Here is a 71,390-nt window from a genome sequence, read left to right as displayed (position 1 = left end):
GTTTCTAGCCTTCAGGACAAGCCCCAGCTCCATTCCCTCCAGGCAGTCTTTTCTGGGGGCCCTGGAGGGATGAGAGAGGAAGGAGGGCAGGATAGGGGAACGTGCCGTTGTCTTTTCAGCGCAAGCTGAAGTCCTGAGACTACTCACTGGCCCTGTCCTCCTGCCCCCAGGTATGACAGGGGTGCTTCTGCTCCTGGTCCTGGCCATCATGTATGTCTTCGCCTCCCACCACTTCCGCCGCCGCAGCTTCCGGGGCTTCTGGCTGACCCACCACCTCTACATCCTGCTGTATGCCCTGGTGAGGGACTTCCCTGGGCCAGCCCATGGAGCAGGGAGCTCAGGATGGGACAGGAAGGTGAAGGAGGGAGACTTGGATTCAAGATCTCAGAATGAGACCTTGAGATTTAAGACCCCAGACCTCAGCCCTATCTCCCCGGCACAGGCCTACTGCCTGGGCAAGAGGGGGTGCCGGGCAGGGGCCTAGCTGGGCCTGAGCTGTACTAACTGGCCATGTCTCCAGCTCATCATCCACGGCAGCTATGCTCTGATCCAGCTGCCCTCTTTCCACATCTACTTCCTGGTCCCGGCAATCATCTATGGGGGCGACAAGCTGGTGAGCCTGAGCCGGAAGAAGGTGGAGATCAGCGTGGTGAAGGCGGAGCTGCTGCCCTCAGGTACTAGGCCCCGCCTGACATGGGTTGGGAGTAACGGAGGCCAAATCTTCAGACATGGGGAGACAGCTCACCAGGCCTCCTGACCCCATTACTGCCTCTGACTCTGTGTCCAAAAACAAACAAAAAAAACCACTCTCGGAGATTCCTGAAGGTTTCCTGATAGAAGTAGACCAGGAAGGGCTGTGCTTAGCTCCCTGGACACTTGCAGATGGTGAGAAGTGACCCTGAGAAGAGGCGGCTGATGGTGCATACAGAGGGGTTTGAGGATGGGAAAGGCCCCCACACGTGTGGCCTGGGTACAGGGAAGCGCAGGGCAGGAAGCCACATATGCCTGTCCCGTTCCTTCTCTCAGAGACAGACAGATGCCCAGATTGCCAGCCTGTTGTTGAGAGTCAGCGTTGGCCAAAGTCGGGATTGGTATCATCATAGAGGGTGGCAAAAGATGATTTTATGTATCCCAGGACTGTCTAACCTTCAGGACTCACATTGTAAAAAAATTAATGTCACTGCAATATTATTTCAATTGAGATTACTTAGGGACAAAATCTCAGCGTGGAGTTAGTATGCCTTTCTACTCTCCAGCACTTGCTAATCTCCTTTTTTTAACAGAGAGATCAGGCCTGAGACTCAGCTATGGTCAGATAACAAACAGTATCCAGCTAAAATTTGGTAACAAAATATGTTATTTTCTACATGGAACACATGATACTGGTTTTACACTTACCTTAACAATAAAGTTCCCTGCCAAGATAAATTGAATCGGAAAAGTTAGTTGATTTAAAGAAAAGCGTTAGATAGATGATAGTACAGGAGGTGTGTAGAAAAGTAACCCTCAAATGGAGGTTTGATAGCCACTGAGATGGTCCTTGGTGAGCCTGAGTCCTTTTACCCAGCAGGCTGGTATTCAAGGCAGTGCTGTGAGGCCTGGACCTTCCATGGGAAGAGGGAGTAGAGAGGAGGAGAGGGGCTGGAAGAGGGGAGCGGAGAAACCCAGCCCTTGCATTACCTGGAAAACAGAGAAGGGGACCCTCCTACTCCCAGCCCCAGGAGCCCCACCTGTTTAGACCATGTGACTACTCCCCAGGCCTCAGGCGTGTGGAGAGGACAGGCGCCTGTCAGTCCTCAGGTACCAGGAGCAGGCCTTCTGATCTGTGCTTTTCCCTGTCTGTGACCTCCAGGAGTGACCTACCTGCAATTCCAGAGGCCTCAGGGCTTTGAGTACAAGTCAGGGCAGTGGGTGCGGATCGCTTGCCTGGCTCTGGGGACCACCGAGTACCACCCCTTCACACTGACCTCTGCGCCCCATGAGGACACGCTCAGCCTGCACATCCGGGCAGTGGGGCCCTGGACCACTCGCCTCAGGGAGATCTACTCAGCCCCGAGGGGCAATGGCTGTGCTGGATACCCAAAGGTGCCTGTCACCGGGAACCCTGCTTTTGGGCCTCTGGCACTGGCAGAGGATCTCTACCCTTCCCCATCCTGAGACTAGAAGCTCCAGCCATCCCAAAGCCAGCCTGGGAGAGGGCTGGGGTGCCTCAGAAAAGACTAGGATGCTCTGTATCCTCCCTCTGCCTGTGTCTCTGTTTCTGGCCTCAGAGCTGGGGCAGGGCCAGGCTCATTTCATCTCCCCCTCTCTTGGCAGCTGTACCTTGATGGACCATTTGGAGAGGGCCATCAGGAGTGGCATAAATTTGAGGTGTCAGTGTTGGTGGGAGGGGGCATTGGGGTCACCCCCTTTGCCTCCATCCTCAAAGACCTTGTCTTCAAGTCATCCTTGGGCAGCCAAATGCTATGTAAGAAGGTGAGCATCCCTCCCTCATTCATCAAATGGGGCATAGGCGGCCGAATTGTGTCCCCACATCACAGTGGTGGAGCATGAGAGAAAGCTCCTGGCTCCAGGACTGAGTCTGAAGGGGTCCTTCTTACCCAGTGGTTGAGATGCCAAACTTGGAGGGACGGTGGTGGTGTAGCCAGACGGGCCTCTGCTAGGACCTGTCAGTTGGAAGCCTGGGATCAGGCTGGTGGGTCCTGCCACAGCTTCGGTGTCTGCAGGTGGTCTGGGGCTTTCCAGCCTCTCAGGTGAAGGCACCTGGGATGTAGGGAGGCTGAGCTGAGTCCTGAGCTGCAGCCATGTGTCCCCAGGTCTACTTCATCTGGGTGACACGGACCCAGCGTCAGTTTGAGTGGCTGGCTGATATCATCCGAGAGGTGGAGGAGAACGACCACCAGGACCTGGTGTCTGTGCACATCTACATCACCCAGCTGGCTGAGAAGTTCGACCTCAGGACCACCATGCTGGTATGTCAGGGCCCACCAGGCAGGGCAACTTGGTGGGCAGATGGATTGGCAGCATAAAGCAGGATGGCCTGGGCAGGTGGGTGGATGGCCAGGCTGAGCTGGCAGGAGGCACAGAGCTGGTGGCCCTGATCCTCAGCCTCCAGCTCCCTCCCCTCCCCAGTCTCTGTCTCCTGGGCTATGTGGGCTGGCTCAGGCTGAGTGCTGGCCCTAATTGTCTTTGGTCTGACCTGCCCCTGTGCCCCCAGTACATCTGCGAGCGGCACTTCCAGAAGGTGCTGAACCGGAGTCTGTTCACGGGCCTGCGCTCCATCACCCACTTTGGCCGTCCCCCCTTCGAGCCCTTCTTCAACTCCCTGCAGGAGGTCCACCCACAGGTCAGTCCCACTCCCTCCCACCCTGGGACTCTGGCCTTCCCCTGCCAGGACATCCTGGCCCGGAAGCACCCTGCCGCTCTGTTCTGAGCAGAGAACTCCACCCGCTTGCCTGGCCCTAGGATGGGGTCAGGTCTTAAAGGGGGACTTCCACCCCCTCCACCTTAAGCCTCCTCCTCAAGGCCTGGATTTGAAGCCCTGGTCATTCCAGCCAGGCTCAGGAAGCAGCTTTCTCCAAGGAGAGTGAGCACCTCCAGGCTGCAGGCCGCCCTCTCTCTCCAATCTCCTGACAGGTGCGCAAGATTGGGGTGTTCAGCTGTGGCCCTCCGGGAATGACCAAGAATGTAGAGAAGGCCTGTCAGCTCGTCAACAGGCAGGACCGAGCCCACTTCGTGCACCACTATGAGAATTTCTGAGCCCGTCCTCCCTGGTTGCTGCTGCCAGTGCCCTGCCTTCCCCTCTGTGCACCTAACTTGCCCAACCCTATTGGCAATCTCTCCATCAGAATCCACTTTGGGCCTCAGTGGAGGACTGCAGAGCCCCTCCCAATATTGGGAGCAATATTGGCCCAGACAATTATACAGATGAGAAAAGGCAGGAGACTATGTTCTACAGTTGCAGTGCATGATGATCATAAGTCCACCTAGTTATCAACAGCGTTCCTGCAGCCCTCCAGCCTTCCTGCCCTTACCAAGTGCACAATCAGCCAGGATCTCCTAAAGAAGATAAAGACCACTCCCCACCCCAGCTCAAGCCATGGCGGGTGTGGCAAGCAAAGTGGGGAGGGGACAGTCCCTGCTTGTGACAAATGTGGAGGTGAAGAGGTACAACAGTGCTTGTCTCCAATGGCCCCCACATCTCCACAGAATCGATGCATTGCTTTGCTATTTGCTTGGCCCGACATTTGAGGGAGGAAGAGGCCAGGATACTCTGGCTGAGAATCTCCTCAGAGCCCAGTGCAGAAACCGTGATGCTTAGAACCTGGACAGCTCGACTGCCTCAACTCTGTCTCCAGGTCTTTTCTCTCTGACTCCAAAAGGAGCAGCCCTACTTCTACCCCTTCCCACCCGCAAAGTGTCAGCAACCTTGAGGAGGGCACCAGGAAACAAAGATGCCTCCCCAACCCTGATATTCCTGATGTCACCAGTGACACCCACTGCCCTGACCCCTGGGTAGGCCCCTCTCTGCATCTACTGGAGTGGTCCCTGGGCTCTGGGGCTGAAGGATTCCAGCCTCTCTGCCAGATATTCAGAACTCGCTCTCAATTCCCCTCTTCCACATGAGTTGGGTGACCAGCTGTCCTAGTTTGCCCAGGACTCTCCCTGTTTTAGCACTGAAAGTCTCTTGCCCCAGGAAACCCCATCAGTCCCAGGCAGATTGGGACAGCTGGTCACCTCATGCAAGAGCCAGTCTGAAACATCCCCTCCATACTCAGCTCTTTAACTTTTCTTTTCGTTTTCCATCTGACTCTTTCCTAAAAAGCTGAGCTGTAAAATATTTTACATCGACATATAATAAGTAATCATGTACATATTTTACCATGACCCAGGTCAAGACATAGAACATTTCAACATTTCCATCACCCCAGAAAGTTCCCTTGTACCTGCTTTCACTTAGTCTCCCCTAACTTCTAGAAGCAACCACTGACGTGATTTCTACCAAATCCAGTTTTGGTCATACTAAATGTACTCTTTTGAGATTGGCCTCTTTCACTCACCATAATGCTTTTGTAATTCATCCACGCTTTTGTGTGTATCAGCACTTTGTTCCTATTCCATTGTAGAGATGTACTCCAGCTTATTTATTCTTCTGTTGATGGACATTTGGGTTGTTTCTAATGTTGAATGATTATGAATAAAAATGCTGTGAGTTTTCTTGTACCTACGTTTTGGTGGCCATCATGCACTCATTTTTCTTGAGTATGTATCTATGAGTGGAATTGCCGGGTCATACAGTTCTCCATCCAGTAGGACCTGTGGAGGGAGAGTTTCAGACCAGGTTTGTCTTCTCATTGGCCCCACTCTACCTCTTCAGCCAGGCCAAATGCCTCTGGTTCCCAACCTCCTATGTTGAAGGTATCTCTCTGACAAGGCTGGAAGAGCACCAATCAGAAGTCAAGAGACCTGGATTCTAGCACCCAATTTATCTGTAAATAGCTGTGGAGGGAAATCCCTTAACTCCTCTGGGCCTCTTCCTCATTTATTCAAATGTCTGTGAGATTATTGGGAAGTCAACAATATTGACCCAGACAATTATGCAGATGACAAAAGGCAGGAGACTATGTTCTACAGTTGCAGTGCATGATGATTATAAGTCCACCTGTTTATCAACAGCATCATTCCTGCAGCCCTCCAGCCTTCCTGCCCTTACTAGGTGCACAACCAGTCAGTAATCCTGAACTCCAGCCTCTTCAGTCTCAGCCTTAGCTTTACTCCCAAATCTGACCCTGCAGTTCCTCCCTATGTCTTTCTAAAAACTGTGCAAAATATTCATTCTATCTTCATTCACCCATTCTTGCTAGACTTGAGAATGGCATTAACATGGCTATCACGATTATCCATAACACTCTCTGCTTAGCCTGACTTCCCTGCCATGCTGACGATCTCCCAAAGACTTTGTCATCACCAAAGATGTATCCCCAGCCAACTCTTGCCCAAACCCCAGGCAATGCCAAGTGTATGTCCAGCTGGATAGAGGGATATGCTGCCATTATCTTGAGTCAGTTCAGATGGCACTCAGCCTGTCTAGCCTCAGTCCTGACTCCACACACCAGTCAGGTTGTAGATGTCAGCCCTAAGCATGTATTCATGTGATCTGGCTGCTCTAACCCTGCACAGATTCCTGGAAAGCCACCAAATGAGAGGGATAAAAGTCAAGGACTTGCAGAGACATTACAAGTGTCTTCAGCCTCAGCACATGCCTGGATGCTAACCTGGTCCTACCCTTCCTGAGGCTTTGTGACCAACTCTTTGAGAAGTGGGCTAGAAGGCAGGATCAGGCAGCTATTGGGTGATCCCTTGGGTTGAGAAAGCGAGGTCATTGCATTAGTATGTGTCAGGGAGGGATTAGACTGAAAAATGTGCAAACAAGGGAGGCTACAAAAATGTCCCAGAGAAAGATGGAAGATGAGTCAGAGGGAATTCATGGAAATGATCATATAAATAGTGCAAAGGAAAGCAAATCTTCCCTGCTCTGGGTTACAGAGATGTTGGTCTCAGGCTTTGGGACAAAGCCCAATCCAAACCCTGCCTCCCAGGAATAGGGATGAAGATGAGAATGAAACAGGATGGACAAGGAATCGGGTGGGATTGGATGGTGATGGGATTGTGGGTGGAGAAGAGGAGGACAAGCAAGAGATTGGATGGAAGGGCTTTGGGGCCTGGGGGAAAAGGAGTGGATGAGGACAGAAGGGGCTAAAGCTGAGTTCTGTAGGAGAAGAATGAAGGTTGGATCTTTGCCTCTTTTTCCAACTTCCCAGCCCCAACTTCTGCCTCAACTGAAAGAGAAGAACATTGCTAAGGTGTGGCATAATTCCTGTCTACTGATTAAGAATTTTTGTTTTGTTTACACATGTACACACACATGCTGTATTTCAGTACACGTTATGACTGAATCATAGTTCATGTACTGTCCTGACATTAACTTTTTTGCTTAGAAATAGGTCTAAATACATATGTATATATTTTTGAAGGGGAGAGTATCCATCACCTCAAACATTCATCCTTTGTGTTACAAACAATCCAATTATACTTTTTCAGTTATCTTTAAATGCACAATTAAATTATTTTGTATTATAGTCCCTCTGCTGTGTTAGTAAATACTATGTCTTATTCATTCTTTCTATTTTTGTACCCATTAACCACCCCCACTTCCCCCGACACCCTCGACGCTGGTAACCATTGTTCTATTCTCTATCTCCATGAGTCCAATTGTTTTGATTTTTAGATCCCACAAAGAAGTAAGAACATGCAATATTTGGCTTTCTGTGCTTGGCTTATTTCACTTAACATAACGCTCTTCAGGTCCATCCATATTGTTGTAAATGACAGAATCTCATTCTTTTTTTATGACTGAATAGCTCTCCATTTTTTCTTTATCCACTTATCTGTTTATGGACATTTAGCTTGCTTCCAAATCTTGGCTATTGTGAACAGTGCTGCAATAAACCTGGGAGTGCAGATGTGTCTTCATTTATTAAGAAATTTTGAGTAAGAGGAGCCAATCCAGCATAGTACTTAAGAGTGAGGGCTCTTAAGTCAAACTGGGTTTGAGTCCTAGCTGGGTGACCTTGAGAAAACAAAGAAAACTCTCAGGGCCTCAATTTGCTCCTTCATAAAATGGGGATAACGTGAGTACCTGCCTCACAGGGTTTGGGAAGATCTAATGATAGAATTCAATTCAACAAATATGTGTTGAGCATCTGTTATGCCCCAGGCACAGGCACAGCTTCTAGGGAACTGAAATGTTAGTGGAAGGAAACAGACAATGAATAAGATAGAAGGAAGAGGAAGAGGAAGGGAAGAAGGAGGTCACAGGTCACAAGTGCTTTGAAGATAATAAAACTATGACATGACAGTGACACTAAGGGGACCCCTTTAGATAAGATAATTAGAGAAGCCCTCTAAGACGATGACAACAAAACGATGACAATTAATGCATACAGAGCTTGCTGTGTGCCTAGTGCTGTCATAAGTACTTGAAATGCATTAACTCACTTAATCCTTAGAATAACCACAATCCCCATTTTACAGATAAGGGATACTGAAGCACGAAGAGCCTTAAACAACTTGCTCAAAGTTATCTAGAATGTAAGTGAGAAGGCAGACTAGGTTTTTCTTTTTTTGGAGACAGGGTCTCGCTCTGCCACTTAGGCTGGAGTGCAGTGGTATGATCATAGCTCACTGTAACCTTGAACTCCTGAGCTCAAGCGATCCTCCTGCCTCAGTCTCCCCAGTAGTTGAGACTACAGGCATGCACTACCATACCTAGTTAATTTTAAAGTTTTTTGTAGAGATGGGCTACTCACTATATTGCCCAGACTAGTCTCGAACTGCTGAGCTCAAGCAGATCTTCCCACTTTGGGAGGAGACTAGATTTGAACCCAGAAAGTTCAACCAGAGATTATGCCCTTAACTACCACTTTATCCTGCCACTCAAAAGCAGGCTGCAAGCATTCAGGTGAAGTTAATGTATGGAAAGCCCTTAATTGTGCCTGGTACCTAGTAATATTGTTAGGAGTATCACCTATCAGTAAGAGAAGCTGAAGCTCTGAAGGCAGAGCTCCATAGTCTGAGGAGTTTGCGGTTTGTGGGGCTTGAGTAATGGTAAGTGACTTGTTTCTAGTCCAGATTTATCCCCTATCTGATCATCCCTCCTTCTCATTTCCCCAGCTTCCCGCTCACTTTCTTGTGTTCCACCAGGTTCTGGCTCTGTGAAGCCAGGAGGAGGCCTGCTCTAACCCCCAGGGACACACTCCCCAGCCACCCTGATCATGTGGAAGTCAATCCATCCTGACCTTGCATGGCGTGGAAAATTACCAAGTGACCACCTCCCTGTCTTGACCCCAGGGAGCTATAAAATTCCTGGGAAGTGTCTCCCTGATTTCACAGGAATTCTTATCCTCTCTGGACAGTGACCTCAGATGAAATGTAATGTGAAGGCCCAACCTTTTCTAAGAGTGAGAGGCTGGCAGTGAGAATTTAGGAAAGGCTGCCCAAAATGCACTGGATGCTGGAATCAGGGGACCTGAGTTTTGTTTCCAGCATTACTGCTCAAATCACCAAGTAATCTGAGGAAAGTCACCTGAGTTTTATGGGCCTCTATTTGTCTTACCAAGAAAATAAAAGAATTAGGCTGACCAGGCACAGTGGCTCACGTCTGTAATCCCAGCACTTTGGGAGGCCAAGGCAGGTGGATTACTTGAGGCCAGGAGTTCGAGATCAGCCTGGTCAACATGGGGAAACCCTATCTCTACTAAAAATACAAAAATTAGCCAGGTGTGGTGGCAGGCGCCTGTGATCCCAGCTACTCAGGTGGTAGAGGCACAAGAATCTCTTGAACCTGGGAGGTAGAGGTTGCAGTGAGCTGAGATTGCACCACTGCACTCCAGCCTGAGTGACAGAGTGAGACCCTGTCTCAAAAAAAAAAAAAAAAAAAAAAAAAAAGGATTAGGCTAAGACCCCTTCTAGACCTGAAACTTCACTCTTCCCTTCTGCACTCGGTGTCTCAAACGGATAGAAGAAAACAGTTTCCTTGGCCTCTCAACCAAGGTTAAATTGTCTGGGGAAGGAACTAATATTTACAGGTTTACTTTGAGTTGGGTCCCGTAACACATTTACATAAATTGCCTCACTTAATCCTCACAATAACTCTCTGGAGAAGGTATTACTGCCTCCATTATATAGATGAGGCATGTGGGACTCAGAGTCCATCACCCACAGGCATTAAGCTAGTAACAGGCAAAATAAGGGTTTGAATCCTATGATATCTCAGCATCTCCGCTCTTTGTATCTTGATGCCTCTAAAGGTATAAGCAACTAAGCATTTTCATAATATATTTTCCATTGTTAATTGTTCTGATGCTATTTATTGAACAACTGCTGTGCACACAGATCATACTAGATCCCACAGGGTCCAGAAGAAAACCAAACATACTTCCTGCCCTCCAGGAGCCAAAAACTAATCCAACTCTGGGGAGAAAGTACAGTAACTCATCACACTGGCAAGCACAATGCTTGCTCAATGTTCCTCTTTCCTTCTATCCTGTAAGCCCCGTAGAGGGCAGGACTTCTGCCTATAGTTCACTGTCATTTTTCCCCTGCCTAGTAAAGTGCCAGACAGAGAGCACATTCTCATGGGATAGTTCAGGAATACATTACACTATGTGATAAGCAACTGATTAAATGCTAAGATGAATGGATTCAGAAAGGGAATTCAGAAAAGGTCCTTGCAAGAGGAGGATTTTGAGCTTAACCGTGAAGGATAAAGAAGGTCCAGGTACACATTCATCACTGGGCTGGAGTACTCATCCTGCTGATTGGACTACATTCCTCTTCCACAGCCAGACCCTACAGATGGCATCTTTTGAAGGAAAGGGCATCTTTGGATTCCTCTTACCTTTGGATCTGCCAACACCCAGTGTGACATGGAAACAACACCCACTGTTGTTCTAGAAAACAAGAGCCTCACCTCGTCAGGATTCAGAAGAGGCTGACATCTTCGGAAGGCATAAGCTTTGGGGAATGTGCTGGAGTGGTCCCAGATGGGGAAGGGAGGCATTTCGGGCTGAGTTCTCTGGGGGACAGGAAGTCCATTACCTGGAGTGATTGAAGCAGGGGGTAGGCAAAGGAATAGTAATGAAGATTTCCTCTGTGTCAGACCCAAGCTCTGGTTTCCTAATAGCTCTCTCTTGTAATTCTCTTGGCAACCCGAGGAAGCCATAATTGTCTGGATGTCCAACAATCAGAGAATGATTAAGTAAACTACACAATGAAATGGAATATTATATAACCATGTGCGATGAAAATTATTAGATGAGCAATCTTGTATTCAGGAAGTTTGGCAAAATGTCTCAAGAGTCTTAAAAGGTTTGTTCTACTAATTCCTTTTGTAGGAACCTGTCCTAGGAAAATAACCAGGAATCCAGACAAATATTTACTTTTATAGATGAAAACTCACCAAAATGGTAAGAGTGGGTGTTTCTAGGTGATGATATATTTGATTTTATTTTTCTTTTTATACTTTTGTACATTGTTCAAAAATACAAAATATTCATAATAAGAAATAAAAAATACACATGAAAAGTTTGTTTTAAGAGCTGGGTATGGTGACTCACAACTGTAATCCCAGCACTTTGGGAGGCCGATGTGGGAGGACTACTTGGGAAGAGGAGCTTGAGACTAGCCTTGGCAACACAGCGAGACTCTCTCTTTACAAAAAAAATAAAATAATTAGTTAGGTGTGATGGCGTGCACCTGTGGTCCCAGCTACTCAGGAGGCTGAGGTTGGAGGATAGCTTGAAACCAGGAACTTGAGGCTGCAGTGACCTATGATGACGCCAATGCACTGCAGCCTAAGTGAAAAAGTGAGACCGTGTCTTAAAGATTCCAATCCAAACAAAAGTCTTTTTGGAAAAACTATAATTACAAATATTTTAAAAGCACATAAGAATGGATAAGGGTGTCTCAGTGCAGTGGCTCACACCTGTAATCCCAGCACCTTGAAAGGCCAAGGTGGGTGGATCACTTGAGGTCAGGAGTTCGAGACCATCTTGGGCAACATGTTGAAACCCTGTCTCTACTAAAAATACAAAAATTAGCTTGGTGTGGTGGCATGCACCTGCAGTCCCAGCTATTTGGGACGCTGAGTAGGGAGAATGGCTTGAGCCCAGGAGACGGAGGTTGCAGTGAGCCAAGATCAGGCCAACTGCACTCCAGCCTGGGCGACAGAGTCACATCATGTCTCAAAAAAAAAAAAAAAAGAAGAAGAAAAAGAAGATTTATCATTAAGTAGAAATAGTATTTCTATTTCTACTGTATACAGATAAAAGTTATATCTGTATTTTGATTGTGACTATGAAAATGTTTACTTATATATCATTAAGTAGAAATTGTACTTCTATTTCGACTGTATACAGATACAAATTGTATCTGTATTTTGATTGTGACTGAAAATATTTACTTATAAATTGTTAACAGTATGTCTAGGGGTGGAGTAGAACTGAGAGTGACTTTTATTTTCCGTGTTACACATCTCTGAGATTTTAAAATAACAAGTATTACTTCTTTCATAATCATGGATTAACAGTAGAGATTTTTAAGATTATGATTACACACGCATGAAGACTGGAGGCAATCGAGAAAAATCCAAAGTTGTGTTACAGTGATGGCTGTTGTCACAATCAAACTTTTGTTGCTTTTTAATTATGATGATTGTGTCAAAACAAATTTAAAAGATCAGCGTTTCGCCATCAAAAGGAAAAGAGCAGCCAATGAAGGAAAAAACAATGGGACAAATACTGAAGAACAAATCTCCAACTCAGTAGCATTTATTCTGAAAGAAAAAGAGAAAAATATTTTTGCCTACCCCCAAGGAAGCATAGGAGTGATGCTTGATAATTGTGTTAATATCCTTCAGCATAATGGTCCCACTTCTAAGAATCCTATAGAAAAATTTGCACTTATATGGAAAGATTTATGTACAAGGAAATTCATTGATTTATAATAGCAAAATATTGGAAGAAACCTAAACACCCAATAACAGGAGAATGATGAATGATGCATGATGATACATGGTGCATCCATACAACAAATGCTATGTTATGTGCAAAGGCTGTTATGTTATATACATCCACTCAATAGGTTGGCATGGAAAGGAATAAATATGGTTTACATTTACTGACATGGAAATATATACGGTAATTCCTTGGTATCCATGGGGGATTGGTTCCAGGACCCCCTAAGGATACCAAAATCTGTAGATGCCCTTATATAAAATGGTGTAGTATTTGCATATAACCTACATACATTCTTCCATATATTTTAATCATCTCTAGATTACTTGCAACACCTCATATGACACCAACACATCACTTCATTTGTGTGGATTCAACATAATACTCAGTGTGCAACAAATCCAAGTTTTTCTTTTTGGAACTTGGTGGAATTTTTTTCTGAATATTTTCAATTCTCAATTGGTTAAACCCATGGTTGCAGAACCCATAGATATGAAGGGCCTACTGTATAACCAGGATATAATCCCATTTTTGTAAAATTAAATTAATGTGTATGTATATGTATGTATGTGTAGTGTGTGTGTATATATATTATATATATATGTGTATATATATATAGAGAGAGTATATATGTGTGGGTATAGTGTTTGGGGTATGTCTGCAAGGATATAGTCTAAATTGTTAGCAATGGAGTCCTCTAGGAAAATGGGGTTTGAGGTAAGGTAGGGACTTTTTATTTTTCCCTGAGTTAAAACCTCATTATAGAAGACAGCAAATAATTAGCAATGCCAAGAATACCAGCATAGAAAGTCTAAATAGAGCCAAATTAAACAGAGTTGATCATAATGCAAAAAAAAAAATCCCTGATGGGTATAGCAGCTAAACAAAGAGAATACAAGATACAAGGGCAACAGGGTGACCAAGAATATCATGAAGAAAATACAGAGTCATTGTGGTTGAGGGAATGGCTTTTGGAGCAACCAGCCTGGTGCTCAAATCCTGACATGTCAATTATCTTTATTTGGGTTCCGTTACTACTATGAGCCTCAATTTCCTGCCGAATGTGAGGGTAAAATGAGATGATGTTTGTAAAGCGAATGTGAGAGTAAAATGAGATAATGTTTGTAAAGTTCAGACAGCAATATGATCCTCCACATTTCTCTACATATCTACTTCCCAACTGTGAATTCAGAGATGAGATCAAATAAGATAATACAAGTGTGGGTGTAGTATTTGTGAGTGGTTACAGGCGGCTAAGAAAGAGATATTTTAAGAGGCTAGAATAAGATGTCTTTGGACATTATTTCTCAAGCCTTAGAAAAGAGAACAGTTTGGCCGGGCGCGGTGCCTCGTGCCTGTAATCCTAGCACTTTGGGAGGCTGAGGCGGGTGGATTGCCTGATCTCAGGAGTTTGAGACCAGTCTGGGCAACACTGTGAAACCCCGTCTCTACTAAAATACAAAAAATTAGCCAGGTGTGGTGGCGCGCACCTGTAGTCCCAGTTATTCGGGAGGCTGAGGAAGGAAAATTGCTTGAACCTGGGAGGCAGAGGTTACAGTGAGCCAAAATCATGCCACTGCACTCCAGTCTGGGTGACAGAACGAGGCTCCATCTCCAAAAAAGAAAAGGAAACAAAAGAAAAGAGAACAGTTTGAAAGCAAAGCCGCACTTCCTAAAGGAAAATAAATTAGCAACATAATAAACCCAAGTTTATTTTTCCCCTTAGGAAGAATATTTGAAGAAATGGAAGGCTTGAGAGAATTAGCTACACTAGTCCTCAGGTGCAGAGCTAATCATTACGAACTGTGGGGACATGCACACGGAGAAGCGATTGGAAAGACTGGCTGGGACATGTCAAGTGGCATGAGGTCTGATTAAACAGTGTTATCAGATACAATACTGTAAGAACTACCTACGAGGTAAACAGCGAGGTTCAGCAGCTTTTAGACAGGGATATAATACCACAGGGTGAGTAAGGCTGGAGGAGAAAACACTCACATCTACATTTCCTTAAAACAAAGTCAAAAGATAACCTACTTATTAATAGATATCAATAGCAGGAATGATAAAAATTAGTGTATTAAAACTTCGTGGTTTTTGTTGTTGTTGTTGTTGTTGAGACAGAGTCTAGCTCTGTTGCCCAGGCTGGAGTGCAGTGGCGTGATCTTGATTGCGGCTCACTGCAACCTCTGCCTCCTGGGTTCAAGGGATTCTCCTGCCTCAGCCTCCCAAGTAACTGGGATTACAGGTGCGCACCACCACACCCGGCTAATTTTTGTATTTTTAGTAGAAACGGGGTTTCACCATATTGGCCAGGCTGACCTGACCTCAAGTGATCCTCCCACCTTAGCCTCCCAAAGTTCTGGGATTATAGGTGTGAGCTACCGCACCCAGCCAAAAAATAGTCTGTTAAAGTTTCTTAAGGTAAAACCAGTTGAAAAACTAGAAAGATAAAATAATGTTTCCTTCTGACCTAATTTAAAAGGACCCAGGAAACAAAGTCCTCTACAGAAATCGCAGGGGGTGATACAGAAGGGAAGAAAGCAAATGAAGGAAGTAATAAAGGTACATCCAAGGCAGGATGGACGTGCAGGCATCATAGTCACAGCCATAAACCAGATGAACTCCTCAGAAAAGTGGAAGGCTTGTAATCTTGATTCAAAAACAAAACTCAGTGACTCAGAGTCCACAAAACATGGCTAAAACCAAAAATACAGGCACACACCTAAAAGGAGGTGCCAAGGACTGCCCTACTGTGGGGCAGTTAGTCTGCTGACCATCACATCAAGTAGACGGTTAGTTGAAAGACTGAGCGCTAGTGAAAGGAAGCAGCTGGTTTCTCGGAAGCAGTGTTTTCGGGATCTGTTTTACTGTCCTCCCACGATCCTTGAGGCCTCATAACAAACCTGCGCGGTCTATGGTATGGCAGATCGCCCTGCCCAGGCTGCGCAGGGGTCCGCTAGGGTTGTAGTGGTGAGTGGGTGCTTCCCTCCCTTCCACTGCTCCTAGGAAATGGCTGCAGTCAAGGGCTTTCTGGAAACGAAAAGGTTGCAGCTGAGCCTGAAAACCACAGCGAAGTGTGATATTCTTACTAATTTTTCTTAACTTACAAAAATGATACATGAACATGCTTTAAAAAAATTTTTCAAATTATAGAGGAATTTATACAGTAAAAAATGAAAGTCCTCCTGTCCCCAACCACCCCGCTGGGCAAACAACACAAAACCCCAAAGTCTTTTCCTCCAGAGCTAACTGCGACTAATGGTTTGAGGTCCATCAGCCTGGACGTTATTTTCTGCACATATTCAAACATACGTATGTAGGAAGTAGGCGGGATCTGGGGCAAATCATTTAATCCCTCTGTACGTCAGTTTTCTCAGCTTTAAAATGGGGACAATGATATTACTCTCATAGGGTCATTGCGAGGGTTATGAGTTAAGATATTTGGTATTCTCAGAATAGTGCCTGGCCTATAGTGGGTACCCAGTTTAGCTGTTGTGATTCATTCCTTATTCTTGGTCACAGAAGCTTAGCATTCTGTTGTAGTGATGATAACAATTCTGAGAGGTTTCACCAACTCCTACCTGGATACTCAAGAACATACACAAGGCCGGGTGTGGTGGCTCACGCCTGCAATCCCAGCTACTTGGGAGGCTGAGGCAGGAGGATTGCTTGAACCTGGGAGGAGGAGGTTGCAGTGAGCCGAGATCGTACCACTGCACTCCAGCCTGGGCAACAGAGCAAGACTCTGCTCTGTCTCAAAAAACAAAACAAAACAAAACAAAACAAAACAAAACAAAAACATACACACTATTAGCTCTCCTAAAATTAATGGGTTGAGGACCCTGGCCCAGAACTCAGAACTCTGCCTCTGGTCCGGTATTGTTTTCACCACACCACAGGGTCCCCCACAATTCCCCCTTAAAAGCCGAAACTGTCTGGATGGAGTAACGGGTCCTACTCCTTGTCCCTCAGTGAGGTCCAGCTCAGTTGTCTTATTTGGACCCTAGGCTGTCTCTGGTGAGTTTCTGGGGCGGGGGGCTCTAGGCCAGGTGAGCCCTCCTCTTGCTGCAGTCTCTGGACGTGCCCCTCCTGATCCTTGAGGTTTAACTTCCCCTTCCACACAGTGAGTCACTGCGTGTTGAGACTGCCGGCCTGAGGATTCCCAGCTGCTCTGGGTTTAGCTCAGGCTAATGGGCAGGATGGAAATGGCTGGGAGCTGGGAGTGAGGTCTGGTTGCTTATCGGGCTACAGACATTTTCAGAGCTACTTTTACATGCCAGGCACTGTGCCAGCCATTTAGGGACACCTCCATAATGTAAGTATGAGACTTGGTCATGGCTTCTACCCCTAGAAATATTTTTATCCTGAATAACACTGTTACTGGGCCAAAAGATGTATCAGGAGTTCAAGACTTTAGTTTCCTGAAATTGCCAGGTCAGGCACAAGGGGAAGGGACTCCTGGATATTGACTAACTTGGGTAGGCCTAGCCAGGAGAAAGACAGCAACATGTGTTCTGTACTTTCTGTCCATGTGAACAAACCGCCCAGGGCTCCTGGGTCCAGCGGCTCTTCGGGGGCGGGGGGCATTGGGGGAGCAGAGCAGGCCGGTTAGAGGCAGCTCCTACGTCTGACACCTGGTTCCTCTCCTCCTGCCTGCCTGGCCTCCAGGTCTGCTGTCATCTCTCTTTCCCTGGCAGGTTTGTGGAATTGCTGACAATGCTGGGTCAAGGCCAGGCTGAGGCCTTTTCTGCCACCCTGGGAACTCCTCCCATACCTTCAAGCACCTTTGCAGACTCAGGGCTCAGAGCTGGAAAAGTCTTGAGGGTCATTCATCCTACTCATTTAACAGGTCAAGAGAGAAAATGTGGTGAGACAAGGGCAGGGGCACAAGCACTTAATAAGCATAATCAGAGTGCCATTCACCAGGGGAAGAACATCAAGCTTCTTTATTCTGTCCCTACGACAAGCCTGAGGCTTCTTTTATTTTTCCCACTTAAAGGATGAGGAACCTGAAGCTTGAAGGAGTCAAGTGAGTTGCTCAAGATCATCAGGAAGCAGAGTAGCCTAACGTGTATTCACCTATTTCTTACTATTGGGAGCCCAAGACATCTACACAACCCGCTGGACTCTTCCTTTACAGGTGCCTCTTCCAAATGCAGGTGAGCTGTCCTCCAGTCAGCCACAGGCCCGTGGCCAGATATGGACTAGATGACAGAAACTTCCCCAGCCAGCCACCTTGGCAATGTCTGTCTTCCCTTCAGAAGCCTCGTTCCTTCTGGAACCCCATTCTGGAGGAAGGCAGCATGGCAGGAGCAAGGGCCTTCCTCAGGTCCTAGTTTTGTTGGGCATTCAGCAAGGTGTGGGGATTTAGTGTGTGGTACAGGGGAAGGCAAGTTGGAGTTGGCCCAGGAGAGCTCTGGCTGGAGCCTGTCTGCCCCTGTGCTGTGCTGAAAGCCCAGCTGCTCCCCAGAACCAGCAGCCCCAGCCCCCAAAGGCCAGAGCTCAGTCACTTTCTTCCGTCTGCCCTGGATGACTCATTCCTTGCCTCCCAGCGTTTTCCGCGTTCACTTCCTCACAGATCATGTATTGGACTCCTTCTGCTTACTGATAACAGTTTCTCCAGAGTTCCTGAGAGTCACCAAACCTTAATAGTCAGCGCTGGCAGCCCTATCCCATCTCACATGATGGGTGACAAGAGATATGATTGCCTTTGGTATTCCTGAAAGCAGATAGTGCAAATATGCAAGAGCACTCAAAAATCTACACAGTATTGTTAAGCTGTATAAGCACAGCGTTAAATACACATTTGTGCCCACAGAATGAAACAGCAATGTGACGGATGCTTTCAAATCACTCAGAAGGCAAAGTTCCTTAAGGGTTCTACAAACTGCCAAGTCTCTTGGGGTCTGAGCATCTAAGATCTGCGTATTAACACCTGCTCTGGGTTGAGTTTGTCCCCACCAAAACTCATGTTGAAATTTGGTCCCCAGTGTGGCGGGGTTGGGAGCCGGGGCCTAATGGGAGGTGCTTGGGTCATAAGGACAGATTCCTCCTGAATGGCTAGGTGCCATTCTCAAGGTAAAGAGTTCTCACTCTGGCAAGACTGGATTAATTCTCTCAGGAATGGATTAGATCCACAAGAGTGGGTTGTTACAAAGCCAGGACGTCCCTTGAGTTTGGCCTCTTCACACGTGTCTGCTTCCCCTTTGACTTTTTCTGCAATGTTATGGTGTAGCACAAAAGCCCTTACCAGAAGCCAGGCCATGCCCTTAAACTTTCCGGCCCGCAAAACTGTGAGCTAAATAAAGCCCTTTATTTGTAAATCACTCAGTCCCACATATTCTGTTATAGTAACACAAAATGGACTAAGCCAGTACCCAATCCAAGTCATTTTATGCCACATGGATTTGCACCTACTTGGAGAGGTCAGAACCAATAAGGAACATTCTACACACAACACCTTACTTCTTCCTGGTGGCTTGTTAAAGTTTGGTGAATGGGCCGGGCGCAGTGGCTCTTGCCTGTAATCCTAGCACTTTGGGAGGCCAAGGCAAGGGGATTGCTGGAGCTTAAGTGACGAGCCAGGGTAACATAGTGAAACCCATTCTCTACTAAAATATAAAAAGCTAGCCAGGCATGGTGGTGTGTTCCTGTAATTCCAGCTACTCAGGAGGCTGAGACAGGAGAACTGCTTGGATCCGGGATGTGGAGCTTGCAGTGAGCCGAGATCGCGCCACTGCACTCCAGCCTGGGCGACAGGACAACATCCTGTCTCCAAAAAAAAAAAAAAAAAAAAGTTTGGTGAATGGCCTTTCTTTAGAGTTGCAGGAACTCCTGCCCTGAACTTCTCAGTGAAACAGATCTCAATTGGTCTTATGCTCCTCCCTCTCACCCATTTTTTCTTTTGCTGTTTCATTGCTGACAGCATTCAACAGTAATACGCCCCATCTTTATGTATCGTAAGAAACACTAATTCTAGGTTATTACAAGCAGAAATATTTTTATCCTGAATAACACTGTTACTGGGCCAAAAGATAGATCAGGAGTTCAAGACTTTAGTTTCCTGAAATTGCCAGGTCAGGCACAAGGGGAAGGGCTCCTGGATATTGACTAACTTGGGTAGGCCTAGCCAGGAGAAAGACAGCAACATGTGTTCTGTACTTTCTGGGAAGATCCCTGAAGCCATCACGGAGGCTCCCCAACTTCCAAGTCACCCATCTGTTGCTGTGGCAGTGGGAATGGATTACTTAAGGTGAGGGCATTTTGCTTGCTGTAGGTGAGCAAGTTTCATGGGTTCTCTGTTTTGCCTCCCTCTGGCTTCTTCCTCCAGTGCCTTCTCCTTGTGTGCCACAGGGGATCAGGGATTCTCACCCTCCTGAGGCCCAGTGGGGAAGAGTGAACATGGCAGCCTCAAGATTAGCTGAAGCTGCCATCTGCCCAGCCTCTTCCATCCCAGCCATGTCAGTGAGCCCAGGTCTGGTGTAACTATTACAGAATACCTGTAGTAGGGAACTCTGGAAGTGTATTGGGCTGAGGTGGGATTTTCCCTCCCCACAGTGCCCTGAGCAATGGAAGTGGTGAGGGGTGAGGGAGCCATGCTGCTGAATTCTGGTTGGCATTGCCCCCTTGTGTAAAATGGGGAGTTGGGGTGGGGCAGCCTCTGCTTGGATTTGGTTGTAAGATAAACCTGGAGGAGAAAGAAAAAGTTTGGTGAACGGTACCCAGTGTCCCCTGGAATTGAGGTGGAGGGGCAGGGCTAGGGAAGGCTTCCAGTATCAGTTCATTGATTTGGTCTCACTGCTTCACAGTGGCTGAGTCACAGCTCCCTATGAATTCTGTGCCAGTCCTTTACAGGAGCTGTTTGGTGTCACGTCCTGGCAGTAGTCCCGGAGCTAAGAGGGACCACCAATTTTACTAATAAGGAAACTGGGGCCTGGAAAGTTGGCAAAATCTGTCCAAGTTTATGGGTCTAGGTCCCTGCTTTCCCAAGAGTGACCTGAAGCCATAGAGCCAGTGGCTTCATGGCCTCATCCTCAGCAGCCCCTGTGAGCTACCCAAGACCCCAGAGTCCTCCCACATCACACAAGGCCTGGGGCACCCCCAGAGATTTTCTTAGACAGTCTTAATGTCAATACCGTGTTTTCTTGTCTAACCAGGTTACCTTAAAAATGTGTGTACCCTTAACCCCAGGTATTTTCATTCTAAAATATAACTTCAAGAAATAACGTATTAATAACTTCAGGAAATAATAAGTCAGGAGCACAAAAATATGCAACAAGGGTAGTCATTGCAACTTTATTATTAGAGCAAAACTCTGCAAAGTATCCAAACACTCAAAATACTGCAATTTGCTTTATAAATCATAGTCTATCCATACAATGGGATGTGGTGATTTAAAATAATGATGTGTACAATTATTGACATAGAAAGAAATTTAGCCATTTATTTAATGAAAACAAGCACATTTGTAAAACAGTATCTAGAAGACAAAGGATCCAGTTTCTTCAACGTAACAGTGGCATGTAAACCAAAATGTAGGAGGAACTATAATAAAGAGGCTTAAGAAAGAACAAAAAATTTAAAAAAACGCTTAATATATCAACCACATGCAATATGTTTAAATCCTGATTCCAGAAAAGCAAGTGTAAAAAAGTACAGTTTTGGCTGGGCATGGTGGCTCATGCCTGTAATCTCAGTGCTTTGGGAAACCGAGGCAGGAAGATTGCTTGAGGCCAGGAGTTCAAGAACACGCTGGGCCACAGTGAGACCTTTTTAAATTTTTTTCTCTACAAAAAGTAGCCAGGCATGGTGGCGCATGCCTATAATCCCAGCTACTCCGGAGGCTGAGACAGGAGGATCACTTGAACCCAGGAGTCTGATATTGCAGCGAGCGCTGATCAAGACCCTGTCTTTGGGGAAAAAAAAAAAAAAGTAATTTTTTCTGTTTTTTTAGATTAGGGAAAATACAGCATGGGTTGATTGGGTATTAGCTATTATGAAATTATTATTAGTTTTATCGGGTATAGTAATGGGAATTATTTAATAATTGTGATTTTTTTTAGTCCTCATCTGTTACGAGTAAAATGAAAAAAGTAAAGTGCACTCCCTTAATGTTTACAAATGCATGTACATGTTTTATATATATAGATTCATGGAAAGGGGCTGCAGGAAGCCCAGGAATTCATTCCTACCACCACCACAACCCACTAAGTGCTCAATCAATACTGATTGTCTCAGTGAATCAGTCCCGGAACCAAGCATGTGAATTCCCCACAAGCTCCGTGACCTTAGAAGCTCCAGCAGCCTCTATGTGCTTTGCCACCAGTGCCTGGCACTTGATTCAGGCTTTCAGTCAACACTGAGGACCCCACCCAGTCAGCAACACCAGTGCTAGTGAGTGAAGAGGTGTCAGGGCGGAGAGCTGGGAAGAACCCTTCAGGCAACCTGGAGGGTAGAAAGCAGCAGACTGCTCCACGGACCCTAACCGAGAAAGGGGACATGTTGGCTCCAGCAATTCCCTCTTGCAGGCCACCTCTGGCTACCGCAGATGCTGGTGTGAAGTCACCTCTGCACTCAGGCACTGGTTCTCTGACATCTTCCCCACCCAGTCTCCCTGGTGTAGCACAGTCCCGCCTCCTCCCTCCTGGCTCCTAGTGTGTGTGCAGGAGACCTGTTGGGGAGTTGGTAGAGCCAGAGATTAGGAGAAGGGGAGGCAAATAGGATTTACGGGATATTTGCCTTTCCTAAGAACTGTCCTCTGCTCATGATGTCAACCTAGGTTCAAGGTACGGAGGCCAAATAACAGGGAAGCAACGCTGACTATTAGCAGCCAGCTGTGACAGAGGCTGGGTGTGGCTACAGGCGGTGGGGCCTGGTCAGGGTCATCTCTGGGTGGCCTCCTCCACACACTGACTTCTACCTAGGGCTCAGGGAGGAGAAGGATGAAGGGACAGCAGTGAAATGGCTTCGCAAGAAGTGCATAGTCTGCAGGAAGTGCCTCCAAGACACCAGCAGACATTCTCTGGTAGAGCCTCTGCCCCTCACTCCCAGCTTCTTTCTCCTCTTAAAGCTCTGGCTGAAGCAGACACAGAGCTCCTTCCCTGGGCACCTGAAAGTGGGCACAGGGTGTGAGGATGTTCCCACCGAGATTGCTGAGTGCATCTTCTCATCAGTAGGAGCTGCTTGGTGGGGGTGGTGCCATGGGGGCATCCTCTGTCCCCTAGGACTGGACCCCTCTGGCCTATGAGAGGCAGCATGTTGTAAACGATTTGATGCCAGGATTCCTGGGTTCTGTCTAATTCTGGGCCATTGACTAACCCACTGTGTGATCTGCCAAGTCACTTCCACAATCTGAGCCTCAATTTCCACCCTTGTTAGCCGAAGGGTTGTGTTAAGACAATCTGAAGGTCTCCTCTGGCATTTATATCTTCTTTATCTACAAAATGATTGTGTATGTGACTTGTTGTGAGGATTAGACGTAATTCATGTCAATGAAATTATATTTGGTACAGAAAATATGTCACCTTCAAAAATCCTGGGATCCTTTCCTCCGGGAAATGGGTAACATAAGTCCATTGCCCACTAAACAGCAGCATGAGTCAGATGCCACTAACAATATTTATTACCCAAAGCAATCTGACAGATTCGGGCACAAGGTCATGGCTTTCCCACGTTACAAGAAAATCAGAACCTCTTCAAACTCACCCTCCACCCACAGTCGAAGTAAGGGATTAAAGGCTACAGCTCAAGCTATGTCATGGCTACTATCTCCTCATTCTTGATGAATAATCTCCAAGTCACAAGTGGGCATGATGCGATTTGGATCCAAATCTTACCAGAAAAAAAAAAAACCCACCATTAAAATAAGACAAGTTCATAGAAATCATTTCAACAGAAAGATATCAAGAGCCTTTACTGGCAATGAGAAGAGGAAAGATTTTCTGTTTATAATAACCAGAAAGAAATGGAATTGTCTAATAATCATCAGTTGAGTATGAGCCTAGTAGGGGATGCTAATCTTCCGGGCTGGGGAAGTCTTGTGAGCTAACCAGACCCTCCTGGTCTCTGGTGAGGTCAACTGGTAGCAGTTTCCTGGTTGCCTAGTAACAAGGGACCGTGTTTAGGGGTGGGGTGGGGTGAGGTATGTTGGGGAGGGGGGCCTTCACTTGGCAAGTGAAATAACACAATTCTCAGGAGTTGAAAAAGAGGCAATCTTCAAACAGTGCTGAGAAGTCCTCTTACTTTTTCCACATTAGGGGAATGCAAGCTGGTTTAACCTCACATGACACTTCCTTTTTTGTTTGTTTTTTTCATTTGATTGGTTTGAAAATTATCCTGGATCCAGGAAGGTGATGCCTTTTCTTGTTCTCCTTTTATCATCAAACCAAACAGCCAATGTGTCTCTAGAGACACTGCATTCTAAACTGAATGTGCTGACAAGCCTTCATCCCAGACCCTGAGTGGCAGGTTTTCATGAAAATCAGCTTCTGGGCCAGTTAAGTCTTCATGAAGTTATCTTTTCATAACTCAGCCCTCATTCCCCTCCGGGTCAGTAGCAGTGGAACCAGGAAACCCACGGGCCAGATTTCCTTACTCAATGAAGGCACTCCAGGAAGAGTTCCCGGCACCTGCCTGCCAAACTCCGCTCTGCTTGCTGGACTTTGCTCAGCATGAACAGGCCACTCTGGCTACAAGTTCCCCCAAACCATCCCAGATTGTATCTTTAAGGCACACTAATTCCTCTGCGTAAGGACTTCTGTTCATGATGAGTTATATTAATTATTCTTAACATTCAAAAGAGAAAGTTCTGCATGAAAGCCCACCCCTGTCCAGCCATTGTGCCCTGAGATCCCGATACTGTGCGGATGAGGGCAAAGCCAATAAACATCAGGGATTCTGGTCATTGGGATCACACTTGAGCATGATTTTCAACCCCAATCCCTTTTTAAATGTTTCAAAGGCTTCCAGAGCTTTCTCCAGAGGAAATCTATGGGTGACGAGGGGTTTTATGTTCACAGACTTGGACGCAAGCATCGAAATCGCCACTGGCCACCTGTAAAAGAGCACGAGCATTATATTCAACCTTCAAGAGGAAAGAGCCAGGTGCCCAAAACTACCAAGTACTATATCAGCTTGGCCATATTATTGATAGCACTGCGGTTCGGCAAAGCCAATTTTACAGGCCAACAACCGAGGAAAGGACCTTATGGCTTACGATTCAGGGGTACAGAGCCTATTTCCAATTTCCCCCACCCCCTCACTCTGCCATGTCTGCCATGGAGCCTAGAATTCCTGTGGCACGAAGGAACAAGGCACATGGTGGAAGCCACTGGGAAAAGGCAGAGAAGCCGTGGGGAGGCAGCCCAGGACAATCCAGTCACACCCACTAACAGCTCAGCTTACTGGAAAGCTGGTGCCCTGATGAGGGCATGGAGTTGCAGCCTCTAAAGCTAGGAGTAAGGGACACTGCCGCAGAGTGGGGTCCCAGCCAGAAGGTCCCAGCCGGGGAGAGGGTGGAGCTGCGGAACACCGGTGGGGCAAACTAAGACCCTTTCGCTCCCTAGGGTGGGCCCTAGGGCTCAGAAATGGGAGCCACAGGACTTGATTTCTACCTTCTGTCCTTTCTCTTCTTCTTCCCTTTAAAGGGAGAAAATGGAGATCTGGCAACTTAAGAAAATGGCGGGGGGGGGGAAAAAGGGGCCTGGCGGGGATAAACAGCAGACACCCAGTAAGAGCATGCTTCAAAATCCCCTCCTTCCTTCCCTCCATTCATTCTTCTGTCCTTCCCATTCTTTAACTGGGAATGAGTGTTCTCTCTTTGGATCCCTGTTATATCACACAGCTATCAGTGTGGCCAGGGAGTGCCCCCCATGAGCAAACAGGCAGAGACTCATGGGCCCAGAGGCTGAGTGGGGCCTGCCCTGGTCTTGCTGGAGGCTGGGCATCCTGGCTCACCCACAGCATACTCACGTGTTGCAGTATCGAAACACGCCCTTGATATCCACCTCCCGGATGGCTGCATGCAGTAGGGGTATGGTGGTCATCTCAGAGCCCAGCCCCACAAGCACCAGGGTCCCACCAGAGCGAGTGGCCTGGAAAAGGAGGTACAAACAAGAAAGCTCAGAAGATAAGAAATACTGACTTCCCACTTACAATAACGTAGTATCATCACACAAGTATCTTCTGGTTGCATCAGCTGAGCATCTCAAAATTCCAGAGAATGTGATTCTTGTACAGTGCTGAACTGCTCAACCTGCCAACCAAACTTAACAGAGTGGCAGAGTAAACACTGTTTCCTTTAAACCTTCTGAAAAAAATACACTTAACCCACGGAGAACCAGGCACAGTGGGAACGTCTTCCAAAGCTTTACAGATTCGGGACCCAATATTGGCTTCAGCCAGCTCCACAGTCTAAGCACCCGTTCCTCCCGCAGAGCGCCCTCCACAGGCAGTGCTTTCATCAGAGCTGGAAGGAACCGCTGGCCCTCTAAGCTCACCGGTGCTGAGAAAACTATAAACACGAGACAGATGAGTCACTTATATTCTGTGGTTAAAAAAGGCTTTATAGGTGCGTGCAGGCTGGCGGTTAGAAATCGTTTTGTTCCAGAGATGTTTTCCTCAACAGTATGAGCCATAATGGGTTTTGTCTTTCCTTGAATGTTTATCTGCCTTATCAGTTGCCCACTTGGAGTGGGCAATTTCACAGGTGGCTGCGAAATTTCTCCTGAAAATTTCCCCAGAACTCCCTGTGAGTGCCGTGCTTGTTCCAGAGCTTTCTGGGGATCACTGTGCTCAGTGTGGTGAGAGACAGAACAATGGACAATTCAGTCATGCTGGCTGTTCATTATAGTCAGTAGCAAGCATTTATTGGGACCATTCTAGGTGCTAAACAGTGGAACTAGAGAAAGGCACACGCCACAGCCTCCGCTTCTGAGATGATGGATACACCATGGAGAGAGGCCTGCGGTGCTGTGAGCAAGAGGTGAACTCAGGGTGTGAGTGGTGTGGGAGTGACTCCTGGGGCTGCCGCTTCAGCCCTCTCAGCCCATTTTCTAGGGAAACTACTTCCTCATCAGCACTTCCTCTCTACCTGGTGATGAGGAGGAACACCAATTGGCCATCCCAAGCTGCCAAGATGCCAGCAGTTTGCTGACCCCAGGTCAAGGAATGCTGGAACCACCTGGACACTGTCCTGTAGGTATGGCATCTGCACCAAGGATATGACATCAATTCTACCCCAAGGCATCTGCCGCGTCTCATCACAAACACTATCCAGTCAGAACCTGGCAGGACCGCGATGCTCAGATATGTCCGTATTTGGTGCAGCCGCCTAGCCTGCTCATTGGCGGGGAGGCCTATAGCATTCTACAGCACCTGTCATGCATGACAGTCCCACTCCCTACATCAAGAGAGACACTGCTGCAGGTCCGGTGAGGCCCATGGGTCACATTCACCTCCATGCTGCTTCAGGTAGCCTGGCAACCAGGCCGCCACCATCAACAGCTGGAAATGCCAACTGTTCCAAATGCTCTAAGGACCAGGCACAAGAGGAAGGAGAGACACGTCCTTGAAGTCGCCCAGCTTATACTGCCTCTCTGTGGGGTGGAGGTCACTGACTTGCCAACAACTTGAAGACAGTAGACACGACTTACTCATGTCTTAGCCCTCAAAGTGCCCAGCACAAAGCCTGGCACATGGCAGGTACCCAAGACATACCATGGGTAGATCAGTCACACACAGACCCATTGTTCCTCTCTGAGTTTCAGCGTCTTTTTGCCCCTTCCCCCATGGCGACCACTGCCTGTGACAGTGAAGCAGAGGGCTGGCCGACTCCAGCTGAAACTCAGGACAGTGCCAAGGTGGCACCCGCTCCTCCCTCTCCCCCACTGCTTCCTCAGCTCCTAAGGCCACAGGCAACTTAGTAGAAGGAGGTCTAGGCAGCTCTGCTACTCAGCTTGGTGAGTCAGCCTTCCCTAGAATGTCTCGTGTGATGCGAAGTGCCCTCGTGCATGAATCAGCTGGACTCAGAAGGAAGGAAGAAGCCCACGCTACCGTGGAGAAGCAGTCTGGGAGGCAGGGATGGGAGTCCCCTGTGGTGACAGCTGCCTGCGACCCTCCCCAGCCCTGGCCCTGTCCCCCGACCCTAGCATGGTTGTTTGTCCCCTCCTTCCCTTCCTCTCCTAAGCAGCAGGGCAACTCAGGCACTGGGGCCTGGCAGGGCTGGGCCTGGGCCTGACTCGGCTTGCCTCAAACCAAAAATCCCTCAACATAAAACGGTAACTGATTTTCAGCGTTATTGTGCAGATTAGGCATCATGGTTATAAAGTACAGCAGAGAAGCTGGCATGCAGTAGGGCTTGGAACCTGGAAGTTATTCTCTTTCCCCTCTTTTCCTCGTACTTTGATCTGTCAATGCCACTCCCTCCCACCACCTCCAACTTCCTGCCAACTTCCCATAAGTGGTTGGTGGGTCCCTGAGGGGCGAGTCAGGCATTGGCAGCTTATCTGTTCCTAAGTCTTGGAGACAAAACAAGCAGTAGACACCTGTGAACCTGGAAAATAACCTCGCCTTCATGACTAACTGAATGCCTGTCACTTTATATCAATGACTAAAAGATTGCAGTTTTCCTCAATAAAATAAGACGGGGATTTCCCACATACAATTAAGGCATCATTCCCTGTTTATCTTCTTGATCTTTTTACCAAAACTACTGCACTTTTATGATCACGGATATGATCACGAAGCCAACCCCAACCCCAAAGTGTGTGTCCTTAACCTTTTTCAAGGCCCATGTATAGCTGTTATCTTGTGTGAACCTCAGATGGCCCAATGAGGATGTAAGGCAAGTTCAAGTACAATCTCCACACTGGAGATAAGAAAACAGAGATAACAAAAGATGAATCAATTTGGCTTGGGGCTCACACAGCAAGCTGGTAAAGAAGCTTCACTCCCTACTTCTATCTCCTTCACTCCCCTATGCTGATTCCCCAAAGCTGCCCTCAGCCCACTCACGTAGATGCCCGCCTGGATGGAGGCCTCTGCCCCCGTGCACTCGATGGTGACTTCCGGCTTGCACCCCAGCAGACCTTCTACTTTACTGGCGATTTCCTGAGGACTTTCCTTGGAGATCTGGAGGACTAAATCAGCCCCAATCTCCTTGGCTTTGGACAACCGGGGAGCAGACAGGTCTGAAGGTAAAGAAAAAGAAAAAAATTATTTCAAACAGAGAAATCTGATGACTCATTAGGAAGAAAAGAAAATGGAGGTGTAAGATCTGATGGCAGCAAAGCTCTGGTGCAATGGGTGGTACTGTTGAGCCCAACGCATCCTCTTCACACCAAGCTTGTCCAACCCGCAGCCTGCATGCAGCTCCGGATGGCTTTGAATATGGCCCAATGCAAATCTGTAAACTCTCTTAAAATAGTATGAGATTAAAAGAAATTTTTTTAAAAGTTCATCAGCTATCGTTAGTGTTAGTATATTTTATGTGTGGCCCACGACAATTCTTCCAATGTGGCCCAATGAAGTCAAAAGATTGGACACCCCTGCTCTATACCCTCATACACTCCCATGTCCACCACACAGCTACACAAACACACCCACACATACACACACTGTCACACAAACTCTCTCTCTCTAATAGCTTCTCCTAACACAAAACACACTCGCACACTCTTCTATATCTCCACAATCCATATGACACTACACACTCACCCCCTCCACACCGTCACAGATAACCTCTCCTCACACATACACATACAGTAGGCCCAGCTGTTTCCCCATCAAGGAGACTGAAAGAGAACAAAGCCTTACCAGTCACCACTACTTGAGCTGCTCCCATTGCCTTGGCCACGAGCAAAGAGACCACCCCGATTGGCCCTAAACAAAGCAGAAGACGGAAGATGTTTGTGAAATATTAAACATCTGCTCTCCCACTTGTCCAGGCCATGGACAGGAACCGTATCTTTTGTGTGTCTCTAGCATCTACCCCAGTGCCTGGCATGATAAGACCTTACCGGCTATTTGTTGAATGCAGAAGTGAATGAATCCATGAAGAATTATTCTCTACATAAAACACGCTCCTAGTGCCGGGTTCTATTTAATCCTCTCAAACCTCAGAGCTAAAAACTTCCCACTTACTCCTGGGCACTAGTGGAGACAATCTCAAAGAACCACAGGATTCAAGGAAACACAAGGTTATTCAGAATATAAGAACTCTTGGAAGATCTGGACTTGTTTTCCTGTTCTTTCTTTGCCCCAACCTTCGTGAGAACCCATCACACCTCCCCTAGAGAGAGACATATTCTTTTTAGGTGTCCTCTGAGGACCACCTGGAGAGGGTCCTTAAGTGAGCTGGCTCCCTGGGTTGGCCCAGGTGCCCAGATAGCCCCAGGATACTCAGGTATGCAAGGATTTTCCTGAGATACCTGCTTCCCCATAGAATCTGCATGCTAAGTGACACTGTGGTTTTAATATAAAAATCAGACCCCCAGAATGAAAGCAATGCAGAATATCTCTGGGGATTTACTTTTTGTACACACCCCCTGAGAACAATTTTGTGAACTCCCTCGGAAAACAAAACACTGAAAAATAATACCTGAAATGTCCAACAAAGCAAGATTAAAAAACTATACCACTATTAAAAATTATGCCATAACTCTTTATCTATGGACACGGAAAAATGTTCATAGTAGATTGAATTTTTTTTTTTTTTTTTTTTTTTGAGACAGTGTCTTGCTCTGTCGCCCAGGCTGGAGTGCAGTGGTGCAATCTCAGCTCACTGCAACCTCCGCCTCCCGGGTTCAAGCGATTCTCCTGCCTCAGCCTCCTGAGTAGTGGAGATTACAGGCACCCGCCACCATGCCTGGCTAATTTTTGTATTTAGTAGAGACGAGGTTTCACTATGTTGACCAGGCTGGTCTCACCCTGACCTCAGGTGATCTGCCTGCCTCAGCCTCCCAAAGTGCTAGGATTACAGGAGTGAGCCACCGTGCCCAGCCTGATTTTTTAAAAAGAGTAGGTGAAGGAAGCGTATTTAGCATGGTCTCAGAAAAAAGCTAACTAACTAAAAGATTCTATACCCAAATATTAATAGTGGATCTCTTGGGCTAATCGGTGACGGGCTTACAGGTGAATTTCTCTATGTGTGTGTTGGGGGCAAGGCATGCATGTATGTGGTATGTGTGACATATTTTCCTTTTCTATGGTAAAAAGGTACCGGATCCATGCAGATTTTTATAAGAATCTGTCACCTGAGTCCTGCAGTCTGCTAGCCCATTGTGGCAAGTCTATTCTACATCCATCACCCCTCTTAGGAAACCCTGTGATCACTTATTTGGCCTGCCAAAGAAAATCACAAACAAGTATGAGGAACCCCAGATCACACCCACAAGGAGTGTGAGCGTGCTGTCTGGGTCACCAGCAGTTAGAAGCCTAGAATGATTCGGTCTGAGGCTGCTCGGGCCTGTTCCAGATGGCTGGAAACAGGGGATGAGGGAAGGCAGCTAGCTACAACCCTACTGCAGGCAGAGTGCTGGCTCCCAGTGGTGTGGGAGCAAACCACTGCTCACTCCTCCCACTGGCCGGTAGCGGGGTCTACCTTATTCATAGATGGGACTAGGCCATCACTTTGCTGGTATAATTAGAAAGTTCCAAGAGTTGTCCTTCCCTTTACTATCAAAAATATTTCTCTAAGGTGGAGGTTGCAGTGAGCCAAGATTGCATTGCTGTACTCCAACCTGGGCAACAGAGTGAGACTCTGTCTCAAGAAAAAAAAAAAATTTCCCTAGTTTCCCATCAAGGGTTCAAAAATAATCACCAGATTAATTCCTTTTTTTTTTTTTTTTTTTTTTTGAGACTGAGTCTCGCTCTGTTGCCCAGGCTGGAGTGCAGTGGCACGATCTTGGCTCACTGCAACCTCTGCTTTCCAGGTTCAAGTGATTCTCCTGTCTCAGCTTCCCAAGTAGCTGGGACTACATGGTGCGCACCATCACGCCTGGCTAATTTTTGTGTTTTTAGTAAGGATGAGGTTTCATCATGTTGGCCAGGCTGGTCTTGAACTTTTGGCCTCAAGTGATCCACCTGTCTCAGCCTTCGAAAGTGCTGGGGTTATAGGCATGAGCCACTGAGCCTGGCCCAGATTCATTCTTTTTGTTTGTTTGTTTTGATATGGGGTCTTGTTTTTTTTGAGACAGGGTCTTCTTCTGTCACCCAGACTGGAGTTCAGGGGCACAATCATGGCTCACTGCACCCTTGACCTCGAAGGTTCAAGTGATCCTCCCACCTCAGCCTTCTGAGTTGCTGGGACTACAGGCACACACTACCACACCGGCTAATTTTTGTATTTTTTTGTAGAGATGGGGTTTCACCATGTTGCCCAGACTGGTCTCGAATTCCTGGGCTCAAGTGATCCACCCGCTTTGGTCTCCCAAAGTGCTGGGACTATAGGCGGGAGCCACCGTGCCCAGCCAATTCATTCTTTAAATGAACGAAAGGGCTATGTTGCTTAGGACATATAACCCTAGTTAATATCATGTCTGCAGATACTCATTTGTTTAGCAAAGTGCTAGTCACTGAGGGAACGGGACACTGCAATCCTCCCTTACCCAGAAGGATTCTAGAACAAATCTCAAGCCTTGGAGGGGGAATGAGATGGGCGGAGAGGTCCCCGCATTCCCAGTCAATGAACCCGCAGCAGGGTGGCTTCTGTTTCTTACCAGCTCCACACACAAGGACCCTGTGTCCCAGGGTAACTCCACCTCTCCTGCAGGCATGGATCCCCACAGAAAGTGGCTCAATCAGGGCGCCTTCCTCAAAGGTGACGTTGTCGGGAAGCCTGAGGAATCATTTGACATACAGAAATCCTCTGAGTTAACGACAGTGCTAACAATAGTATTATATATGCCCAACGTTACTGTAATAACAACCATAGCTAACACTCATCCAGCATTTATTTATGTGCAGAGCAATGTGCTAAGCAATTTATATACATTAACTCATGTAAAGCCCTGGAATAGTTCTGTGGTAGGTACTATCATTCCCATTTTACAGATGAGGAAACAGGCTTGGTGGGTTAAATGACTGCCCCAGTGGTCCAAAGCTAGTGAGGGGCCCAAAGGGCTCAAATTAGAAGCCAGATATGTTCTGATCCCAGAACCTATGCCACAGTGTCCCCATGTGAAGAAGCCAACATGGTTTTCTTTGGAGAAATCAATTCAGTGAAATGAACACATTACATTTCCTTTAATGTGCTATCCAAGGTAAGGCACGGTGGTTATCATTAATAAATGAAAAGTTTACTTAACAAGGAGTTAACATGGCCACGTTCCAGCATCTCGTCTGCTTCTCAAACTTACAGCCTTTTTAGTTTCATGTTAGCAAACAATCCTGACTATCACCAGTTTTGCAGAACAGTGATTTAGCAATGGGCATCACTCTGATAGCCACCCCCCATATTATACATTCCAGAGGAACCACATCTGAGGACAGCAGCTGCCCGGCTCACCCAGGGCCAGTTAAGAGGAAAAAAGGGCCTGTTCCACACAGCTGATTAAATGCTGTGTCACCTTCACTCTGGGTTCTAGGTTTTCACTTCCACTGGCATCTTGACCCTCTCAATAATACCGCTGATGATGATAGCAAGTATTTGCATAAAGCTTTACAGATTAGGAAGCATGCTCATTCATCACCTCATTTAATCCTCATGGTAACCATGTTAGGCAGGTAGGGCAGGCTTTTTTAAAAAACCTTTATTTTACTGAAGAGGAAACTGAAACTCACTGACATTAAGAGACTTGCCAAGGGTATGAAGCTAGGGAATGGAAGGCCAGACTTAACCAAGGTGTCCTGATTCCACATCCTCTGCCTGTCCCATATCAGCTGCCTACTGGTATGAGCAGCTGTGTAGCTAATATTAATATCCAATTTCTGCTAGTTCCTCACTGCCCAGGATTTACCCAGCACCCCAAATCTCCACACACAGGAACATGAAAACCCTCGAGTTCCAGAAAGAAATAAATGTGGCAGCCAAACCATGTGCTCATCCCCATGATCCTCTCAACACTGTCCCCAATCTTCAACAGAATAACTCAGAGTCCTCCTATCACTGTCCCTGATCCTTGACAGAACTACTCACCAGGCCTTTGGAGGCCCAGCTGCCGCCCACCACCCCTTTATCCCTTCCGCTCGGCTTCTTCCCCATCACTTTCCCTACTCCAATCCACTCTCCTGCTCTGACTGCGGTCACACTCCTTCTACTCCCCCTAGAAGCATCCCTTCTATATAATGGGAAAAAGTTTAAAATGAAATAGTGAAGATTCCTAAACTCTCTCAGGGACTCCACAGGCTCCCAGATACGCCTGCCCTTCCACATCTGGGCTTCCTGAAGAACTCATAAGGGCTCTATGCAGAGGGTGGACTGCATGGAAGCTACATCGAGGAGAGATGGGATTGGGGAAGGTGATGAGGGAAGACTGTTATCAGGAAGAATACTCTACTGATTAAGCAGACGCTGCCTCATCCGCCTGCACCCAACACAGCCAACCGTGTTGGAAAGCTATCTGGTGTGGAGGCAGAAGCATGCACAAGGAGTCCTGGAGGCCAGCCCCGCTGCCACTGACCTTGGGAAAACCACTGACTCCACCCTCTCCAATCTTGTCCAGTGGGGGTTGATGGAGAACAAGGATGAGAAGACTCCAAGCTTCCTCCTAGCCCCAACCTTTCATGACTTTGTAAACACCAGAGAGTGATGAGGCAACTTGGTAGTTTTTACAATGGGGTTCAGGGAACAGGCCAAATTGGGTAATAGATGATTAAGAAGCCAAGGAGGAAGCAGGAAAATAGAAAGAAAATAGGTAGGTACACAAATAAAGAGGCTGTGGTAGTATGGGAATCCTAAAAAGACATCAGAGAGGAGGGCTTGGGTAGGGAGGAACTGGGGACACAGGCAGAAAGCACCCTGGGAGGAGAAGAAAGGCAGGGGCTATATGACTCCCCAGAGACCTTCCTCAGCACCCCCACTGCCACTGCCAACCAGAGCCCCATCATTCCCTATAAACCACCAGCGCAAGGCTTTCTTTCATGTCTACTCCTGCACCTCCATCCCCAGACCACTAGGCCATGAGTATGGCATAGCTTGGCACCATTTACTGAGCACCTACTATGGGCCAGACCTCATGCTGGAGACTTGATATGCCTTTCTCATTGGATCTCATCAGTAATTCTTCGAGGGAGGTACCATTACTATCTCTATTTCACAGGCAAGGATATCGAGGTTACAAAATTTAAGTGACTTGCCCAAGGTCACACAGTTGTAACTGGCAGAGACCAGTGGGCTTCACCACTATGCTCTTCTGCCTTCCATGAAACTTTCGTTTGGTGTCTTGACTTGGAAAGGGCCCCAGAAAGATGGGTTCATTCAGGAACCACCTGCTGAAAGGTGGACTCTGCACAGGTAACCTGCTTACTTCTAGAGCAGGTTCAGGTGTTGACTTAAACCCATCACAAGGTCTCTGGCCTGTGACTCCTCTCAAGGCTCCCAGTAGGCTCCCAGACTGTTCCTGTGACTGGCACCTGGCCTCCATCGGACAAGCCCCATCCTGGCTGAAAACCACCACTGGGGCCAGGCTGGGGTGGCAGGAGAACGCAACTGAGTTGGGTCAGGGGGAAAGCGGCACTTTGGCACCTTAGAGCTCCATGGCTGGGGCCATGGGGGGCCATGAAGAAAGGCAAGCACTTTGCTTCCTCCAGACTCAACTTCACAATTTCAGGGGTGAGAATTGGAGTAGGGTAGGGGAGTGGGCACAGGGCAGGAGCTTGAGACTCACAGAGACCCCAGTTTGACTCTTGGTTCTGCTGCGTGCCCAAGTCAATGAGCTTCCTTCTGCCTTGGTTAACAACGGTGCCCATCTCACCATTATTCTTGTGGAGATTAAATAAATTAAAGCATGCAAAGCACTTATTAGCACAAGGGCAGGCCCATAGTAATAATAATTATGACTCTCCATGCATCACCTTATTTAATATTTTGGTGATTAAATGAAACTGAAGCAGAGAAAAGTTAAATCATTTCTCCAAATTCGCTTGCTAGGAGGGAGTAGATCCAGGATCCCAGAGCTCAAGCCCTGGCAGCACACCACGGCACCTCAGGAAATGTCAGCTCTTGCTGTCATGGTGTGTTGTTGTTATTGTCGAGGTCATTGTTGTTTTTTTTTTTTTTTTGAGACGGAGTCTTGCTCTGTCGCCCAGACTGGAGTGCAGTGGCGCGATCTCAGCTCACTGCAACCTCCACCTCCCGGGTTCACACCATTCTCCTGCCTCAGCCTCCCAAGTAGCTGGGACTACAGGCGCCCGCCACCATGCCCGGCTAATTTTTTGTATTTTTTTTTGGTAGAGACGGGGTTTCACCATGTTAGCCAGGATGGTCTCGATCTCCTGATCTCGCGATTCGCCTGCCTCGGCCTCCCAAAGTGCTGGGATTACAGGCGTGAGCCACCACGCCCAGCCGAGGTCATCGTTGTTATGAACTTTCTGGTGGTTGCAGTGGAAACTAATAACAGAGGATGAACCACAGGAATTCTCTCCAGGATGTCTGCAGAGGGTGAGTGATTTTCAGCAGTATTTTTCTATTGTTGCTGTAAGTAAGGGAAACAAACTAAAAGACTAAAACCAAGCACTGTGAGTCAGTCTTATTCCTAGGGAGGCTACCCTGTCTCAACGCCACCAAGAAGAGTAGCCTGCCCAGGTGATGCCGCATGTTTGGAATTCTGAGCTGAAAAGAATAAAGAAATAACCACAGGAAACAGCACCAAGCTAATGAAGGGAAAGAGGTCCCAGGTGACCCAGTGGGACTGTGAACACTCACTTGTAACAAAAGGCTGCATTGTGCTTGTAGAACCGGCAGAGGTTTCCGTCATCGGGGGGTGTGGCACAGAAGAAGATGGAAGGTGACAGATTGTATCGGCCAGACTTGCAAAATTCATCATTTTCTCGGGGAACACCAGGCTCGATGGCAACACGATCACCTGGAGAGGAAAACAAAGATGGCACCCTGCCCGAAGGTGGGAGCAGTCTGCCCCCTCTTTGGTCTGGTTCTTTGTTTTCCAACCTTTGAAAACAGCAGAAGCAGAGATGTTATGAAGGCTTGCCTGCTCATGGGCAGACGCCAGATGCGAGAATCTAGCTTAATGAGCCCCCTCCTCCCTGGGGACCCGGAGTGTCCTAGGCAAGTAAGGAAACTTGGGATGAAGCACAGACTCACTCTGGGGGAAAAGGACCGCCCCCTCCTCCACAGTTCAGTGTGGCCTGCCCTTTTTCCAACTCCTGCAACAAGCCAAGCCACCCCTCTACCTCCACAGCCACTTCCCAGCTAAGGCAAGCCAAGTATAGTTCCCGTCTCACACTGCTGCAAAAGCGGTAGCTCATACATGGAGTTTGCAGGCATTTTTTCTTCATCTGTCTGGAAGATAGGGAGCAAAGCCTTTACAAAGACAAGAGCTGTAATTACAGCATGTTTTATGTCCAGTCTGGTTGTTTTTAGACAATAACTAGGAGTCAACTGATTCCTGGTAGTAGAACCGCAACGGCCAATGACCTGCAGAGCCCTCATACAGTGGAGAGTAATAGTTGAGGCTTCTGAACAGCCAGTTCTGTTATACTTCTATTCTATGCCCCACCATACCTGCTTGGAAACTCAGCCTGAGAACTGCTCTCTAATTTTTTTTTTCTATCTTTTTATTATGAAGAATTTCAAACACACAGCAAAATTCAAAGAATTGCATAGTGAACACCTGGATAGCCTCCTCCTACATTCTTCGAGGAACATCTAGCTATGTTCACTTTATCACATATCTATCTACCCCTCCGTCTCATCTCTGTCTCTCCTTCCATCAATCCATCTTCTTTTCCGATTCATTTCAAAGCAGGCTGCAGACATCACCCTTAAATGCTTCAGCCTGCATATCATTAACTAGAGTTCAGTATTTGTTCATGGTTCTTTTTTAAAGTTATCACCTAGGAATGCAAACCCCTTTTAAGATACAGAACACTACCACTACCTCAGAAATCTTATTCCTCTGTGTCCCTTCCCTGTCAATCCCCACCCCCATCCCCAGAGGATGTTTTGATTTCTTTTTGTTTTGATTATTTTTTTGTACCAGAGTAGTATTGCCTGTTCTGGCACATCACAAAAATGGGATCATACAGTAGATACTCTTTTGAATCTTGCTTCTTTCAGTTAGCATAATGCTTTTCAGATTGATCTATGTTGTTGTGGTATTAACTGTCTGGATAGGTGCGGTGGCTCATGCCTATAATCTCATAATCACAGTACTTGGGAGGTCAAGGCAGGAGGATCACTTGAACCCAGGAGTTCAAGACCAACCTGGGCAACATAGAAAGACTTCATCTTTACAAAAAAAAATTTTTTTTAATTAGCTGAGCATGGTGATGTGTGCCTGTGGTCCCAGCTACTTGGGAGGCTGAGGCGGGAGAATCACTTGAGCCCAGGAAGTTGAGGCTGCAGAGAGACGTGATCACACCACTGCATTCCCACCTGGGTGATACAGCAACACTGCCTCAAAAACAAATGACAGTTTGTTCCTTTTCATGGCTGAATAGTGTTCCAATGTAAGAGTATACTATAGTCAGTATCACCATTCTCTTATTGATGGAAAAAACCTGGTTGTTTCCAGTTTTCCTGTTGTTGGTTTTTTGGTTTCTCTGTGTGTGTATGTTTCTTTGGTTTTTTGTTTGTTTGTTTTTTGAGACAGAATCTCACTCTGTCATCCAGGTTGGAGTACAGTGGTGCAATCACTACTCACTGTAGCCTCGACCTCCCCAAGTTCAGGTGATCCTCCTGCCTCAGCCTCCCAAGCGAGGGAGGAGAAAGAAAAAAAGCAGGCAGACAGTTAGGGCAGGTCCTCGGTGAAATTCCTTCAAACAAAAGAACAGTCTGGAAAAAAATCAAGCTGCAGGCACATAGAGAGCAGCTTGGAAAAATCAAGCTACAGGCACAGATAAGGAAGTGAGGCCCAACATAGAAACGCCTTGGTTCTCTGTGTAATCAGGGGACTCCCAGGAAAAAGTTTCCTCCCTTTTTTGGGCATGTACACAGTGGGCTCCGTGAGAACTTGCATGGGGCGGGGTGGGGGCTTGCCTAAAACATGCCCGTAGTTGCTCAGGCAAGAGAAGCTGCACCCTGTGCTTGCCTAAGACATGCTCACAGCTGCACAAATAAGGGAAGATACACAGGTAGCCACACAGATAAGGTAAGTTACACAGCACCTGCACAGATAAGGGAAGTTTCTTATAAAAACCTTCGTATTTAACTGTAAAACAACAACCCTATTTCAGGTCGATCCCCTGCTCTGCTGCTGAGAGCTTTCCTCTTTCACTTCTTAAACTTTCACTGCAACCTCACCCTTGGTGTCCATGCTCCTTAATTTTCTTAGTCATGAGACAAAGAACTCTGGATAACACCTTAGACAAGGAGACTGCTACAATGACCCTAGACTGCTCCACCCGTAGGGGGTCATCTGGGATATGTCGGAAGGGTGAGTAGGAACAACCCTCTAATATTTTACTTTCTGTGGTTTCTTATCCACGGTTTTTTTTTTTTCCTCTCAAAATCAAACAAATACCAGGCCTCTGTTGGTCAGTTAAGAGTGGTTAGTGCAGCCACCAGATCTGTAAGACTCAGAGGACAGGCTTGCTGGAGAGGACTCTGTCAATCCCCCATTGCCCTCGGGTGTTGGGAATGTCAGCTGAGTTCCAATCCAGTTTCCATTCATGGAAGACCTAGCCATCGCATGGGGTTGGAAGGAGGTCCTGGGACAACTGAAGGTTTCTGGCTGAGGCTACACCTCAGTGTTATCTGAAGGCTCCTGAACTAACTCCAGTCCCTGACAGCCCATCATGGTGTTGGTGCCAGGACTTCCAGTCTTTCCTATCGCATTTTCTTCCATTCTCTCCTTTGTGGCTATCATGTCTCCTATCCCTTCTTTGTATGCTATGCTGAAGGTATTTTTACAACCTGGGAATATAATTTTGTTGGATAGAGTCAGCCAGTGCCTTAGTAACCAGGAATGTAACTCAAATTGCTGTTTTTGTGATTTCCTAGAAACAGGGAGAATTCAAGATTTTAGTCTAAATTTTCACCTAGTAAGGACTTTTTTGTCCCCCAGTGATAGGTATTCATGGCACTGTATGGGAGGATATTTCACCCTCAGTGAATACCCGCCTCTCCATTTGGTTTTTTTTTTCCTCCATGTAAAAACCCAGTACTGTCCAATGAATCTTCTTTCCTTCCTTCCTTCCTTCCTTCCTTCCTTCCTTCCTTCCTTCCTTCCTTCCTTCCTTCCTTCCTTTCTCTCCTTTATTTCCTTCCTTTCTCTTTCTTTCTTTCTTTTCTTTTCTTTTTTTTTTTTTGATGGAGTCTTGCTCTGTCGCCCAGGCTGGAGTGCAGTGGCACAATCTGGGCTCACTGCAAGCTCCGCCTCCCATGCCATTCTCCTGCCTCAGCCTCCCAAGTAGCTGGAACTACAGGTACCTGCCACCACACCTGGCTAATTTTTGTATTTTTAGTAGAGACAGGGTTTTACCATGTTGACCAGGATGGTCTCCATCTCCTGACCTCGTGATCTGTCCACCTCGGCCTCCCAAAGTGCTGGGATTACAGGCATGAGCCAATGCACCCAGCCAAGTCTTTTTTTCTATTCATAAAAATTTTATTCCACTTAGATTAATTTAATACACATGTTCTTAATAATTATGCTTGGATTGTTCATAAAAATTTCATAAGACATTAAACGAAGCTAGCCATCATCTCAAGTTGTTTCTCTGTTAACTATTTTACAGCACATGCATGTTAGGCAGGTATCAAAAAAAAAAAAAAATCACAAAAGCAAAAAACCTAAAAATCACAAAAGCAAAAAACCTAAAAAAAGGTTAAATACATGGGTTTTTGTTCTACTGCTGTGCTTGATATACATAAGTAATGAATATCAGCCAATTCAGTTTTACTGCATCTTTACTTTTACATTTGTTCTTTGGTTGCCTAAAACATTTAAATACAAATACAATGAGCGTAGCAAAAATAATGAAAGCTAACAGCAGGTAACTGTACAAATAATGGAACGTGAACCGTTTCTGCCCTTACCCAGAGTAAGATGGGTTACGATTGTCTACAGGAAAACTTCTGCAGCTGTAGTCAAAGCTGTGCACATTGAGATTGAGTATTCCACAGATATACCTGGTTTAACATGTGGGATCCATGGGATAACTGTTTCTATCACAGCCTTGCAAGTGCTCCAAACCTTAAAGTACCCACAATTACTACACCTGTGACTGGAACCAATGATCCCTTTAATTCTCCACTAGGACAAACCAATATGTAGGCAGTTTTCTTTGCTTAGATATGGAAGCAGTTTTAGCACTGGCCCTTGTGAAGCCTCAATGTACCAAAAGTACTGTGTCAAACATTTATAAGTTGTATAAAAATTCCACATCCCCATATTGGCCACCTCAAGATGAAAATAGGTAAATCCCTAAATGTTAACTGGCTCTACTCCCCTACTATTAAACATAAAAACCACCTGGGAAATACAGAAATTCAAATAGAAGTAACATAAACCTGTCATAAATCGTAAATAAAAACTATTTGTGGGACAGCACAGATGACAAACGGTCTACTGTGTAAATTTTAGGAAGCAGACAAAAGTTGGAAGGCTGGTTAATTTTCCCCTCCTTCTCCTGCTTCAGCTTCGTCTCCTTGGGTATCCGATGTCCACAACGTCAAGTTGTCTCTCAGTAAATGCATTATTAGCATGCTGTCTTTGTATGACTCTTCACTTAATGTATCAAGTTCAGCAATGGCTTCATCAAAAGCTGTCTTTGCAAGACAGCAGGCTTTCTCTGGGGAGTTGAGAATCTTATAATAGAACACAGAGAAGTTAAGGGCCAGATCCAGTCTGATAGGATGTGTTGGTTGCATTTCCTTTTTGCTGGTTTCAAAGGCTTCTTGGTATGCTTGTTGTGACGGATCCACAATCCCTTACTTGTCGTCATCAGTGGCAACCTCAGTCAAGTAACGGTAGTAATCTCCTTTCATTTTCAAATAGAAGACTTTGCTCTCTGCTTGTGAAGCATTGGGGATCAAGAACTTCTCCAAAAGAGATAGTATCTCTTAGCTCTGTCTCAATTTTCTCTCTGTATTCTCGAGCCATCTGCTATTTTTTCTCAGCACCTTCTGTCTTTTGTTCAATATTTGAGAGGACCGTCCAAGATGACCTGCGGGTTCCTACAACATTTTTACAAGCAACTGAGAGAAGATTCCTCTCCTCACTGGATAATTCAGCTCTTTGCTCAGTTACAGACTTCATGCAGGCTGCCATGTCATCATATTGCTCAGCCTGCTCGGCCAGCTTGGCCTTCTGAACCAGCTCATTTTAATCTATGACTGGATGTTCAGTGTCTGGAGTGGGTGGTGGTGGTGGACGGACAGGGGCTCAGCAGTCTCTGGGTGGCGAGGGCAGCAGTGGCAAGGCTGAGACTCTGTCTGCCCAATGAATTTGAATAGTTCCTCTACGTGACAATTTTCTTCTGCTAGGAGGCATACTGTGGGGGTAGACTATCAAACCCGAAAACCTCACTTTCTAACCTCTGCCTGGAAAAAATTTAGAGTCAGAGTTTTCACCTAACATTTCAGTCCCTACCATGCCACCTAGTGAAGTGAGATTTTTCTCTGTGGGGGTCACTATTGGCCCTTTGTCCAAGGCCTCTAGTTCCCCAATTTCTCTCCCTCCTACATCCCTCTATTAGGGACCAGGCTCCATGCCCCATCTGCAAACAGCAAAATTTCACCTTCAACAGTCAAAAAGAAGCCACCCTTGAGAGACAACTGTTAGCCTCAGTGCTGTCCCCATCATAGGGAGAACAGCCATTCAATCCTTATGTTTGAGGCACCTGTTCTGCATCCAGCTACATTGGAATCTCTGGCTAACAGACAATCAGTCCTTCAAATATCAGGCTTTCCTGCTAGAAGGATCTACAGTCCACTTAAAAACCTGTCCCTGCCTAAACCCAGCCACTTTCCTCCCAGAGGAAATTAGAGACTACTGAAAATAGATTTACGTGCAAGGTGTGTAAGGGAAGTAAAATGTGTTTTGGTAAAAGATTATAAGAAGGCGTGGAAATGTAAATTTTGCCTAGAAATAAAGGATTGTTTTGAATTAGGTTAAGATAAAGCTGAAGGTTTGAGTGAGTTGTGGAAGGATTATAAAAATAATCTTACAGCAGAGCGCGGTGGCTCATGCCTGTAATCCCAGCACTTTGGAAGGTCAAGGCGGGAGGATCACCAGGTCAGGAGATCAAGGCCATCCTGGCTAACACGGTGAAACCCTATCCCTACTAAAAATACAAAAAAATTAGGCGGGTGTGGTGGTGGGCGCCTGTAGTCCCAGCTACTGGGAGGCTGAGGCAGGAGAATGGTGTGAACCCAGGAGGCGGAGCTTGCAGCGAGCCAAGATAGCGACACTGCACTCCAGCCTGGGCAACAGAGTGAGACTCCACCTCAAAAAAAAAAAAATCTTGCAAAGGAAAATCTGTGTGTGAATATATTGACTAAATCCAAAAGGATATTCTATGTTTTTTTTTATGTAAATTGAGCATTGAAATAAAAGCACAACAAGGCTTTCTTAAGGCACTGATCTGCTTTTTAACAAAATTTTGTAGAGGGTTATAAAAGCTTTACAAGAATCTCACCTCATGATCAAACTGGGTAAGATTTGATAGAATTATCTCTAAGGTTTCATTAAAAAAATTGGGTTTGACATTAATAGTAGACACCCTTGGTGTCCACGCTTCTTAATTTTCCTGGTCATGAGACAAAGAACTCTGGATAACACGTCAGACAATGAGATTGCTATATTGACCCTAGATTGCTTTACAAGTAACTGGGACTATAGGTGTATGCCACCTTGCCTGGGTGATTTTGTTTTTGTTTTTGCAGAGACAAGGTTTTTCCATGTTGCCCAGGTTGGTCTCAAACTCCTGGGCTCAAGCAATCCTCCTGCTTTGGCCTCCCAAAGTGCTGGGATTACAGGTGTAAGCCACCACGTCCATCCCTAGTTGTTTTTCATGACTATCTTGCCTCCTCATCAAGGATGGGAATGCCTCAGGATTAGTTAGTCTTCTGCTCCATATTTATTTTTCCATAGTGTCTAGTGTTGTGCTAGACAAATTTTTATTGCTAAACATAGAATTTGTGAATTGGGAGAAAACAAACCATGGGACACAAATGTCATTAGTATCTAGAAGGGCATTACTTATCGGGAAAAATTTCCCTGGAATGTGACAAGTAAAAGCTGTTGGTTAAAGACAGTAGCACTTTTCTGTTGTAAAGAAAGGGAGAGAGGTAGGAATAATTGAGGACAAATAGTTATCCCGAGGTTTTGGGATGGTTTAGATGGTTCATCTTCAGGCAGGTACCCAGCCCTATGTAGGGGAACTCCAAATACGCTGTCAATATAGCAATGGCCTCCAAGTTTGCAGAAAACAGAAAGCAGACTTACAGGGGATTTTAATATCACAGGTATTGCTACACATCAAAGTTACAATTGGATTTAAACTCCATCTGAATTTGGGGAGTGACCCATACCAGTGAATCAGAGACCAGACTAGAAACCCTGGTAGACCCTCCTGCCTGAGCCCAGGACAAGCTGGAGACCAACACGGCTGAATGCCAGTGAGGCAGGAAGCCATGTGGCAGGAGCCCAGGAAAGGACCCACAGGCCTTATCCTGCCTCAGTACCTGGTTATTCAGGAAAAGTCGGACGGACAGACTCCACTGGGAAGAGGTGCTTAAACCTACCACACAGAATAGAGTTTACTAATAATGGTGGGATCCAGTTCTGCCATTTACCAAATGCCCATTGTGTGCCAGGTATCAGGAAAGGCGCATCACAAAATCTCCCTTCCCTCACCATAAACCAACAAGATGGTGTTATCTCTGCTTTAGCGATGAGGAAACAGAAGCTCAGGTGCTCACACAGTGATAAGCTGTGGAGACTTGACTGTTCGCTCACCTCTGTATGAGTGCTCGGGCCCTCCGGAGCCTGAAGAGGATGTTAGAACCTTGTGAGGCCTACTGAGGCCATGGAAGGTCTGGCCTTTATTCAGCAGGGACATGATAAGCTATTTTTCCTAAGTCTTTTTGTGTTGAAAGTACTCACAGAACAGTGTAGAGTCCTGGTACATAGTTAGTGCTCATTAAAATAAGTGGTGAAGGCTGGGCTGAAGGTAGTGCGTCATCTTAATTGATTGTTCACAGTCAGTTACAGATAATACTCCTTGTTCTACTCTTTCCTCGCTTCTCACTACTGCACTTGACTAGTCTAGTCTTAAAAAACATAGGAATGCTTCCATGCCTTAGAGTTATTGACTCATATGTATGTTTATCTATTTGTTTGTTTGTTTATTTATTTATTTATTTGAGACAGAGTCTTGCTCTGTCGCCCAAGCTGGAGTGCAGTGGCATGATCTCAGCTCACTGAAACCTCCACTTCCCGAGTTCACAAAATTCTCCTGCCCCAGCCTCCTGAATAGCTGGGATTACAGATGCACACCACCACGTCTGGCTAATTTTTGTATTTTTAGTAGAGATGGGGTTTCACCATGTTGGCCAGGCTGATCTTGAACTCCTGACCTCAAGTGATCCGCCCACATTGGCCTCCCAAAGTGCTAGGATTATAGGCATGCACTACTGTGCCCGGCTGACTTATATGTTTAAATTCTGTAAATGAACATTAGGAAATATTTGATGAGTTGTGGTCTTCTTTCTAGATTTGTTGATTAGAATTTTAAGTCAAAGTTAACATATGAAAGACTTTAAATCCAAATTTTGTATCCTAAGAAAAGAAAAGGACCCACAGAAATCCTTATGAGCACCAAAATCTGTCTATATTTTGCTGGCACAGTGGTTTATGCCTATGTGATCCCAGCACTCTGGAAGGCCAAGGAGGGCTGATCACCTGAGGTCAGGAGTTTGAGACCAGCTTGGCAAACATAGTGAAACCCAGTCTCTATTAAAAATACAAAAATTAGCCAGGCGCGGTGGTGTGTGCCTGTAATCCTGGCTACTCAGGAGGCTAAGGCACAAGAATCACTTAACCCTGGGAGGCAGAGGTTGCAGTGAGCCGAGATGGCGCCACTACACTCCAGCCTGGACGACAGACTGAGACTTTGTCTCAAAAAAATAAAATGTCTGTATTTGTCTCTTCCTTCTATCTCCTCTGACTCCCTCTACTTTCTTTCCTGTACAGTTAACTTTCTGCAAATTATGCCTATGCCATTAAGGATGAATTCTTCCACCTAGCCTTCAAGATCCTCTATAATCAGGTGGAGTTTTCATACTATTCAGTTTTACCTTCTAATTATGATTATATTATGATAACATGACATTTCACAGTTTTACAGTGCTTCATTTTATTTTATTTTTTGAGACAGGGTTTTGCTTTGTCACCCAAGTTGGAGTGCAGTGGTGCAATCACGGCTCACTGCAAACTCAACCTCCGGGGGTTAAGTGATCCCTCTGTCTCAGCCACCCGAGTAGCTGGAACTACAGGTGCGCACGACCACACCCAGCTAATTTTATTTTTCACAGAGACAGGGTCAACCTCTGTTGCTCATGCTGGTCTCAAACTCCTGAGCTCAAGCAATCCTTCTGCCTCGGCCTCCGAAAGTGCTGAGATCACAGGTGTAAGCCACCATGCCCAGCCAAATGCTTTTTAAAGAGGGACTTTTATAAAGATTACGCATGTTTATCATCTCCAATAACTCCCCAACACAAAACCTCTGCCCTGAGCAGCACAGACTTATCCGCACCCAGATGTGTTACTCTCGCATCTGTAATTTGATTGTGCACTTCCTCTTTTTTTTTTGAGATGGAGTCTCGCTCTGTCTCTCACCAAGGCTGGAAAGCCGGCATGCAGTGGCACGACCTCAGCTCACTGCAACCTCCGCCTCCTGGGTTCAGGCAATTCTCCTGGCTCAGCCTCCCGAGTAGCTGGGACTACAGGTGCGTGCCACCACGTCCAGCTAATTTTTCTATTTTTAGACAGAGTTTCACCATATCGGCCAGGCTGGTCTCAAACCCCTCACCTCAAGAGATCTGCCCACCGCAGCTTCCCAAAGTGCTGGGACTACAGGCATGAGCCACCACACCCAGCCTGTTCACTTCCTCTTAACTAGAATATTAGCTCTGACCTCTTCAAGAACTCAAATATAAAACCTTTCTCAAGTATGAAGATGCTGGGTAGCCCAGTGGTTCTGAGCACTTGCTCTAGAGTCCAAAAGACCAGGATGGGCATCCCAGCTCTGAGACAAACTAGTGAGTGACCCTGGGCAATAATCAGGCTTCAATTTCTTCTTCAACTAATGAAGATAATAATGCCTATCTCATAGAGTTGTTTCAAGAATGAAATAAATAGCCCAGGCGCAGTGGCTCAGACCCGTAATTACAGCAAGTTACCCAAATTACTGCCAAGGTGGGCAGATCACTTGAGGTCAGGAGATCAAGATCAGCCTGGCCAACATGGTGAAGCCCCGTCTCTACCAAAAATACAAAAATTAACCAGGCATGGTGGTGCATGTCTAATCCCAGCTACTCAGGAGGCTGAGGCATGGGAATCACTTGAACCAGGAGGTGGAGGTTGCAGCAAGGTGAGATTGCACCACTGCACTCCAGCCTGGGTGACAGAGTAAGACTCCGTCTCAAAAAAAAAAAGAAAGAAAGAATTGTACATCTAAGTGTTTAACACAGAGACTAATGTAGCAAATCAATAAATATTAGCTACCTTCTTATCAATGTTACTACTGTTAGATGTCTAGGTCGAAGACCTATCTCCTCCATGAACTCTTTAACCACCTTTGCCCACAGCAAATGCCCTTTGAACTCCTACAGCCTGTTCTTTCCCACACCTAATTTTATCCTATGGGCTTGCTGTCTAATTGCTGGTATTTATGTAGGGCCTGACATCTAGCGTTTCCACATCGATCTAAGCATCCAGGGATCATATCTGCTCATTTTTCTATATCCCTCAAGGCTTGTGGCATAAGACTGAGCTCATTGTAGAAAACTGACTAAACCCTTGTTATAATTTACATTTAGAGAAACCCACCCTTTGTTATAATTTATAGTCAGAGACTTTGTCCCACAGGTGAGAACCAATCACCAGTGGCTATTGGAAGCTATAAACATTCCACTATGAAATAACCTCATAACACCACAGGAGCTTTCTTGACTTCCACTAATGATGAATGATTTAACATCCCTAAACAAGACACATGCCTGACTTCTTCACAGCTGGCCAATCCCTCTGCATGTAGCTGGGCTCAGAGAGCTTTATAACTAACACAGGATGGTGCCTCCTGTCAACCTCCACCTTTCCCCAAATAAGGTGACCTTATTTCCTGGCTGCACAGCAGCCTCACCGGTAAAGGAAGGTTAAAGCCAACAGCTAACTATGCCAAGACAACTTGAATTTAATTCATGGTATCAGGGAACAACACAGGCTGCCACAGCTGAGAATTCCTCCCTCTGGGAAGATGAATTAAGTAAATCTAGGAAGAATAATGGTGGTTTCCCAGCCATCTAATAAAAATCAAACACAATATCCAAGGCCCTGGTTCACAGCACCTAAAGGTAGTTTGGGTTCGTATGCCTCAAATGTTTTCTCCAGCCCTTTACCTGGCTTATTTCTTACTTGGCTCCAGATGTTGGATTAATTGTCCCTTTCTCAAATGAACCAAGGGTCTGGATAAAAGACACGAGTCACAACCTGCATTCTCCTCTACCACCCTTAACACATGGTGACTAAGTAACTATCTCTCTGCTCCAGGTCCCTCTTTTCTTGTGTAAGGTAAGATCCATGTGAGTATGGACCAAAACTGTCTTGTTCCCTGCTGTATCCAGAGCTTAACAGAGGGTCTGGCCCAAAGAAAGCATGCACATATGTTTATGTTGAATGAACACATAAGTCGAAGGACCTTGCTGACCTGGTTTTAGGTGCTTTACCAATGATCCCACTTTTTCGACCGTTCCTGAAGCTTCATGTCCCAGCACCATGGGCTTTTTCACGATAAAATTCCCAATTCGACCCTCCTCCCAGTAGTGGACATCTGAGCCACAGATTCCAACAGAATGCATCCTCAGCAACACCTCTGATAAAAGAAAGGAAGAAAAAAACAGTGAGAGAAGGAACAACCCCTATCACTCTGAGGTGCCCTAGTGATTTCCCTCTGCCCAGGGGAGAGGGCTGGGTTACCAGGCCAGGCACACTATTTAGGCCATAGAGGAAAACAAGCTACATAGCAACCCTGATTAAGTCTTGCAAGGCAAACAAGCTTCCACATGTGATGGCTAATTTTATGTGTCCACTTGGCTAGGCTATAATGCCTGGTTGTTTGAAGATACATGTTGGGCATGGTTAGCTTTTAAACCAATAGACTTTGAGTAAAGTAGATTACCCTCCATAATGTAGGTGAGCCTCATCCGATCAGTTTGAAGGTCTTAAAAGCAAAGACTGAGGTTTCCTGAAGGAGAAGGAACTCTTCTCAAGACTGCAACATCAACTCTTACCTGAATTTCCAGCCTGCCCTTTGTACACACACACACACATACATACACACACATATATCTTAGTGGTCTTGTTTCTCTGGACAACACTGACCAATACACTAGATAGAAAAGATATTATTAGTAGCATGAAATGTACCAACCACTTAAGAGAACAAACTATTTTCCAAAAGAAAACTTTCTAGGTAATTAATATGCTATGCATGATTCTTACCTGTTTATGAGAACAAGTCTGGTAGAATCTCAGCTTGGCAACATTTTGTGAACTATTGAGTTCTTCATGCCTATTGTTTTCTTTCCTTTTTTTTTCTTTTTCTTTTTTCTTTTTTTTTTTGAGACAGAGTCTCCCTCTGTTGCCCAGACTGGAGTGCAATGGCAGGATCTCGTCTCACCGCAATCTCTGCCTCCTGGGTTCAAGCAATTCTGCTGCCTCAGCCTCCCAAGTAGCTGAGATTACAGGTATATGCCACCATATCCAGCTAATTTTTGTATTTTTAGTAGAGACAGGGTCTCGCCATGTTGGCCAGGCTGGTCTCGAACTCATGACCTCAGGTGATCCACCTGTCTCAGCCTCCCAAAGTGCTGGGATTACAGGCATAAGCCACCGCGCCTGGCCAGTTTTCTAAGTTCAAAATAATGATGGTACTGTGCCCCTTTGGTGAAATAAGTACCAATAAATACCATCATCTCTGACTGAGATGATGGTTATGAATACCTCCCTGAAAAAAAACACTCTGCCTTAGAAAGACAGAGAGACCCGAATCTCTGCTATGCAGTGCACTTGCCACAGACTACTGGGGTGGCTCTTCAGAACTTTCTTCCTCCTTAGTTTTAGTGAAGAGAGTAAGAAACGGCAGGGTGAATTCTCAGATCGAAGGCAGGGAAAAGTCATTTGAGTTAGGAAAACCATCTCAGAATTTCCTCTCTTGAAGTAGCAACTGGTAACGAGAGATTAGATTTGACTTTGCTAGAACACTGGCTAAAATGCACTCTTTTCCCTTCCGATGCAAGTGTAGCAAGAGACAAGAGTGTGAGCAGAATGCTGCTTCAGGGAGAAAAGCTAAACCAGGAGCCAAGCTTGTACTCTGGGTCCAAGACAGCCCTCGTTCGGCCACTTCTGGAATCAACAGTCAACTTTTCAGGACACAGTGAGGTAACTCTTTCACTTCTCTGAACACGGATCTTGGTGAAAATCCTTGAACCCTGACTATACAATACTTGCTCAGCACCCATAGAATGGCTATATTCTGTCTAGTCTGTATTCTCACCACTTACAAGTCGACAACACAAGTGACCTTTCAGTAGCAAAGCTCTGGATCCACCAGGAAAGCTGCCTTCGATCTGATGTTCACCCAGAAGCTGCGGTTCTGGTGTGAGGTAGGACAAAGTGGGAAAGGACACCCCCAACTTCTCAAGGGTAGAAAGGGGACGTGACTGTCTAGGTGTGAGAAGGGGAGGGTGAGTATCTACAGACACTCTGCCCACTGCCCCCAGCCTCACTTCAGGCTCCTGCATGATTATGACAAAGTGGGATTCCAGGGATGGGAGGGATTAGACAGCTGTCAGCAGGGATCTCAGCCAACAGAAAAAAAGAGATGGAAATGTTCACAGCACCTGCCATGTGCAGACAGTGGGCTGGACTCTATTCTCACCACAGCACTCAGGTTGTAAATGAGAAACCCAAGGCTGGGAAGTTACAGATGCCACCTTGGGCGTCAGCATGTCAGCTGAGCCCCACAGGCTTAGCAAGTGAGAGGCCTGGAAGGAGCGGAGTAAAGGTGTTGGAAACCCTGGCCCCATGTGCTCACTCACTGTCTGTGCTTGGTTGATTAGGGCAGAGGACAGGGCCCCATGCAGCCCCTCCCACCCCCACTGGACAGAAGGTCCTGGGCTGCCGCACACTTCAGTGACTGGCCTTCCTGGGGAGTGGGGAAAGCTGGCATGATGCTCCCTTTGCTAATTAAAAGATGAAGTTCTGTAGACTCACTCCTTTTCAAAGTTTGGGTTAGGGTTAGGACATTTGGCCACTCCAACAGCAGCTTCTGGTAGATAGGGTACACTGTCATTAGGTCAAAAGAGGAACAATTCTGTCACTGGTCCATATACTTCACATCAAAAACTCTTTGGGATGAGTCAGCAATCTGGTACGGTAATTTTTCTGATTCTATCACTATTCTTTTTATTTCATGTAGCAGCCAAGATAAACCTCCCACCAGGTCATGCTGCACACAGTAGACTCCGTTCTCAGCCTAACAAAAGCATAGGTTTTTAATGGACGCAAAAGTAATAAACAGTAGGAAAAGAGAGGTAAGGGAACAATACACATGTGATTCCAAAGGGAACAACAGGAAATAATAAAATATAAGTTATGTTTCCCAAGAACTTACCATTTGGGCCTGGTTCAGGGATGGGATAGTTCTCCTAAAACAAACAAAATTGAAAAAAATCATTTAACATGTATAATAACTTTACCTTATGAACATTTTCCATTACAAACTAGAGTTTCATCATTAGTTTATTTCTTCTTAGAATTAACACAAGCTCAGACCACACTGCTCCTGGGTGCATGCCTGAGGGGATACGCTAAATGGCACGCTGCGCACACCTGCCTAGCCCTTCTTCACTTGTCTGCATAACACAGTGACCGACCCAACAACGGCATGGCCAGCACACTCACAAAGCATACAGAGGACCACACTTGTCACTAGTGACATGCCACAGGGTGAGATAAAGTGCTGATGCTGGGTTCCCTCCCTGGGAAACAGCCTACAAACCGAAGGCGCAATCCTAGCCGAGGAAGAGCTGACTAATTGCTGACCTCATCCCACCCACTGGTGCAACTTCGCCAGGACTAAGGAAAAAGCACACTCCGTGTAACTCTAGGCAGAAGGGATCTTTGGGTCTCTAGATCTGCCATCCATGTTAGATCCCGCCTTCCTGGAGAAACATGTTCTTAGATACAGATTTGTCTGGTCTGACGAACTCCCCCAGGGAAAGGATGCAGGCGTTTCCCACAGTTGAACGTGAGGGTGTTCCCCTCTAGACAGGTAGGAGAAAGTGTCTGCGCTGCCAATCTCTTTCCTTCCCATCAGCACAGAGACTGATACCTGGTCCTCTTTCCCTAAAATTCCCATGTGGCATTATAGGGGCCCCTTGGGAACACTTAAGACCTGGATTTTGGCCCCTCTCACAGGTTCAAAAGCAATCTGAGCTATTCTGGTGTTCACAGCTAGTAGTAATAGCAGTAGTAGTAGTGTTGATTTACTAAGCCTTCTTTCCTCATTGCCAACGGGCTAGGAAAGTCCTAGTGACAAGGAAGGACACTAAGTGGCCAAATCCAAGTGTTCATTTTACTATTTTAAGGTAATCAAGAAAAGAGGGTGCAGTGGCTCATGCCTGTAATCCCAACACTTTGGGAGGCTGATGCGGGCGGATCACTTGAGATCAGGAGTTTGAGACCAGCCTGGCCAACATGGTGACACCCATCTCTATCAAAAAGATAAAAATTAGCTGGGCGTGGTGGCACATGCCTGTAGTCTCAGCTACTCAGGAGGCTGAGGCAGGAGAATTGCTTGAACCCAGGAGATGGAGATGGCAGTGAGCCAAGATTGTGCCACTGCACTCCAGCCTGGGTGACAGGGCGAGATTCTGTCTCAAAAACAAGAAAGAGAGAGAGAGAGAGATGGAAATGTTCACAGCACCTGCCATGTGCCAGGCAGTGGGCTGGACTCTATCCTCGCTATAGTACTTAGTTTGTTCATGAGAAACCCGGAGCTGGGAAGTAATAACTTGGTCAAGGTCATGCTACCAGAGAGTGGATGAAGCCCGCTTCCACTGTGGAATACATCTTTTCTCCTTCAGGGGTGGTGCAAAGAGCTGCCAAACAAGTGATGAGAATGTCAGAGCTGGGCCCCATGAAGCAAGCTCTGGGACGAGGCACTGTTCCAAACTTACCTCCCCTCAAAGCGCTTATCTAGCTGCTTTTACAGGCAGCCCCACCGCATTAACCACACCACGGGCACCAGACACACGCTGCTCGGCACCAGCACTGCGCTTAGTGGTCCGTGGCTTTTGTTTTTCCTAACAAGATCATAAACGCCTTGAAGTCAAAGACCATGCCTTCCGTCTCTTTAGCACCAGGCACAGTGCTTGGCCCCAAACTCAAGTGTTTGTACTTGTTAAATAACCACTATCCAAAATAGTGTTTCCAAGGAAGGTCAGAGGTTTTCACTCATCTCAAGTTACCAGCCCTTTCTGTTGAAGAGGCTCAGTGCTAATCTGAACCTCTTCTCCAGGGAAACAAAGCTCAAAGCTTTAATGCTATTGCTGCCTAGCTGATATTGCTCAATGGCTTCTTTGTGTCAGGTACTGTGTGCTTTACAGGCATTACCTCACTTAATACTTGCAAAAAAACTACATGGTACATCCTACTATTTCCCTTTTCCATGTGATGAGACTGAGGAACCCGCCCATGGTAACACTAAGGTAGCAAATGGTGGAGCTGCATCCAAAGCAGCCTGATGGGGGCAAAAAGGCTTAAGGGAGTTTTTTAATCTCTTAATAATTTAGACTGGCTACATTGGAAGGAAGGAAGGAAGGAAGGAAGGAAGGAAGGAAGGAAGGAAGGAAGGAAGGAGAGAGGGACAAGGAAGGAGGGAAGGAAGAAGGAAGGAAGCGAGGGAGGGAGGATGAGAGGAAAGGAGGTAATCAGTCTAGAAATAGCCACCTCAAGATAGCTGATTGTCACCAAAATATTCCTCAAAGTCATTGCTGGTCCCACATCAGACATCAGGGACCACTGTGCAAAGTGATGCTTCTGTTATACCACTTGAATTTTTTTGCCACTTTAAGTTCTGGGATACATGTGCTGAACCTGCAGGTTTGTTACATCAGTATACACGTGCCATGCTGCTTTGCTGAACCTATCAACCCGTCATCTAGGTTTGAAGCCCCACATGCATTAGGTATTTGTCCTGATGCCCTCCCCTTGCCCGCAACCCCCCGACAGGCCCCGGTGTGTGATGTTCCCCTCCCTGTGTGGATGGGTTCTCAATCTTCAACTCCCACTTATGAGTGAGAACATGTGGTATTTGGTTTTCTGTTCCTGCATTAGTTTGCTGAGAATGATGGCTTCCAGCTTCATCCATGTCCCTGCAAAGGACATGATCTCATTCATTTTTATGGCTGCATTATACTGCGTGAAATCTTAAACTGCAGGTTAAATTGAAACTAAAGACTAAGGCCTTTATTTCAAACATGGCAGAGCACCCCACCCTCCCTGCTAAAGGCACTAGTAGGCAAATTCACAGACATTGAAAGACAGTTCCACAGCATACAATTCATAGCCTTGCCTAAAGCCAGGCCAGGCCTGAACGCCCCCATTTGGAGGTGGAGAGGTGGTAAGACTAAAGCTTAGAACAACAGTCAGGCACACCAAGTAGGCCCTGGGTCACTAGAGAGAACACGACTGTAAATATTTGTTCAAGTTAATGGAGCTGAACAACTGTGCTCCTACCACACCGCAAAGCTGCAGTGACTCTCCCAGACACTAGAGGGTGCTGTGCCCACAGCCTGTGCTGTGCCTATAGCAGAACACACTTGATGGAGAAGTTAAATTCCTCTCCCTGCACACCAACTTTCTTCTTCCATTCTTTTTCTTGCTGATTCTAATTACCCTTACAACTCAGGCTTGTCTCCTGCCCCCTGTCTCTGTAGGAGACATGCTACCTGAGCACAAAACTATTTTAACATCAGCCCGTAGGTTTGTAAATATTGCCCTAAGCACACTGTGGAGACTACAATGTTTCAGAAAGTAATTACAGCATGGTTACTCAAAACCTTGCTCTTCATGTTTCCCTGGCATGATGTTGGCCACAATCCTCTGTTTGCTTAATCTCTTTCTTTCTCTCAGATACTTTTCCAATTATCCTATTTCTCATCTACCAAAGTTCCTTAGGTTCTCTGAGATCCCGAACTTTCACTTTTATCTCCACAGCTCCTTTTCTCCTCATTCCCAAAGGTTTTGTCAAATCAATCATATTCAAGGTTTCCTAAACAGAATTTCTTTTTCTTTTCTTTTTTCTTTGTTTTTTTCTTTTTTATTTTTAGTAACTTATCAGCAGTCCCTGATGTCAGATGTCACTGCACTCAGGCTAGAGTGCAGTGGCATGATCTCAGCTCACTGCAGCCTCGACCTCCTGAAGTCAAAGTGATCCTCCCATCCTCCCGCCTCAGCCTCCCAAGTAGCCGGGATTACAGGTGCGTGCCACGCTGCACGACTAATTTTTTTAAATTTTTCATAGAGATGGGGTTTTACCATGTTGGCCAGGCAGGTCTCAAACTCCTGGCCTCAAGTGATCTGCCTGCCTCTGCCTCTCAAAGTGCTGGGATTACAGGTGTGAGCCACCGTGCCTGGCCGAATTTCTTATCTTTTAATGAGTGACTGTACAAGGGGGTAAAAAGGAATTGAGTAACTCTTCTTTACTATAGTTGTGTCTGTTTTCCAGCATATTTCACTTCAAGTCAGAAATACATATCTGAATCACATATATACTCTCCCTTCTACCCTTTTCAGCTCCTCCCGCTGCCCCACCAGCCCACTCCTGAAGCAACTCATGGAAATACTTCAGGAAGTACCCTCTGTGGGGACACAGGATCATCTCAGGTACCTCTCACATACTATAAGTTATCTTGCTTTTCCTAAATATATATTTTACATTAGCCTAAATATACATTTCCTAGCTATGTTGTCACTGGTGCCATTTCCTCTACTTCCACCTACATAACTGAGTTGATTCCCTTAACCTATCTTGCTTGGGTTGCAGCAATGGCTTCAACACAAGGAGAAATGGAAGGAAGATGCCTTTTCCCTCCTCCAGCCAACCTGAGTGGCACAGTGAACTCAGACTCTAGAACTGCCTGTCTACATGCAGCCCAGGCTTCCCCCACCAGCTGCATGACCTCAGGGTAAGTTATGTAACCCGTGTGCCCCAATTTCCTCCTTCATATGATAATCATGAAAGAGAATGCCGACTCAGTAAATACGTTCGCTGTTATTACAAAACAAGTAAAATCAAAGTTCTTTTTCCATAATTAGCTCATGCTATGGTTGAACCAACCCTGGTCAATCTTGTCCTTCTGATAAGAGTAAAGCACGTTAAATAGAAATTTCAGGAGGCCACTGTTTTGCTCCTGCACTGGGCCCCAAGAGAACAGAATAAAAACCCAGAATGGAGCCACTCATACTAAAGTTCCACGTCATCAAAGCAAAATTGAGTTGTTATATGATCTTCAGAGAAATCAGGAGAGATAACAGCCAAATATCCCAAACAGGCCAGTTTCAGTCAGCATGATAATAAAGTTCCCTCTACTTTAATCCTTACCAAAAAAATGAAAAATTATGACCTGAAGAAACCTCATCTTAACCAATCAGTTATTTTTTTGTTGTTGTTCTATTTCCCCGTTCCCACCTTACAAAGAAAATAACTGAAATGACCAATCTGCTTTTTCTTGTGTTTCTGCTTTCTTTAGCTCTTTTCTGTTTGTAAAACCACCTCCTCTGTTTACCTCACTGGAGCACACGCTATTTTATGGAATGAAGTGTTGCCCAATTCTAGAATTGCAAATAAAGCCAAATAAAATCTTTTAAATTAAATTGTAGTAATTTTATCTTTTGACAAGTATTTTAAATTGTTTTGTGGAAAAGTTGTGTTCTGCATCCTGGATTCAACCAAACCTCAGGTCAAAAATATTCAAAAAATAAAAAATAGCAATACAACCCTAAAAAATAATGCAAATGAAAAATAATCTATAACAATGATTTACAGAGCATTGACATTGTGTCAGGTGTTATAGGTAATCTGGGGGGATTTAGAGCAGATGGGAGGATGCATGGAGGTTATATGCGAATACTACACCATTTCATCATGTACAAGGGACTTGAGAATGCTTGCATTTTGGCATCCGCAAAGGGTTCCTGGAGCCAATCCTTCCCCTACTCCAGGATACCAAGGACAACTGTATTCTCATGGTTTTCATATCAACATTAAGAAAATCTGACCACTCTTTACAAGGCTGGAATTTGGAAGAAAGTGAAGGGATTCTAGCAGTTTTTAGGCTTGACTCTGCCAGTTGTGGAAAGAGTGCAACATGCTCCCACTGTCTTAGGGTGGGGGATGGCTGGCAGTGTGTGGGGAAGGTGCTGGTCTCATCCCAGATGCACAGCAGTCACCTGCTCCCTGCTGCCAAGCTTCCTGTGGCCTGTGGAGGGCTGCCCTGCACACCTGCAGAGCGCAAGAGACCCTGTTTTTCTTCCTTTCCCCTTCCATTCTCCCTTTCTCTTGAGTGCCTGAAAGGTGTTTTGAGGGTGGGAGGAAAATTCAAAGGTTTCCCAATTGGCTATTTTGTCATGACAGGCTTTGTTCTAGCCGCGTTGGTCCTGGCAAACTTGAGGTCAAAATAGGAGGTAGAATGTCTTCCCAAGGTCCAATGAGCTGGTCTCCAGCCCGGGCTCTCCTGGCTCCATTCAACTTTGTTCTGCTGATAACAATCTTGCTGAAATGCAAAATCGTATCAAGTCGCCAGTGACCCTGGAGACTCCTAAACCCCTCACGTGGTGGCCACCACGCCCCCATCTTACCTGCAACCACACCACACTCACCCTTTCCCATTGCCTAATCCCTCTCCCTCGTCCAGATCCCACAGGAGGTGGGAAGTGAGGCATCTGGGATGACTTCTAAATTCCTACGAGAATTAGGAGACACTTAGGTTTGGACATGCTGGGACTAAGGTGTCTTGGGACATCCAGGTGGGGCTATTGATATGTAATAATGTTTTGTGATTCAAAATGTCTCAAAATGGAGTCTTTTTTTTCTTCTAGTTATTGTTTTATAAAAACATATTGTGGTACAATACATAACATAAAATTTACCATCTTAAATCCTTTTAAGTGTATAATTTAATATTGTTGTCTATATTCACATTGTTATACAACAGACCTCTAGAATTTTACATCTTGCAAACCTGAAACTGAATACCTATTAAGTAACAACTGCTCATTTTACCCCCTCAGGAGCCCTTAACAAACACCATTCTACTTTCTGTGAGTTTGGCTACTTATTTCATACAAGTGGAATCATATACTATTTGTCATTTTGTCACTGGTTTGTTTTTATTAACATAATATTCTCAAGGTTTATTTTTAACCTCGAGAATGGTTTGATCTGAGATGATAACACCTGCTGCGGCCAGGCAACCCCAAAACTTGACAAGAAAGTGAAGCCAAGGCCAGGTGGGATGGCTCACACCTGTAATCCCAGCACTTTGGGAGGCCGAGGCAGGTGGATTGCTTAAGGTCAGAAGTTCCAGACCAGCTTGGGCAACATGGTGAAACCCTGTCTCCAAAATTAATTTTAAAAAATAAAATAAGAAAGTGAAGCTAAAAGGTGGCTAAGACATGAAATTGGACATTCCTGTGTAGGGTATAAAAACAGTAAAGAAAGTGACCATGGCCGAGAGCCTGTAGAAGCTCCGCCCATGAGAACTCTGAGGCCTCCTCCTCATGAGCAGAGGCTGCCATAAGTTCTGCAGGGAGAAGAACAGCCACAACACTCCTCCCACTTTATTGTTTCGAGGGAAATCCAAATCGGTTAATCGGCCAGCGTGCTGGTCTCTGGAGCTACTTGCCATGGCTCGTTTCCTCTGGTTTTTTTGTTTGTTTGTTTTTTTGTTTTTTTTTTTAAAGAGATGCATTCTCATTCTGTAGCCCAGGCTGGTACATTAATAGCTCACCACAATCTCGAACTCCTGGGCTCAAACGATCCTCCCACTTCAGCATGCTGAGTAGCTGTGACTACAGGAGTGTGCTATCACACCCGGCTACTTTTAAAATTTTTTGTAGAGATGAGGTCTTGCCCAGGCTGGTCTGAAACTCCTGGCCTCAAGTGATCCTCCCACCTCAGCTTCCCAAAGTGCTGAGATTACAGGTGTGAACCACCATGCCTGCCCCGACCTCCCCTATCACTGCCTGTGTGTGTTGAATATATTTGCATGATTGTTGGTATGTGAAAGCCTCGCATTTAATTGACCATTGAGTTCTTGTGAAACCTCTGGGCTCCTGGTTGGAGTCAGCACAAGTAGGCTGGAACCTGACATGACAGCTGTCCAATAGGCAGTTGCTTACTGGGACTGGTGCTCAGGCATCACCTCCTGCAAGAAGCCTCCCAGGTCCTCACAAGGCTGGAGAGGTGACTCCTTTCTCTCCTTTGCACTTCTCCAGCATCTAGCATTGAATCCACACAGGATAGTTAAGGACCATTTAATTTTCACCAGGGATAAATAGATTAAAATTTCCTCCTAATTCAAAGTGTATGAATATAACCATACATGATCTTATTGAATGGTTCTCTCTATGAAGCAAAAATTCTAAGTCTTTGAGCTTTTGTCGGATGCTAGTCTGTTAGTGATCTTGATAAGTGCTCACTGTGTTCAGGTCTATGTTATTGAATATTTGCATGTTTTTTAAAATTGTTGAGTTGAATATTACTTTGCAAAATTTGAACATATTTTCCCTGGTAATTAATGTTCTTAATGTAAACCTGATTTGGGGAAAACTGCCAGCCTTAACAGCCACACTAAAAGACTTCTAAGTTAGATGCCAATATTGTATCTACGTGTACATATTTCTCCTTCTTCTTAATTTCTGCCATGCATTTTTATAGAGAAATTTCCCCTACATCCATAATTCTAGTATCTCCCCTTAGAATAGGGCTGCTTTTACGGAATGTTAAAATCCTATCTGTGATATTGCTTGCTTCTTCTCCTGCTTTTCATAGTGAAAGGAGGTGGCCAAATGCCTAGGCAGATAGGAGTGGGTATCCAGTGACATTCCACCTCCAAGTGGAAGACGGTTTAAAGCCTGAAAGCCAAGCTACAAGTTAAATCCTGGGACTGGATCAAGAACTTGTCTTCCTGTTTGAATGCTTTCCTCTGATTGATCCCCACCCTTCACCTATTTTACATATACCTAATCTTTCCTAAGTGGTTTTCTACACTGTTTTGCCCACCTTTGAGTGGTGTCTTCACTTTAACATTTTTTGCATACTCACAAACCAGTCAACACACACTTCCCATCCTGTGCCTGTAAAGATCTCAGACTCAGTTGGTAGAGGGGGAGATGGCCTGACTTCGGGGAAGAGACAACCTGACTTCTGGGAAGACAACCTGCCCTTCCCATCCCTTCTCCAGTTCCCCTCTCTGCTGAAAGCCATTTTCATCGCTCAGTAAAATTCTCCACCTTCACCATCCTTCAATCATCTGGGTGACCTCATTCTTCTTGGACACTGGACAAGAGCTCAGGTCCCACCAAGTGCAGGTACCCAGAAAAGGCTGTCACACTGGCCCTTTGCCCCTCACCAGTGGCATGCCCTGTGCAGTGAGGCAAGGGACCAACTGAGCTGCTAACATGCCACCACCTGCAGATGGTGGAACTAAACAAGCACTGTAACAGCCCCTCTGGGGCTTCGGGGTCATGGACACCCTTACCTGGGTGCTGCCACATTCCCCTCGAGGAGCTTGCTCCTGTGTCAGTGCCTGGAGCAGCTGGCTGGCTGGATCCTGCACTTGCTCATTCATGTGCTCCCTCCCACAAGGGGTTGAGCACGGTAGGCCCAGTAGATAAGGCACCCCTTCCATAAGTCCAGCGAAGGGGCCAAGAAAAAGCTGCATCACTTTGAGAGGAAAATGCTACCTTTGTGCCTTGCGGTCTTTCACAGACAAAGGCACTGCCTTTCCAGAGCTGTTGGCGGAGGTGGGAGTGTTTGCTGGATTTAATCTCCTGTTTTGAATTTGAAATGGTGTGTCCAGTTTGGGTTTTGTTTTGTTGTTGTTAAAACATAAAATTAAGATAAAAGCAAGAAAGATGCTTCTTTGGGCTACTTGCTGCTACCCAGTTTCTCTTTTTCTGGAGGAGTTTTAGATTCTCTTTTCACTCTTGAGTGTCTCTGACTGGTAAGGGTTAAGCAGCCTGCATCTCATCACTATCAGGGTAATCTGGTTTAATCCAGCTGCTCCTTCATGACTATCAGCCCCTTTAATCTGATCACATAGAAGCAGCTGGCTCAGAGAAACAGACATGATGCCCAGGACCATCTGAGCTGCCCATGTTCATGCCCTCTTATTATACAATCCGTTTTACCCCAAAATCTTAACAGTAAATTATAGACGGCAAGGAGGGGACATTTTGAAAGTGCTGTATTAGATATAGATTTATCTTATTTTTAAAAATACATAAAAGTATTTGAAAATGCTTAGGTCAAGCCCGGGCACGGTGGTTCACACCTGTAATCCCAGCACTTTGGGAGGCCGAGGCAGGTGGATCACAGGGTTAAGAGATTGAGACCATCCTGGCTAATACTGTGAAACCCCATCTCTACTAAAAATACAAAAAAATAGCTGGGCGCAGTGGCAGGAGCCTGTAGTCCCAGTTACTTGGGAGGCTGAGGCAGGAGAATGGTGGGAAATCGGGAGGCAGAGCTTGCAGTGAGCTGAGATCGGGCCACTGCACTCCAGCCTGGGTGACAGAGCAAGACTCCGTCTCAAAAAACAAAACAAAACAAAACAAAAATGCTTAGGTCAAAGCAATTCTTTTGACCTAAGGTATAATACATTGCCTCAATGGACAAAAACTCAAGAAATACCTTCATGGATCTCCGAGTAATGTTTAAACTTGATGCCAATGTACTATTTTTTTCTGCCCTTCATAGTTAAACAACATTCACCCATCATTCTAAAATTATTATTTTTTCCTTTAATTTGTTGCCTCCTCCTATAGCTGATCATAACGAGAATCTGACCACGTCCCCTCCACGGTGCTCAGTTTCCTGGAAGTGGAGGCTGTTTTGTTGCTGTACTCCCCCCTGCTCAGCGGCTCCTGCCTGAAGTCTGGAAGAGCCGGCTTTCAGGAAGAAGGGAGATGAAGTGCACTCAGAGGGTAACTGATGAACTGATTTGTAATGCAATGTACAGAACTTGAGAGGAGCATTTAGAAATGTTTATAGAATTTTTTTTGTTTGTTTTTGTTTTGAGATAGAGTCTTGTTCTGTCACCCAGGATGGAGTGCAGTGGCCTGATCTTGGCTCACTGCAGCCTCCGCCTCCCCGTTCAAGTGATCTTGTGCCTTAGCCTCCTGAGTAGCTGGGATTATAGGCGTGCACCACCGCACCCAGTTAATTTTTGTATTTTAGTAGAGATAGGATTTTGCCATGTTGGCCAGGCTGGTCTCAAACTCCTGGCCTCAAGTGATCTGCCCGCCTTGGCCTCCCAAAGTGCTGGGGTTGCAGGCGTGAGCCACCGTGCCTGGTTGTTTATAGCATTTTGACATGACGCAGCATTCAAATATATTGATGCAAACATATCAGTCCATGGCCGCCTGGAAAAAATAAAATTGGTCCTTCATTGTGGACAGTTTGTAAAGCCCTGTATTAAAGTACCCAGCACATGCCTGGAACGCAGTAGGCAGTCAACATATTAATTCCCCTCATTTCCCTACCATTCGAGTGAACCCTACATTACAAAAACAAGCTGCCCACCACCCCCACCACCAAACATAGCTTCTGTGGGGGAAAAGCTAATTTGACTGCTTTATATTCTAACTTCATGAACCAGGAATTCATTTCCTAATTAAAAGCTTCTGGGTTTCTATAGACTGATCAAAGGGGCATACAGTAAACTGGAAAACACAGAGGAAAACAAGATTGTTGCCTGGGCCCACATTATAATAACTTGGTTAAGAAAACTGTCCATGTGTTTGAAGGCCCTGGTCTCCGTCCAACTCTTTTTAAGCTGATAGGGTTTAAGTGTCCGTTCTCAGGGTCTCTGGCTTCCTGCTCATCTCCACAGTGAGCACGTACCACTAACAGTGTGCTGGATGCTGTGCTAGGCCTTTCACACGCACGACTGGTCCCACTGAATCCTCATACAACCAAACAGAACACTACTATTACCCCCATTTCACTGGGAAGTTGAAGTGGAAAATAATTTGTTGAGTCATACAACTAGCAGCAGTAGAATGGGGACTAAACCCCACTCTGGCTCCCCAGCCTGGTTTGGGAACTTCGCACTATTTGCATTTAGAGAGAACCCCAGCAAGCTGACACTGTTTGCTTCCTTATACATCAACTTGGTCATCAGTCCCTTTTGCTCCCTCCAACTCCCAAACTTTCTCTATTTAAAATGTGGGGAAAAAGCGAAAGTCCTTAAGTCTCAGGTTGTTGTTTCATTTTGTTCTCCTCATTATAAAAGAAAACCACCGGTCTTAGTGTGTGTCTGACTTACCACCCAATTTATAAGTACTCCTTGCTGTGGTCAAGGTGATCATTAAACTAATTAGTAGGTGAGGAGTTTAATTTTTTGTTCCCTGCAGCCATATATCAAGAAAGAAGAGAATGGTGCCTTCTGCTTAGGCAGTAGGGATGCTGTGCGGTACGTTTCCTTCCTGCCAGTTAAGGGACAAGTCAAGTGGACCAGGTCACACTCCCCCACAGGACCACTGCCCTGGACGCTGGCTGGCTCCTGGCCTTACCTCAAGCAGGAAGGCGGCACTGGGAAGGGTTGAGCCGTCGCTTCCTGCTTCAGAACACTTCGGAACCCAGCTTCAGATTTTAGGAACGATTTATACACATTTTGGAAAGCAAATAATGATGTAATTTAAATGATACACTTTTCCCTTGAAAATGTATACATTTTTTGAAAAGATTTTAGGAATGAGAGTTTCCCCAAACAACTCCCTTCATAGGAGTTCCTGAGGCACTGAACCATTTTATCAGCAAACCCTGCCCTCGGTATACCTAAACCGGCCACAGTTTTTTGAGCTTCATTTCCCCAACCAGCCAGAAATGGAAGCGTTTTTGATCTGTGGCTGCGTGGTCTTACATCAAAAGAAGAAAACAGTCAAATTCTCCCCACTTCCCCTTATCTTTTTTGTAATTTATATCCAACCAAGGTTCCCCCTCCCCACCCAAATGCAACTGCTGACAATTTATTAAGCCCAGGAAATCCTGGGTTTCATTTTGGTCCTCTTGCAGAGAGGAAAATGGCTGGTTCCCCTCAAAGCTTCCCCAGGATTGTTCCTCCTAGTCGCTATCTCTGGTTCACTACTGGCCCCAAACCCAAGCCACCAAGCCTATCTGTCTTAAGGAAAAGGTGGAGGAGCAGTGATACCACACTGGGGTCAGGGGTGGGCCCTGTGGAGGTGCTGGTGGAAGACCATGCCTGAGAAGGAGTGGCGAGGGCCCAGAAGGTTTGTGTGGAGCTGCAGGTGCACCTGAGGCAGCATAGTCCTCGCTGGTGGGTCTCCTCTGCTGACAACTCTTTCTGCCCTTTCCCCTCCAGAGTTGGGGCTCTCTCCAGGGTAATGGCCTCCTCTTCTTTCCTTCTCATTCTACATGGTTCACTCAGCCTAGGCAAGCTCAGCCATACACAATTCCCCATAGGGCACTATTTGGGACAGGACAACTCTTTGTTGTCCAGGACAGTGCTATGAACTGAATAAAGCCTGCAGTAGTGCTCCTCAGTCATTGTGACAACCAAACCTCCCTGACACATTTCCAAATGCCCCCTGGGTGGGGGTGGGCGGTGCAGTGCTGCTCAGTAGAGGAGCAAAGGACTCCTGAGTTTACATTTCCACACCAGATAGCATCCCTGCACTCCAGACCCCTGCACCCAAGGAAATTTCTCAAAGGCACCTTGTGTCCTGTCCTAGAGACATCTTTATTTTTATTTTTTAATTTTTTTATTTGTTATTTTATTATTATTATTTTTTAGACAGAGTTTTGCTGTCATCCAGGCTGGAGTACAGTGGTGCGATCTCAGTTCATTGCATCTCTGACTCCCAGACTCAAGCAATTCTCAGCTTCGCAAGTAGCTGGGATTACAGGCATGCAGCACCACACCCAGCTAATTTTTGAATTTATAGTAGAGACAGAGTTTCACCAAGTTGGCCAGGTTGGTCTCAAACTCCTGACCTCAAGTGATCTGCCTACATTGGCCTCTCAAAGTGCTGGGATTACAGGCATGAGCCACCACACCTGGCCTCCAGAGACATCTTAAACTCAAATTTTCAAACCTGATCTCATCATTTTAATCTACTCTGACTAGTAAATGACCCTACCACTTCCCATTCTCAAACTGAGCCTACGTGTTTTCCTAAATCCTCCTCTGAACTCTTTTACCCAGTTAGTGTACCAGCACACAACCACAGGTGAAATTCTCTAGCCCATCATATTTTCTAGATCCTTTAGGTTACAGCCACCCCAACCTAGCCCCTAATCCAGTCAGAGAGTGGCTTCTAATGCACAGCTGATGAGATCAAGGTTAGTTCCCTGCTGCTGTAATCTTCAAAGCTTTGTCTACAAAACCATAATAGAGGTAGTCTGCCTGAGCAGTGGGAGACCATGAGTTTGAGTTAAGGTGGAGGAGAACTTAAGTGTGGTTCTGCACCTTAGGTGCATGACTTTTAAGCAGGCTCTGAGCAGATAGAGGGCCAAGGGCCCCTCCCTGTGGGGTCTTTTCTCTCTGAGGCCTCCATCAAAGCCCTCGGGCTCTTTCATAATTGTTGACTTTGTCTCTCTGCCTCCCTCAGTAAACTTGGGAGGAGGGGCTGTGTCCTCCTCTCTGGGCCCTCAGCCCAGTGCCTGGCACATGGCAGGCATCCTTTCATGAGTGAATGTTTGTGGAATGAAGTACTGAGTTGGAAATCACTCTGCAAACTGTGTAGAGCTGGACCACTTTCCCTTACTCATACCACCATCTGGCATTTGCAACAATAAACACTAACAGCCTCACTTTAATTCAGGACCTTGGGTGGAGGCTCGAAAGAGTGGAATGAACACTGGACTGGGGAGTCTGAACATCTGAGTCTGTTAACTAACACAACTTATCACCTCGGCTATGGCACTTTCTCCAACTGAGGAGATGGAGTGTCAGCTGGGACAAGGGTTCTACAGAGGGGCTTAGAGCGGCTTAAAGAGAGTCCTTGAACAATCTGAAATTGTTGCCAAACTCAGTCTGTTTGCATTCTGTTGAGGGGACATCACAGATTCTTAAATAGTCAAGAACTGCTAATCTGGATAAGCTTCTGAATTACTGCAGTTTACATACTGACGCATGGACTTTGAGGGAAAGGAGGTACAAGGGAGCAGCAGAGATGGCTGGCACTCGTCCCACACAGCCACTGCCATCACAGGCCCATCTGAGAGGGACTTTGTCAAGGCAGCCTTGGCATGACCAGGGTGCTGACTCAGCCACTCCCTAAACTTTATTTAGTGCCACAAGCCAGGGAGCAAAAGGCAGGGTCTCAGGCAGAGAACACACATACAGAATGCTCCTAAAGGCACAGAGGCACGGGATTAGAAAGGAAAACTGCTGGAAAGTGAACCAGATAGGGACTTAGGGAGAGAAGAAGCCTTACAGACAAGGGGACTATCAAGATCCAGAAGTCTGACACAGGCAAGGGGAACACCAGGGGTTCTGGAGATGGAGGCCTAGACTGGAAGGAAAGGAGAAGGAGCTGGCACTTCCTGAGCACGTACTAAGTGCTGAGTACTCTTGTGATCATAATAATCCTGCAAGGGAGGTTTATCAGTCCCAAGCAAGGGGAGTTAAATAGAACTTCCGCTGTTTTTAAGTGTCCTCTGACCCCCCTTTCTGCTCTGCACTGTCTGTCCAGATAATTCAGACAGCCTTAGCATTTTCTTTGAAAAGGTCAATGACAAGAGGCTGGACTGTAAATCTGCAGCTGGCAAAGGAGAGAGAAAGATTCATTCAAACAGTTTGCAACCATCCTGGGCACCGGCCACGTGCCAGCCACGGGGCTAGGTTCAGGGAGGCACAGGACTAGATCCCTGCCCTTTGCAACAGCCACTACCCGCCGCCCCCACACCCGGAGGGGAACCAGCTGGGATCTGGGCAGCCAGGGCGCTTAAGGTGCGGGGCCGGCGCAGGGCTGGAAGTGGGAAGCCAGGACTGCGGCTGGGCTCAGAGGAGAGTGAGGTAGGGTCGGTAGGCTTCCTACCCTCCTTCCCGGCTTACCAGGCGCAAGTCCCCCGGTCCGTGCACCACCAGGGAAAGGTTCTTGGGCTTGGCCGCCGCCGCCATGGAACTCTTTTGGCTCTCGGGTGCGGCCTGGAAGGCGCGGGACGTTTGGTCGCTCTGGTGGCGCTGCCCAGCCGAGGGTCCAGGGCACAGGGTGGAAGGCGGGGCCTGGAAGAAGCGGCGCACGCAGGGGCGGGGCTAGGCTTCCTCCTTTGTGACAGCCCGGGCGGTGCTAGCGTGGAGGGGCGGGGCTTCCTGGCCTTCTCCGGACCGGAGGCGGGGCGGGGCTTCGCGAGGGGGCTGGGGGCGCGAAGCCTGGGCGCTGGCTCCATCTGAAGCACGCTGTTTGTTTGTTTGTTTGTGGCCGAGGCTGGAGTGCAGTGGTGCGATCGCTGCAAGCTCCGCCTCCCGAGTTCACGCCATTCCCCTGCCTCAGCCTCCCTAGTAGCTGGGACTACAGGCGCCCACCACCACGTATCTCTGTTTAGTAGAGACGGGATTTCACCGTGTTAGCCAGGATGGTCTCGATCTCCTGACCTCATGATCCGCCCGCCTCGGCCTCCCAGAGTGCTGGGATTACAGGCGTGAGCCGCCGCGCCAGCCCTGAAGCTCGCTGTTTTTGCCGCCTCACATCCAAGCGCGCACAGCTGCCCTGAAAACCGCCTGCGGAGGCAGTAGGCACAAGACCAGGGCTCTCAAATGTTATCTGCAGAAGAATGGGGGTGGGAAATGTGAGGAGCTGTTGATAATGCAGATTCTCAAGACCAGCACCGAGATTCTGATCCAGTAGGTCTAGGTCAGAGGTGCAGCCCGAGGATCCATATTCCTAGCAACAAGAACGCTGAGGCTGTGGGTGGAGCTCAGTGTGCACTCTGGGAGACAGGCGCTACCATGACGCAGCATCCGTTTCGGCCCTGTTTCTCCGGCCCCCAACAAAGGGCCTGGCACGACTAGTAGTGAATGAATTCGTGCATTATTCCATGGGCCTGGTGCATAAGTATAAAAAAGACATGAGGCCAGGCGCACTGGCTCACGCCTGTAATCCCAGCACTTTGGGAGGCTGAGAGGGGTAGATCACCTGAGGTCAGGAGTTCAAGACCAGCCTAATATGATGAAACCCCATCTCTGCTAAAAATACAAAAATTAGCCGGGCGTGATGGCATGTGCCTTAATCTCAGCTACTTGGGAGGCTGAGACAAGAGAATAGCTTGAACCTGGGAAGCAGAGGTTGCAGTGAGCTGAGATTGCATCATTGAACACCAGCCTGGGCAACAAGAGTGAAAATCCGTCTTTAAAAAAAAAAAAAAAAGCCATGAAATGGAATTTGTGGACCTCTTTCTCTCAACTGGTTCTGCTGCTTCTATTCAGTTGGGGAATTTCCCTTTCCTAGCCAAGGAAAGCCATGACAGAATGTACCTGGAAAATCGGGACACTCTCACCCAAATACTGCACTTTTCCAATGGTCTTAGCAAATGACACACCAGGAGATTATATCCTGCGCCTGGCTCAGTGGGTCCCACGCCCACAGAGCCTTGCTCACTGCTAGCACAGCAGTCTGAGGCAGCAGCCTGGCAGACGAGGGGTGTCTGCCATTGCTGAGGCTTCAGTAGGTAAACAAAGTGGTCGGGGAAGCTCAAACTGGGCAGAGCCTACCACAGCTCTGCAAGGTCTGCTGCCCAAACTCTTCCTTCAAGCCTCTCAGCCCTCTGAGAAACAGTGAGGTTTTACTCTCTGAGGAGAGAGCCGCTTCTAGCGAGGCCTAAGTCTATAAGGCCCCTCCCTCCTTTGAGGACAGTGCTCAGGATTTCATTCCCTTACAGTCCCCCCTCCCCCATATGTAACTGCTGAATTGATTCACCTTGCCTGCTACCTAGACAAAACTAATTTATCAAGACAGGGGAACTGCAATAGAGGAAGAGTTCATGCAGAACCAGCTATGCAGGAGACTGGAGTTTTATTATTGCTCAAATCAGGCTGCCCAAGCATTCGAACATACAGGGACTCAGAGTGTTTAAGGATAGTTTGATGGGTGGGGAAAGGCCAGTGACTCAGGAGTGCTGATTGTTTGGGTCACAGATGAAATCACAGGGGATCTAAGCTGTCTTCTTGGACTGAGTCAGTTCCTGGATGGGGATCACAAGATCAGATGAGCGAGTTTATCAATCTGGTTGGTGCTACTTCTTGAGGGACCAGTGCCAGTATAGGCTGTATTTGTTCCTTGCTGAGGGCCCTGGTTCCTCTGGGATTAGGCCTAGATATTTGACTTGTTGTAAGCAGAGCTGGGCTTCTGGTTTAGACGCCTTGCATGCTTGATTAGCTAGAAAGTTCAAGAGATCTAGAGTAGCCTGCTGGCATGAGGCTTCCAAACTGGGAGACAAAAGTAAATCATCCAGATTCTGTTCCAAGATGGCCAAATAGGAACAGCTCTGGTCTGCAGCTCCCAGTGTGATTGATGCAGAAGATGGTGATTTCTGCATTTCCAACTGAGGTGCCTGGTTCCTCTCATTGGGACTGGTTGGAGAGTGGCTGCAGCCCATAGAGGGTGAGCCGAAGCAGGGCAGGGCATTGTCTCACCTGGGAAGTGCAAGCAGTTGGGGAATTTCCCTTTCCTAGCCAAGGAAAGCCATGACAGAATGTACCTGGAAAATCGGGACACTCTCACCCAAATACTGCACTTTTCCAATGGTCTTAGCAAATGACACACCAGGAGATTATATCCTGCGCCTGGCTCAGTGGGTCCCACGCCCACAGAGCCTTGCTCACTGCTAGCACAGCAGTCTGAGGCAGCAGCCTGGCAGACGAGGGGTGTCTGCCATTGCTGAGGCTTCAGTAGGTAAACAAAGTGGTCGGGGAAGCTCAAACTGGGCAGAGCCTACCACAGCTCTGCAAGGTCTGCTGCCTTTGTAGACCCCACCTCTGGGGGCAGGGCATAGCTGAACAAAAGACAGCAGAAACTTCTGCAGACTTAAACATCCCTGTCTGACAGCTCTGAAGAGAGAAGTGGCTCTCCCAGCACGGTGTTTGAGCTCTGAGACTGGACAGACTGCCTCCTCAAGTGAGTCCCTGGCCCCTGTGTAGCCTAACTGGGAGACACTTCCTGGTAGGGGTTGACTGACACCTCATACAGGCAGGTGCCCCTCTGGGACAAAGCTTCCAGAGGAAGGATCAGGCAGCAATATTTGCTCTTCTGCAATATTTGCTGTTCTGCAGACTCCACTGGTGGTACCCAGGGAAACAGGGTCTGGAGTTGACCTCCAGCAAACTCCAACAGACCTGCAGCTGAGTGACCTGACTCTTAGAAGGAAAACTAACAGATAGAAAGGAAGAGCATCAACATCAACAAAAAGGACATCCACACCAAAACCCCATCTGTAGGTCACCAGCATCAAAGACCAAAGGTAGATAAAACCACAAAGATGGGGAGAAACCAGAGCAGAAAAGTGGAAAATTCTAAAATCCAGAGTGCCTCTTCTCCTCCAAAGGATCAGAGCGTCTCATCAGCAATGGAACAAAGCTGGGCAGAGAATGACTTTGACGAGCTGACAGAAGTAGGCTTCCAAAGGTTGGTAATAACATACTTCTCTGAGCTAAAGGAGGATGTTCGAACCCATTGCAAAGAAGCTAAAAACCTTGAGAAAAGATTAGACGAATGGCTAACTAGAATAAGTAGTGTAGAGAAGACCTTAAATGACCTGATGGAACTGAAGACCATGGCACAAGAACTAAGTGATGCATGCACAAACTTCAATAGCCGATTCAATCAAATGGAAGAAAGGATATCAGTGACTGAAGATCAAATTAATGAAATAGAGCAAGAGGAGAAGTTTAGAGAAAAAAGAATAAAAAGAAATGAACAAAGCCTCCAAGAAATATGGGACTATGTGAAAAGACCAAATCTACATTTGATTGGTGTACCTGAAAGTGGCAGGGAGAATGGAAACAAGTTGGAAAACACTCTTAAGGATATTATCCAGGAGAGCTTCCACAACCTAGCAAGGCAGGCCAACATTCAAATTCAGGAAATACAGAGAACACCACAACGATACTCCTCAAGAAGAGCAACCCAAAGACACACAATTGTCAGATTCACCAAGGTT

The 71,390-nt window shown here is 46.5% G+C and overlaps 2 protein-coding genes across 2 annotated transcripts in view; one reads left to right on the top strand and one right to left on the bottom strand.

Moving 5' to 3' along the window:
- DUOX2 (dual oxidase 2) overlaps positions 1 to 5,224 on the top strand; it is a 20,409-nt gene extending 15,185 nt beyond the window's left edge. Inside the window, exons 25-31 of the mRNA XM_011992113.1 lie at positions 171 to 298; positions 521 to 674; positions 1,853 to 2,085; positions 2,317 to 2,475; positions 2,817 to 2,972; positions 3,218 to 3,346; positions 3,637 to 5,224. Coding sequence (XP_011847503.1) covers positions 171 to 298; positions 521 to 674; positions 1,853 to 2,085; positions 2,317 to 2,475; positions 2,817 to 2,972; positions 3,218 to 3,346; positions 3,637 to 3,759 — 1,082 coding nt within the window. The 3' untranslated portion in view covers positions 3,760 to 5,224. The remainder of the gene's footprint in view (positions 1 to 170; positions 299 to 520; positions 675 to 1,852; positions 2,086 to 2,316; positions 2,476 to 2,816; positions 2,973 to 3,217; positions 3,347 to 3,636) is intronic.
- Positions 5,225 to 23,176: 17,952 nt separating this feature from the next.
- Positions 23,177 to 67,689, bottom strand: SORD (sorbitol dehydrogenase). Its single transcript, XM_011992094.1, has 9 exons — positions 67,291 to 67,689; positions 51,594 to 51,627; positions 48,627 to 48,791; positions 36,439 to 36,598; positions 32,294 to 32,412; positions 29,391 to 29,456; positions 28,590 to 28,765; positions 25,548 to 25,669; positions 23,177 to 24,630 (listed from the first exon to the last, which is right to left on the bottom strand). The coding sequence occupies exons 1-9, from the start codon at positions 67,354 to 67,356 to the stop codon at positions 24,465 to 24,467; spliced, it is 1,074 nt and encodes a 357-aa protein (XP_011847484.1). The 5' UTR covers positions 67,357 to 67,689; the 3' UTR covers positions 23,177 to 24,464.
- Between the last annotated feature and the right edge of the window lie 3,701 nt (positions 67,690 to 71,390).

The sequence above is a fragment of the Mandrillus leucophaeus genome, unplaced genomic scaffold (genome assembly GCF_000951045.1).
Source record: "Mandrillus leucophaeus isolate KB7577 unplaced genomic scaffold, Mleu.le_1.0 Scaffold402, whole genome shotgun sequence".
NCBI lineage: Eukaryota > Metazoa > Chordata > Mammalia > Primates > Cercopithecidae > Mandrillus > Mandrillus leucophaeus.
This window is presented reverse-complemented; position numbering and strand designations above follow the sequence as displayed.

What these genes read in the sequence shown, in the direction of transcription:
- SORD (XM_011992094.1), bottom strand. Translation starts at nt 67,356, where the DNA reads ATGGCGGCGGCGGCCAAGCCCAAGAACCTTTCCCTGGTGGTGCACGGA. An exon ending in GGTAAAGCACCTAAAACCAG is followed by an intron (nt 36,599 to 48,626) that starts GTCAGCAAGGTC and finishes TTTCCTCTCCAG; the next exon opens with GTGATCGTGTTGCCATCGAG. An exon ending in AATGCAGCCTTTTGTTACAA is followed by an intron (nt 32,413 to 36,438) that starts GTGAGTGTTCAC and finishes ATGATTCCTCAG; the next exon opens with GCTTCCCGACAACGTCACCT.